Source organism: Furipterus horrens, unplaced genomic scaffold (genome assembly GCF_987537825.1).
Source record: "Furipterus horrens unplaced genomic scaffold, mFurHor1.1.pri manual_scaffold_7, whole genome shotgun sequence".
NCBI lineage: Eukaryota > Metazoa > Chordata > Mammalia > Chiroptera > Furipteridae > Furipterus > Furipterus horrens.
This window is the reverse complement of record NW_028327177.1, coordinates 39,822,589-39,894,677: the sequence shown is the minus strand read 5'-3', so window position 1 is coordinate 39,894,677 and position 72,089 is coordinate 39,822,589.

Below are 72,089 nucleotides of genomic sequence, written 5' to 3'. Positions count from 1 at the left end.
AACTATCTCTATGAAAAACTAGGTTAGACATATCTCTCCGACTATTGGAAACCACAACCCTAAACAGCTCTGGTGCTGTCCCCTAGTTTGCCTTCTTTCTGATAAGTGGAGGATACATATGTAGAAAGAAATATGAGATGAAAGAAAATGGGGTTATGGCCTGGCTGGTGTGTCTCAGTTGATTGGAGCCCCATCACATGCAAGGAAGGGTTGTGGATTCAATCCCTGGTCAGGGCATATGCCTGGGTTGTGGGTTCAGTCCCTGGCTGGGGTTCACACTAGAAGCAACAGAACAATGTTTCTTTCACATCAATATTTCTTTCTTTCTCTCTCTCTCTCTCTCTCTCTCTGGAATCAATCAATATATATATTTTAAATGTGGTTATTATAATACAGACAAAGACTCTCATGTCCACACAAGGTGGAAAGTGAGAACTGAAACCCAAAGGTCTAGTGTAAGAGAAGTACTTGAAACTTAATTAGTCCTCCCAGAATGCTCTCTACTTTTACTTTTCATTCTAGGAAATCCTGAAACATAGATCTATGATATATAAGAGTTAGCAGAAATTTAATCAATCAACCAAAAGTCTATGACCTACATTAAAGATTTTACACATGAACTAAGCACTGTGTGTATTTACTAAACCAAAAATTTACAAGAAAATAGACAACATCATTCTGGAAATAATTCCAGTATTCAAAATGTGTAGGTAACATTATAAAACTTGTAAGGCATTGAAGTTGAAATTTTTCTACTTATAATTTTAATATAAACAGAAAGTTGACCAACTTGAATTCAGCACTTTATTTTATTCTTTATTTTATTTTCATTACTTCCACTTTTTATGGAATTATAATTATCTGTAAATAACCCTGGAGTATATCAATTCAGGAAGCTTGCTGGTTTCAACTGGCCTCAACTCAGCTGGTACTGATGATAATGGAAAAACCATAACTGAAATTTGCCATGTAAGTATCTCGGCTATAGCAAGCCTGGGGTGACACTGTCATTCACCTATTCCTCTCTCCTTTCATTCTCTCTGACATGTAAACACAATAAACATTGACAACACTTCATAAACATATACAAATAAAATTTTATGTATTATTTTTCAAGTTATAAGTACAGTCAAGTCATACTCATTGGACATTTCATGTAAGCCCAGCCCTTAATCTTACAATGAAAGGATTCAAATTCATTTTTATCTAATTTCTATCTAAAATGACCCTAACACTGAGAGCAAGATTCTAGATTGACCCTGTCATACTTGTTGCTAACAATTTCTCTGGCTTAATAACTCAAAATATCTTTATGGATACAAGTATTTTAGACTGAGCCACATATCCCCAGCATGTGAATTAGCTCAGGACATAGCAAAACTACTTCCAGTTAGCACAGTGGCCTCAGACAAATTTAAAAATGGATAGGCACAAAATAGTTTATTTATAAGCTGTGTTTATTCAAACACTTTTACTTTCAATTCTCCTGTTCCATCTATTACCAGGCAAGGAGGAACCCAGTAGCCAGACTCAGACCATACACAGACATGTTCATACATAGGCATGGAGAGTTGGACCTTGGCTATCCAAGATCCTAGTACCTGGGATTACTCTCTATCCCATAATCCTTTGTTCACTGAACTTTTATCAGTTTATGTAAGAGTGACTTAGCTCACTGAATTGCAACCTCACTTAACCTTCCTATCCTTGACTCACAGTTCCGGATAGACCTTGGAAAAGTATCTCATGCACATGAGTTCATGTAGGCACCATGCTATATGTATATCACTAGACACAGCTAGTTCTAAAATACTAGCTCTTTTTGCTCTTCCATTATCTCAACTTTGCTTTACTTCTGCCTCTACTTACCACTTATTACACTTTTATTAAATCTGAAATTCATAGGTGAATAAGCCTTCACTTAGACTCACATTTGAAGCAGTTACTAATGATGACTTTCCTACTGGAATGCCCCTATATTTCCTATCCATTAACCAATTTACCTTGGTCTCTTTCTAAATTAACCTCCTCCAGGAAGAATTCCTTCATTACCCTAATCCACAATGATTACTACTCTCTACTGGTACATATTTTTCTCACATGCAGGACCCAATGAGCTATTCATACATTCTTTATACACAGGGCCTTATACATTTAAGTGTTCATTATGTTTGTTGAATTTAAGAAAATTCTCCACTTATTCTTTGTAATTTATCTGTTTAAAATTCATTTATAACATTTCTAAGTTAGTTAATATATAACACTTCTGTGTGAATATAAAAGTAAGTCATTCAAGGACACTATCCTTATAGCAGGGGAGAAAATAGCATAATCAGCATTTCAAACTTAACATGTCCTAAACAGAACTCTTAATTTTTATACCCAGAAACTGTCCCTCTCTCAGCATTTATTATCTCTAAAATGTCACCATCATTCACCTAGTTTCTTGTTAAAAATCTTGGATCAGACTTGCCTTCACTTTTTCATTGCTAACTCACGACTGGCATTTATAAATGTCCTTGTTACACAACCATCTACAATATAAAATGAGAAGAGTGATATTCACTGGCTTTAGTTTTGGAGACAGCTGCAACACCTCTCTGCACATACAGCTTTTACCAAAACAAATTTATAAAATGAAAAATAGGTGATTATTGAAATAGTGAGACCTAAACAGAGACTGAAGATAACTTTCTAAAATGTTTAAAGGTGCCATATCTCATTTGGGGTATTTATATAAAACATACATCAAATATTGATGAATCTGAGTGTAGGCTCTTCTGATAATATCCAATAAATATAGATAAAGTAAGATCTTACATTTGCATGGACTAAAACATTTGTCAGTCCTATTCTTATTATTAATGACAATAGTTTATGTTCACATTATAGTTTATAATGCCTCCCATGCCCCTTAGATCGTTTCTCCCTTACATAGCACCATGACAACTATCATTGCCATTTTACAGATGGAGACACTGGTTAACTTGCACAAGGTCACTTAGTGTGTCTTTGCAGAAATTCATCCCAGAACCTCAGTCTCCCGATGCCTGGTACAGTGCACATTACAGTAGCACTTTCTCGGGGCAATCCTTACCTTATGAAATCAGTAGCAGATTCCCAGATGTGTGCGTATGTACACACATATACACATTTTCACTACACAGGTATTCACACACACACACACACACAACACTGAGTTTCTTCATGTTCACCAAAAAATCAGGCTGTTTGGGGAATCCACAACCACCCTCAAACTCAGTGATTTGCCTGCCTTATTCCCTTAGAGGAGAGTATTTCATGAAAAGCCTGAATGGAATCACCTGAGATCCTACTAATGCACATTAAATTAGTCACTCAGTGCATGACACGGCCCCACAATGGAGTTGCTGACACCAGTAATAGAGGCCACCCCTCCCTGCCCCCTTGGCTGGGCTCATGGAGGCAAGAGCTTGGGCCCAGGTGCAGCAGGGCATGAAGCCAGAGCAACCAGGCGAATATCCTGAGTGGCAGTCAGGCCTTGGGTTGTACTTTGGTCCATTTTGTTCATTTTTAAGCCACTGTCTGTAATAGAACAAATCTCTCTTGATTGGTACCTGTTCAGCATGTAGAGAGAAGGCTGAGAGAGTTTATGTTGTCTTAATTAAATAACTGTTATGCCAAATACACACTGTGCACATCTCTCAGCCTTTTAGAAACAGAAAATAAATTATCACCAAAAAGCTTATTTTACAAATCCACAAATCATCAGAAACATAAATGCTTTCCTTTTCATTTCCATGTTTTAATAAAGACTCCCCCCTCTGTTTTTTTCAGACTCACTCAATTACAATATCACTATCAGTTCACATTACAGGTCAGAGATATGGCGCTTAATGTATGTAGAGCCAGTTCTGCTCTCCTAATAACCTGTCATTCTGGGGATTTGAATGTCAGAATACAGCCTGCCGTGGTAATGCTTGTCGGCAGCCCGATGATGAAAACTTTGGACAAATCATGAAGAACACTCCAGATCCACATCCTCGGAAGGTTATCGGGGAGAGCCTTTCATTCTGCTTTGACCCCTTGATCTGACAAGTGACACCTACAAAATGAACAGCTCTCCAACTTAAATTGTTTAACTGTAGCCTGATCAGTTTTATTATCTTGCTAATCCAGATATCAGCTATTTCATCAGAATGGAAGATATGCATATCATGAATTATTTTGACACAGGGACCTTTTAATTTTTGCCAGCAATATTTCACTGCTCCAATCAGGGCTTGCAGTCACTGATGCCATTCGCCTCCTGGGATGTCAGAGGACAGCACACTCCTGACAGCCCCAAATCATCCGGGAGCTGTAACGAGCCATTGCTGCAATTATTATTATCTCCTGTAGTCATGCATTTCATTACAGCACAGGCAGCCAGGGCCTTGGGTTTCAGAACAGTCTTCTTCAGGAATCTCTGCCATTTTATGGGCTTGCAGAGCTCTGAGGTATAATGTCCCTTTCTTTCCCCTCGGTAGACAAGGCGAGGTGAATTTCTAATAAAAACAAAACACTAGGAGGGCACTGCAGGAACGGCTAGCTTAGTACAGGACATTAAGCAGCAGTAAAACAGCTTGAATGGCCCACTTGGAGTTTAGGAGGGCAGTGGTTAATCAGAAATACGATTTGCTACAGAGAGAAATAAAGAACAGTTCATCCTGGGGAAAAAATGCTCCTGAATGACAACATGCTAAGAATCCTTTCTTAAAGAAAACTCCCTTCTCTCCGAGAGGTGCTTCTTAATTTCTCTTGCCTCTGCTACCCATTTTCTTCTTTTGAATCGCTTCTGTGAGCCTGGACACCGTGGTCTTCAGTCACTGGCCTGAGCTTTGGTCATGCCATCAGCCACAGTGAACAGCCCCAGAAACCCACTGTTGTCTTTACTCCAAGGCTGTTGTCAGTCAAGTCACTCATCGCATTCCAGAAAACCTTCTTTATGACTGCCCATGGGAGAATATTTTTCAGTCTCACAAACAGCTGATCTGTGTTCACATTGCGGGCACTGGGAATCATATGATTTATCATGTTTCCTTTTTCAAAATGACTCCTAAAAACCTCAAAACTAAGTTCACTATTTCTCAAAATATTAAACGTGGAACTACCATATGATCCAGCAATTACACGTCTGGGTATATGTTCAAAAGAATTGAAAGCAGGGACTCAAACAGTATTTGTTCATTCATGTTTATAACAGTATCATTTATAATAGCCAAGAGATGGAAGTAACCCAAGTGTCCATCAATGAATAAATGGACAAACAAAATGTGGTATATACACACAATGGAATATTATTTAGTCTTAAAAAGGAAACAAATTTTGGCAGATGCTACAACATGGATGAACCTGGAAGACATTATGCTCAGTGAAATAAGTCTGTCACAAAAGGACACAGATACTGCATGATTCCACTTCTATGAGGTGTCTAAAGTAGTCATCGTCACAGGGATAAAGTAAAATGGTGGTTACCTGGGGCTGGAGGGAGGGAGGAATGAGGAATTATTGTTTAATGGGGACAGATCTTCACTTTGGGATGACGAAAATGTTATGAACATGAATGGTGGTAATGGCTGCATAACAATGTGAATGTTCTTAGTGCCACTGAACTATACACTTAAAAACAGTTAAAATAGTAAATTTTATGCAATGTACATTTTACCACAGTAAAAAACTAAATTTTCAGCCAATCTCTAGAAAATATATAAGATCTAATAGCATTTATCTTCTCTCATTACTGCCTTCATTTATTCCTCATACCCTTTGCTTTATTTTCCTCACTGACTCTTTTAAAATATTATTTTATTCTATGTGCTTTTGTCATACAATGACTTAAACCTTTTTTCCTTTTTTTGGCAGAACAAGGAAGAATTTGGATATTAAAATAATATTCAGTCTGGCAAGACAAAGCTGTTGGTTATTGTGTCCCAGGAAGAGAGGAAGTGAGAAATATGTGTTTCTAAAGTCTGTTGGTGACAATGAGATGAAACAAGCAGTCTCTGAGAGGGCAGGCTGCCTTCTCACTCCTCCTGGCATTGGGGAAACACTCTCTCCTCTGTGCCACCAGGGACTTGGTATGGCACTCTCCTGGGCCCTCTCCCCAGCCTTGTGTTGATTTATACACACTGTCTCTCCCCACACTCCCTGCCAGCCTCACAGCATTAGACCTGCACAATCCCACAGAGCCCCATGCTCAAAAAGACACGGTTAGTGCTCTACTGTCAAATATTAAATTTCTTGATAACTTTTAAACAGGAGCCCCAGATTTTTATTTTGCACCTCACAAATGGTGCAAACTCACAAATTATGTGACTAGTCTTACCTCCACCAGATAGTGAACACCTTAGGGGAAAGGAATCTGTCTTATTTTTCTTTACCTATCCCAAACCCATGCTATTTCTGTGGGAATTAAGGCTTTAAGCTCTCCATTTATCTAGATTAGAAACACAGAGAAAGAGAACAGAGCTGGAAAAATATTGGGAGAAGGGAGAAAAAGAAAGCTAAGGAGGGAATATGGAAATGCAGACAGTCAGAAAGAAAAAATTACCATCACAGATCACAGTCCACTCCAAGCCCAAGACCTTTAAACTTCCAGAGAAGGTTGTACAGAAACTGCAGGGATTCCAGAACACTTTTCTTTCCTTTCCCTAAACCTAACACAATTGAAAGAAATTTCAACCAAAGAATGGCTTTTGGGGTCTTTGAAATTTATCATTTATTTTCTCTTTACATGACAATCAGGGCCAAGGTAAATCAAAGACATTAATTTGAGGCAGAAAGGGGGAAATTTTTTTTTTAATTAGGTGTGGAGGGTGAGTAGGGGACTGAGAGGAAATAGCTCCCAGGACAGCATTTTCTAATTTGCAGACTTTCACTAAGCCATCCCCCACCCACATGCTCACTCGGTTCCTAACAGCATCTTCATCAATTAAGATTCTATGAAACTGGCAGGCTCCAACAGTACCATCCACATATTCACTATTCCACTGGCAAGACAAACAATTTCGAATATTAAAAGTAAAGTGACACATTCTGCCATGTCTTTTGTATACAGACAGCTGAAGCTGTGTGAAAGTTTGGCACCAAAAGGCCAAGTACCATATTTTCAGCCACCCACATGCCAACCCTATACTAACTACAGACTCTAGATGTGAAATTTTCAGACATTTGCAGCAAAAGAAAACTAATAGTCATGCTTTTCATGAGTTTCATTTCCTAACAGGGCAGTTTCTCTACTCCAAAACCTTGTGAATGTAAGCTAAAGAGAACAAAGGGTGCTGTGGAGATTATTTTCACCAGATGTCAAATGGTGCTTATTTATTTAAACAGAAAGCCCCACTTTGCACATTTGTATCATTGAGTGGTATGTGTTCTGCAACAAATATTTTTATGAGTAAAAAGCTGCCACCAGTGTGCCTAAGTTATAATAGGGCTTCAGGAAAGTCTGTTAGCTGAGACTAAATATTGCTCTTTTTGTTTTTGGTTGAAATGTAAATTCTATACTCATTCTTCTTCTATGAAAGGAGAAACACTGTTGCTTTGGTCACACCAGGAATAATACTTCGTCCTTTTTCTGTGGTCAAATCTAGCAGCAAAGATGTTCAGTTCACTGAGCTTTCTAAGGCAGGTCCATAGCTACTAAGTATTGAGTTTCTCAAAGATAACAGAAAACATAGTTCCTTCCTTCTGCATAAATGCCTGCATTCATGTGGCCTTAATGGGCCATATGAACCTAAATGTTGAGATCTTATAATGCCCACTCAGTGAGGATAATAAAATGGTTAACTTGACATTCTTCTGTGCTTCTGTAAATAGAAAAATGTTAAGTTGTTCTGTACATGAAAGGCCTGGAGAAGATCCAAGATGGCGGAGGAGTAAGTGGAAGCTACACTAACCTCCTCCCAGGACCAGTCTGGATTTACAACTTAATTTTGGAGAAATCATCTGGAATAACCAACCAAATACTAGCTGGAAAGAATTCTTATAACCACAGAGAGACAGAAAAGGCTGCTACATCACAACGTGACTGGTAGGGAGTGCGGAGACGCGGAAGGGCTGGCTGGGCTCCCATGAGTGGCAGCTGAAGGGATTGAGAAACAGCTCAGCAGCCAGGGGTTCCCCCTGAGAACAGCAGGGTCTAAACCCCCAGCTGCGCTTCCCAGCCTACAGCAACAGAGTGGAGAGTAAAATAGTATCCAGCTGTGAAAAGGAAAAAGCTATCTGAAAAGAAACAGCGGGAGAAAAAGAGCTCTTAAGTAAATCACATATGAAAATATTTTGGCCCCCACTTACCTAGGCTCAAGCAGAGGGAAGACAGAGAGGACTGGAGACACTTGGGGAGAGTTTGGTGGGGTGGCTTTGAGGGGAGAACTAGGAGAGCAGCTGACCAGGTCCCAGTGCTGACTCTTCCGGAGTACTGCAGGCAGAGCATTCCCCTCCAAGTGGCGTCAGCCTGAGGGGAAGCAAAAGCCCTGCCTACGGGAATTAAGCTGCCACACCCTTGGTCCTCAAGCCTGACGGCTAATCACAAATTCAATAGATTAACAACTAAAGAAGACAGACAAAGGCAGTAGATATCTGGAAATCTTCAACAGGCTGCCTAGAGCCAGACTGGTAGATGATCTGATGCCACTAGGGGCAGATCCGGGAAGTGCAGATCATTCTAAGAAGCACCAACAAACAATAGAAGTCACAAAAATGGGGAGACAGAGAAACAACACCCCATTGAAAGGAAAGGTAGAATCCCCAGAAAGAGTGCTAAAAGAAATAGAGGGGAGCCAACTATCAGATATGGAATTCAAAACATGGATTATGAAGAAGCTCAATGAGCTCAGTGAACACTACAAAGAACTCCAGGGAAACTACAAGGAACTCCAGAAAATCTACAAGGAACTTACTGAGAATTACACGAGCATGAAAAAGGACATAGAAGCTATCAATAAGAGCCAGGAGGAAATAAAAAATACAATCTCTGAATTGAAGAACACAATAGAAGGAATTAAAAGCAGGCTAGAGGAAGCAGAAGATCAGATCAGTGAGCTGGAGGACAACTTAGACAAAAACTCCCAGAGAGTGCAACAAAATGAAAAAAGACTGAACAAGACTGAAGAGGTTCTAAGACAGCTGTAGGACAACATGAAACGTAATAATATCCGTATCATAGGAATTCCAGAAGGAGAAGAAGAAGAGCAAGGGATAGAAAACCTCTTTGAAAAACTAATGACAGAAAACTTCCCTAAAATGAGGAGAGAAAGAGTCATGCAAGTCCAGGAAGCACAGAGGGTCCCATGAAGATGAACCCCAACAGTCTCACAACAAGACACATCATAATTAAAATGGCAACATTCAAAGACAAAGAGAGAATCCTAAAAGCAGCAAGAAAAAAACAACTAATAACATACAAGGGAGCTCCAATAAGACTATAATCAGATTTCTCAGCAGAAACACTACAAGCCAGAAGGGAATGACAAAAAATATTACAAGCAATGAAAAACAAAGGCCTACAACCAAGAATACTCTACCCAGCAAGGCTCTCATTCAAAATGGAAGGTGAAATAAGAAGTTTCCCAGACAAAAGAAGGCTAAAAGAATACATCTCCACCAAACCAGCATTGCAAGAGATGCTAAAGGGTCTGCTTTAAGAAGATGAAGAAACAGAGAGAGACAGAGAAAAACACGAGTACAAAGGGGGAAAATGACAGTGAATAAGTAGTTATCGATAATAACCTTAAATGTAAATGGATTAAATGCTCCAATCAAAAGACATAGGGTAGCTGAATGCATTAGAAAGAATGATCCACATATATACTGTCTACAAGAGACCCACCTTAGAACAAAAGATCTACACAGACTGAAAGTGAAGGGATGGAAAAAGTATTTCAAGCAAATGGACATGAAAAAAAAGATGGGGTAGCAATACTTATATCAGACAAAACAGATTTCACAGCAACGGCCATAAAAAGAGACAAAGAAGGACATTTTATAATACTTAAGGGAAAAATCTATCAAGAAGATATAACCCTTATAAATATATATGCACCCAACTTAGGAGCACCCAAATATGTAGGGAAAATTTTGAAAGACTCCAAGAAAGATACAGACAGCAACACACTCATGGTAGGGCACTTTAACACCCCATTGTCAACAATGGACAGATCTTCAAAGCAAAGAAACACCAAAGATATTGAGGCACTGAACAACACTCTAGATCAAATGGGCTTAGTCGATATATATAAAACTTCACCCCAAAGAAGCAAAATATACATTCCTCTCAAGTGCACATGGAACATTTTCAAAGATAGACCACATGATAGGACACAAAACAAGCCTCAACAAATTCCAGAAAATTGAAATTATATCAAGCATCTTCTCAGATCACAATGGCTTAAAACTGGAAATCAACCTCAAGGAAAAAACTCAAAAACATTCAAACTCATGGAGAATGAATAACATGCTATTAAATAATGAATGGGTTAACAATGACATCAAGGAAGAAATCAAAAAGTTTCTGGAAACTAATGATAATGAACACACAACAACCCAAAACCTATGGGATACAGCGAAAGCAGTCCTGAGAGGAAAGTTCATAGCAATACAGGCCTACCTAAAAAAGCTAGAAGACTCTCTAATAAAAAATTTAACCCTATGGCTACAAGAACTAGATGAAGAACAACAAGCAAAGCCCAGATCAAGAAGAAGGAAGGAAATCATCAAGATCAGAGCACAATTAAATGACATGGAGAATAAACTAACAATTCAAAAGATCAACAGAAGTAGGAGCTGATTCTTTGAAAAGATAAACAAAATTGACAAGTCTTTAACCAGGCTCATCAAGAAAAAAAGAGACAGGACCCAAATAAATAAAATCAGAAATGAAAGAGAAGAAATCAAAACCAATACCACAGATATACAAAGAATTGTAAGAAATTATTACAAACAACTGTATGGCAAGCAATTCGACAACCTAGAGGAAATGGACATATTCCTGGAAACATATAGTCTTCCAAAACTGAATCAAGAAGAAGCAGAAAGCCTGAATAGACCAATAACAACTAGTGAAATTGAAGCAATAATCAAAAAACTCCTGGCACACAAAAGCCTTTGACCAGATGGCTTCACAGGTGAATTCTACAAAACATTTAGGAAAAAACTACCTCCTATCCTCCTCAGACTATTCCAAAAGATCCAAGAAGAGGGAAGACTCCCAAATTCGTTCTATGAAGCCAGTATTACCTTAATTCAAAACCAGGTCAAGACACAACAAAGAAAGAAAACTACAGGCCAATATCACTGATGAACATAGATGCTAAAATCCTCAACAAAACATTGGCAAACCGGATCCAGCAACACATTAGAAAGATCATACACCATGATCAAGTGGGATTCATCTCAGGGATGCAAGGATGGTTTAATATTCACAAATCAATAAATGTAATATACCACATAAACAAAATGAAAGACAAAAACCACATGAACATATCAATAGATGCAGAAAACACATTTGATAAAGTACAACACCCATTTATGATGAAAACTCTTAGCAAGATGGGAATAGAGGGAGCATACCTCAACATAATAAAGGCCATATATGAGAAACCTGAAGCCAACATCATACTCAATGGGCAAAAACTGAGAGTATTTTCCCTGAGGTCAGGAACAAGACAAGGATGTCCACTCTCTCCACTCCTATTCAACATAGTCTTGGAAGTTCAAGCCACAGCAATCAGACAAGAAAGAGAAATAAAAAGGCATCCAAGTTGGAAAAGAGGAAGTAAAACTGTAATTATTTGCAGATGACATGATAGTGTACATAGAAAACCCTATAGACTCCACAAAAAAACTACTCGACCAAATAAGTGAATTTGGCAAAATAGCAGGGTACAAAGTCAATATTCAGAAATTGAAGACATTTCTGTACACCAACAATAAAATATCAGAGATAGAAACTGAAAGAAAAATCCCATTTACCATAGCAACAAGAAAAATAAAGTACCTAGGAATAAACTTAACCAAGGAGGTCAAATGCCTGTACTCAGAAAACTATGTAACATTGAAGAAAAAAATTAAGGAAGATACAAATAAATGGAAGCATATACCATGCTCATGGATGGGAAGAATCAACATCAGTAAAATGTCCATACTACCCAAAGCAATTTATAGATTCAATGCAATCCCTATTAAAATACCAATGACATTTTTCACAGCCCTAGAAAAAATACTTCAAAAATTTATATGGAACCAAAAAAAAAAGTCCGAATAGCCACAGCAATTTTGAGGAAGAAGAACACAGTAGGAGGAATCACAATACCTGATATCAAACTATACTACAAGGCCACAGTAATCAAAACAGTCTGGTACTGGCATAAGAACAGACATATAGATCAATGGAACAGAATAGAGAACCGAGAAATAAACCCAGGTCTATATGGTCAACTAATATTTGACAAAGGGGGAAGGAACAACAAATGGAGTGAAAAGATACTCTTCAACAAATGATGTTGGGAGAACTGGACAGGGACATGCAAAAAAATAAAATTAGACCACCAACTTACACCATGCACCAGAATAAACTCAAAATGGATCAAAGACTTAAATGTAAGCCATGACACCATAAAAGTCCTAGAGAAAACATAGGCAGGAAAATTTCAGATATCTCACGTAGCAACATTTTCACTGATATATCTCCTAAGGCAAGGGAAATAAAGGAAAGAATAAACAAATGGGACTACATCAAACTAAAAAGTTTCTGCTCAGGTAGAGAAAACCAACCAACCATATGGGGAAATATATTTGCCAATGATATCTCAGACAAGGGATTGGTCTCCACAATATATAAAGAACTCATACAACTCAACAACAAGAAGACAGACAACCCGATTAAAAAATGGTCAAAGGACCTGAACAAACACTTCTCCAAAGAGGACATACAGAGGGTCCATAGACATATGAAAGAATGCTAAACATCACTAGCCATCAGAGAGATGCAAATAAAAACCACAATGAGATACCACCTCACACCAGTCAGAATGGCCATCATCAACAAATCAACAAACAACTTGTGCTGGAAAGGATGCGGAGAAATGGGAACCCTGGGGCATTTCTAGTGGGGATGAAGACTGGTGCAGCCACTATGGAAAGAGTTTGGAATTTCCTCAAAAAACTAAAAATGGAACTTCCTTTTGAACCAGCAATTCCATTGCTAGGCTTATATCCAAAAAATCCTGAAACACCAATTCAAAAGAACCTATGCACCCCAGTGTTCATAGCACCACTATTTACAATAGCCAAGTGCTGGAAACAACCTAAGTGCCCATCTGTAGATGAGTGGATCAAAAAACTGTGGTACATTTACAGAATGGAGTACTATGTAGGAGAAAGAAAGAAGGAACTTCTACCATTTGCAACAACATGGATGGAACTAGAGAGAATTATGCTTAGCAAAATAAACCAGGCAGCAAAAGAAAAATACCTTATGCTGTCACCTATTACAAGAAACTAATGAACAACACAAACAAATGAGCAAAATTGAACCAGAGCTATGTAAACAAGGAGTAGACTAACAGTAACAAGGGAGGAGGTGCGAGGAAGAGAAGGGGGTAAGAAGGGGAAGGGTCTAGTCAAAGAACATGTAAAAATGACCCACGGACATGGACAACTGAGTGGGGACTGAATATGGGGGAAGGGAGGGACAGGGTGCAGGGAAGCAAGAGGGGGAAAAAAGTGGGACAACTGTAATGGAAAAACAAACAAAAAATTTTTTAGTGGGGGGAAAAATGAAAATATGAAGAATAGAAATGCCAGTTCAATGAATATTGAAGGACAAGGATTTTCCTTCACACTGTATATTTTTCTTCCTATCTGATCCCTCCAGAGTTTGGCATTCTAAACAAGTAAGTAATGACGTAAGTTTCTTTGCATAAAACTAATAAGACCAGTTATTAATAGAGGGGTTTTTTGACCAAGTTTTTGACTGGAATGTCATGCCTAAAGGAGACATGCTTGGGGTCTGGTTGTTACCAAAAAGCTCTGGGGAACTGGGAATGACTTTCAAAAGAAATAAAAGCCCATGAGATAAAAGGCCTGGTACTGTGGTTGGTTGAGCGGGCCACAGCAGTGAAGGAATGAAGGTTGTTTTCCTGAAAGATGGCTAGAAGGGACCTTAAGGCACAATGGAAAACCAGAAGGACTTGGAAAAGACAGGTGTGTACAGGCAAGGCTGAATGCCAGGTATGTGGCTCAGCTTCTGTGCCCTGAAGGTCAGACTGAAGGTCACCCTAAATGTTTCTTGCGTAAGTTCCAGCAAAGCAGAACTGAAGATCATAAGTGATCATTTGCTGCTCTTGTTGTGTTTATGAAATGAACAGGATCAATTAAAAATGGACTTAATGCAGTCCCTTTAATGACAAGAAGGGTAATCCTAGGGAGAAAAAATCATTATTCAAGGAAAATCACAGTGCTCAGTGGCAGACTATAAAGTAGTGCGGCTAACCGTCTTTAAAGTTTCTTTTCACTTAAAATATGTTTTCATTTTAAAGTTAAACTATGTCTGTGATATCATCAAAGATATTTAATTTACAGGCAAGAAGAATGTCAAATGCCTTGCAACTGGATGTCTTTCCGATAAGACAGTCTTACAGATTTAGAGACTCGTTTGTGGGTTATGTTACATAAATTAATATGTGTTTTCTGTTTTCAAAGGGCATAAGCCTATGATCTCATTACCTGAGTGATTGTCTGTACGTATAGGCCTCACTTAATCCTGTCTGCAGCGCTGCCTCCTGAGACTCAACCGTTTGGCTGAACTAAGTGGCTGGGTTGGTGAAGAATGGGGTGGTCTGTGGGCTTCACTTTAAAACTGGTTTCTCTTTTCTATCCTAATGGCTTGGACAGAAAGTGCCCAGAGGTCTGAGAGGGGGGAAACCTAAACTATTTCCCTCAGCCCAAACTAAGTATAATGGGCAAAAGGGTTTTGGACAGGTGAGGTGTGCCTGGGACACCTTCCTCCAAAGAAGCTCTTTTTTTTTCCCCTAATGTGGGACATTGAAAAATTAATCCCTGGCTTTTGTCATCTAGTATTTATGGATTGAATTATGTCTTTTAACCGTTTTGCCAAATCTGTTTCCCCCAGAATACAAGGATGCCAGCCTGTTAAACCAAGCATGATATTGTCCAGGGACAGTCAACTGACCTGGAGTCTGCACGATCCTTCCCCATGTGGGAAGGCCACCCTTCCCTCCACACCCCCACTCTTATTAGGGATTTCTGGACCCAAGGGTAGGTAGAACAATGATCATGTCCAGCATGAAGCAGCTAGAGGAGCTTGAGACCTTCAACCATTGTCCTTTATAAGATTATAAAGGGTCTTAATATCTGAGAGGGAGGGATTGTTATATTTTATTATTAAAATAATTAATTAATCATTTATTTATTTTTAAAAAGAAGAATATATGAAAGGGTGAAGTGGGAGAGCTTGTATGCATGAACTATGGGCATTGTTTTGGGAGGGATTGCTGCGGGAGGGGGTTGCTGGTTAGAAGGTAGGAAAGGGGAAAAAATTGGAACTATTGTAACAATAGAATCAATAAAATATACTTAAAAATAATAAAAATATTATATTTAATTTTTTTTTAAGACAAAAGAAAGGCCTGGAATTTCCTAACTCTGCACAATAGAAATGTAATTTTAGATCAGCTCTTTGTCAAGGAATATCTCCAGCTGTCAAAGGTGTTTGAGTTATCACACACCTATAGGTGGCAGAGCCAGAACCAGAAGTCAGACCAGAGACATTTTGGCCATTCTAATAGGTATGTAGGAATATTTCATTGTTGTGTTAACTTGCATTTTCCTAATGCAGTATCTTTTTATATGCTGATTTGTCATTGATATATCTTCTTTGGTAAAGTGTATATTAAGATCTTTGGCCAATTTTTTAAATTGGGTTGCTTGTTTCCTTATTGTTGAAGTTTAAGAGTTCTTTGCATATTTTGGCAACAGTCTTTATCTAATTCGTCTTTTGTAAATAGTTTCTCCCATCTGTGGTTTGTCTTTTTATTCTCTTAACATTGTCTTTTGCAGAGCAGAAATTTTTAACTTCAGTGAAGTCCAGGTTACAATTCTTTCTTTCATGGATTATGCCTTTGGTATCTATATAAAAAGTCATGACCATACCTCAAGTCAACTAGATTTTCTCCTGTTTTATCTTCTTGTAGCCATAGCTTTGTATTTTACATTTAGGCCTATCATTCATTTTGAGTTAATTTTTGTGAAGGATTACAATCTGTGTCTAGATTCATTGTTTTTGTATGTTGATGTCTAATTGTTCCAGTATTATTTATTGAAAAGACTCTGTTCTCCATGATACTGCCTTTACTACTTTGTTAAAAATTAGTTTATTATATTTATATGGATCAATTTCTGGGCTCCCTATTTTGTCCCATTATTTGTTTATTCTTTTACCAATATTACTCTCTTAATTACTGTAGCTTTATAATAAGTCCTAAAGTCTGGTAATGTTGGTCCTCCAACTTGGTTCATCTTCAGTATTCAATATTGGCTACTCTGGGTCTTTTGCTTCTCCATATAAACTAGAGAATAAGCTTGTTATTGATAGCCACAAAAAGCTTGTTGGTATTTTGATTGGGATTTCATTGAATCTATGTATCAAGTTTAGAAGAAGTGATTTTTAAAATATTGAGTGTTCCTGTCCATATACATGGAATATCTCTCCATTTATTTAGTTCTTCTTGACATTTTTTATCATAGTTTTGTAATTTTTCTCATATAGATCTAATATATATTTCATTAGATTTAAACCTATGTATTTCTTTGGGGGTGCTAATGTAAATGGTATTCTTTTAGATTTTATTTATTTTAGAGAGAGGGGGAGGGAGGGAGAAAGAAAGGAAGAGAAAACACTGATATGTGAGAAAATCATCTCTCAGTTGCCTCTCAGATGTGCTCCAGCTAGAGACCAGCCCACAACACAGGCATGTGCTCTGACCTGGAATCAAACCATGACCTTTTGCTTTGCAGTACAATGCCCAACCTAATGAACCACACCAGTCAGGATTAAATGGTACTGTTTTACTTCAAATTTCACTCTGTCATTTTTGTTATATGGGAAAGTAACTTGCTTTTGCATATTAACCTTGTATCCTGCACTCAGTTCCAGGGGGGTTTGTTGATTCATTTAGATTTTCTATTTAAAAGATTGTATCATCTGCCAGAGAGAGAGAGAGAGAGAGAGAGAGAGAGAGAGAGAGAGAGAGAGAGAGAGAGAGAGAGAGAGAGAGAGTCTTATTTCTTTCTTCCAAATCTGTATACCTCTTATTTCCTGTTCTTGTCTTATTACATTACCTATGGATGTTAAAATGCAGTGGTGAGAGGGTTTATTCTTGACTTGTTTCTGATCTTATTGGGATAGTTTAGAGCTTCTCACCATTACATGTTATGTTAGTTGTAGGGTTTCATTTTGTTTTGTTTTTTAGATATTCTTTATCAAGTTGAGGAAGTTTTCTTCTCTTTTTATTTTACTGAGTTTTGATAGTAAACGTGTTAGAATTTGTTACTTTTTCTTCTTCTATATTATCTAGTGATCTTTCTTCTTTAGCCTTTTGATGGGATGTTTACATTAATTGATTTTTTTAATTTTTAAGAAATATACATGTGTGTGTATATAGAACCCTGAATGTTACACTGCCCTGCTTAAAATTACATTCCCTAGAATTTCCAGTTCCCCTTATTTTTCTGTACTTATTTTTCCCCCATAGAATTCTTAATATTAAAACATATCCTTCAATTTACTTCTTTTTTTGGTTTATGATTTTTTACTATCTCCCACCCACACTAGAAATAAATTCCATGAAAGCAAAGAATTTTGTGAGTTTTGTTCACTGTTATGTCACAATGAATGAAATCTACCAAACAATGCTTGACACATGGTAGATGCTGAATAAATATTTGTTGAGTGTATTAATGGGTTATGTCCTCCAAATATAAAGAAACACATTATGATAATTATTTATGATTTAAAAACAACTTTATCACAAGTATCTGAATGGTTAGTACTATTAACAATTCCTATGATTTATAGAGAAATTACACTATACAAAATATACTACAATCTCATTTTTTTTCTGTGTTCTTTTTTTAGTTTAATTTATTTGGGTGACATGGGATAATAAAATTATATAGATTTCAGGTATAAAATTCTATAATATGTCATCTGTGTATTGTATTATGTGTTTGCCATCCAAAGTCAAGTTTCTTTTCATCTCCATTTATTCCCCCTTTTACCCTCTTTTACCTCTCCTAACCACCCTTTCCCTCTGGTAATTACTATACTATTGTCTCTGTCTATGAGTTATTTTCTTACTCAGTGATTTTTTTAAAGTATATTTTATTGATTATGTTGTTACAGTAGTTCTAATTTTTTCCCCTTTGCTCCCCTCTGCCCGGTATCCCTCTTCCCCCCAGCAATCGCACCCCCCCCTTAGTTCATGTCCATGGGTTGTGCACGTAAGTTCTTTGGCTTTACCCTTTCCTATGTTATTCTTAACATCTCTCTGTCTACTTTGTACCAACTGATTATGCTTCTTAATCCCTGCACCATTTCCCCATTTCTCCCCCTTCCCCCTCCCAGCTGATAACCCTCCAAATGATCCCCATACCTATAATTCTGTTTCTATTCTGGTTTGCTTAGTTGGATTTTGTTTCTATTTTTTAGGTACAGTTGTTGATAGGTGTGAGTTTGTTGTCATTTTAGTGTTCATAGTTTTGATCTTCTTTTTCTTAAGTAAATCCCTTTGACATTTCACATAATAATGGCTTGGTGATGATGAACTCCTTTAGCTTCACCTAGTCTGGGAAGCACTTCATCTGTCCCTCCATCCTAGATGATAGCTTTGCTGGATAGAGTAATCCTGGTTACAGGTTGCCTTTCATCACATTGAATACAGCTTACCAGTCCCTTGCTGCCTGCAAGTTGTCCTCTGAGATATCAGCTGATAGTCCTATAGGCACCCCCCCTGTAGGCAACGCTCTGCCTCTCTCTTGCTGCCCCGAGGGCTCTGTCTTTATCTTTCACCATAGGCATCTCAGTCATGATGCATCGTGGTGTGGTCCCCTCTGGGTCCAGCTCGCTTGGGACCCTCCATGCTTCCCAGACTTGTATGTCCATCTCTTTTGCAAAATTTGGGAAGTTTAGCTCATTTTTTCTAATTCTTGCTTCCTCATTTTGCGCTGGTTGACTGTTTTTTTCTTCCTTATGTTCCAAATCATTGATTTAAACCCTGGTTTCTTTCCCTTCACCATTGGTTTTATGTGGATTTTCCTTTGTTTCACTTAGCATAGCCTTCACTTCTTCTTTTATGCGTTTGCCATACTCAAGCATATCTGTCAAGCCTGTGAGCATCTTTATCACCAGTGTTTTGAATTCTGCATCTGTTAGGTTGTCTATCTCCTCATTTGTTAGGTTGGCTATCTCCTCGTCACTTAATTCTCCCACTGGAACCTTGATCTGTTTCCGCTTTTGGGCCATACTTCTCTGTCTCCTCATTCTGACAGGCTCCTGTGTTTGTTTGCCTCAATGCATGTCTCAGGTAGAGCTGTTGCTCCTGTTATGTTGTAAGGGGCAGAGCTTCAGGAATTCTTCAGTATAGGGTGACCTGTTTCACCACGTTGTGGTGCTGTATGTGGGGGAGAGGCATGAGAGGGAACAATGCCACCTGCCCAGCACTTGCCCCTTTTCCAGGAACCTCTCCCACTTCCGCACTGGACTGGTGCCCCTCTAGCTGCTGCCCTGGCCGTCATTCCCAGAGTGGTTGGGCCTGCGAACGTTCTAGGACCTTGGGGGCCCTTTAAACAAGCAAACTCTGCTGAGACCGGCAGTTTCTGCCTCCAGCCCAACCCCCATTGGTCTGCACAGTCAGAAGCAATGAGGTCTGATTTTCCCCGGTGCTGGGTCTGTGGGCTGCGAGGTCCAGTAAGGAGCTGGGAATGTTCCCCAGGTATCCCTCCTGACTTTGAAATATGTGATTGCTCTTCCTGCCAGCCAGCCACTGACACCACTGCTGCCGCCACCACGTCGAGTCCTCTCTGCCCTGGCTCTGCCTCTCCTACCTGTCTGGATGAGTATTTTGTCTTTATATCTTTGTTTGCTGGACTTTCATGTAGTTTGATTTTCTGGAACTTCTGGTTTTTTCTAATTTTGAGGTAGTTGTATTCCTTCTTAATTGTGGAGGGAGATGCAGCGTGTCTGTCTATGCCTCCATCTTGGCCGGAGGTCCAGAGTATCTTTTTCATTAATTTTTTAATGTTGAGCCAGTCTTGCACACCTGGGATAAATCCCACTTGGTAGGTTTTTTTTTTTTTTTTTTTTTTTTTTTAGTGAATTCTAATTTATCTTTTTTATTCCCCACGTGTGCTTTTCAACTCATAGCTAAAAAACTGTGGCCTAATTCAAGGTTACAAAGATTTACATCAGTATTTTCTCCCATAAATTTTATAGTTTTAGCTCTGACATTTAAATCTATGGTCCATTTTGTGTTTTAAAAATTTATATGGTGTGAAACAAGCATCTGATAACTTTTTAATGTCCTCTCTGCAAGAAGAAAACATTCACTGCCTTCCCAAAAGAGACAAAACATAGTCCTATTTTATCACTGACTTTAAGATGCATGATTGAGTTACTATGTTGATGTTGATGTGGCTCCTCAAGGCTTGATGACCTATGAACTAACAAAACAAGTCATCAACACTCCCAACATGCAAAATGCAGTAGATTTGGATCAGGATAATGATAGTAAAAATGCCATTTTAAAAGGGAAAGAATGAGAGACATCTGAAATTACTGATCATGAAAACCTGCTGAAGAATCCATAGAAAAGTTCTATATCCTAGGAGACAAGGATTAGTTATGGAGAAAATTGGAAACTCCTTGATTAGACTATTTTCTGTGCTCTCAAAGGCATTCTCTTGGCAATTTTTCCCTTGTTCTCCGAGTTCCTCCTTCTGAAAGGTGCTTCCATGACCATTTTTCTTCAAAGTCATATCTAAAGAGGACATTAGTAAATATCCTCTACTTAGAGTTATACTGCTTTAACAATGGTGGATATGATTTTTATGGAGTAAATCATAAATCTTGACTAACAGATATTTTTAGAAGTCCTGGGCCAAGATGAAGGCATAGGTAAATACACTTCACCACCCTCCACAACAATAAGAAGAAATACAACTACCTCAAAACTAAAAACAACCAGAACTACCAGAACATTGAACTACATGGAAGTCCAACAAACAAAGATATAAAGAAGTAGTACTCATCCAGACCGGTGCAACAGCTCTACCTAAGACACAGTTAAACACAGGAGATGGTCAAGTTGAGGAAGCAGAGAAATATAGCCCAGAAAAGGGAGCAGATCAAGGTTCTAGTGGGAGAACTAACTGACGAGGAGATAGCTAACCTAACATGGTAGAGTTCAAAACACTGGTGATAATGTTCACAGACTTGACAGACAAGTTTAAGTACAATAAACACATAGGGAAGAAATGAAGGCTAAGATAAGTGAAACAAAGGAAAATTTACATAAATCCAATGGTGAAGGGAAGGAAGTTGGGATTCAAATCATTGACTTGGGGCATAAAGAAGAAGAAATAGTCAACCAGTACAGAATGAAGAAAGAAGAATTTTTTTTTTAAAAAAGCTGAAGAGGGGCTTAAAACCTCTGGAACAACTTTAAACATGCCAACATCTGAATCATAGGGGTGCCAGAAGAAGAAGAGGAAGAGCGAAAAAATAAAAACTTATGTGAAAAAATGATGAAGGAAAATTCCCCAAATTTGGAGGCACAGAGAGTCCCAAACAAGCTAGACCCAAAAAGGACCACACCAAGACACATCATAATTAAAATGCCAAAGGTGAAAGATAAAGAGAGAATCTTAAAAGCAGCAAGAGAAAAGCGGAGAGTAACCTACAAAGGGGTGCCTATAAGACTATCAGCTGATTTCTCAAAAGAAACTTGCAGGCAAGAAGGATCTGGCAAGAAGTATTCAAGGTGATGAAAAGCAAGGACTTACAACCAAGCTATGGTTTAGAATGGAATGGCAGATAAAGTGCTTCCCAGAAAAGGTAAAGCTAAAGGAGTTCATCATCACCAAACCCTTATTACATGAAATGTTAAAGGGACTTATTTAAGAAAAACAAGAAAGTCAAAACAATGAACATTAAAATGACAACAAACAGCTATCAATAACTGAATCTAAAAAATAAAAACAAAAACAAATTAAGCAAACAACAAGAATAGGAACAGAATCATAAGTATGGGGATCATTTGGAGAGTTATCAGCTAGGAAGGGGAAAGGGAAGAAATGGGGAAATGGTGCAGGGACTCAGAAGCATAATTGGTATGTACAAAATAGACAGGGGGATGTTAAGAATAGTACAGCAAAGGGAGAAGCCAAAGAACCTACAGGCATGACCCATGGACGTGAACTAAGGGGGTAGTACTACAGGAGGGAAGGCAGGTACTGGGCAGAGGAGAGCAAAGGAAATAATTGGGACAACTGTAATAGCATAATAAATAAAGTATAATTTTTAAAAGATATTTTTAAAGAGTTAACTAAATGGCAAAATGTGCCACATTCAAAGACTGAAAACCTTAATATTATATAAAAGTTCTAGCGAGAAAATGTCCAACCATTGTTAACATAAAAAGAATAGTTTGCATGACATCAGTGTAACATGGCAGCCAAGAAGAATAGACTAAAATGTGCATGCATGAACAATGACCACTTCACTGTACTATTTAATAGGGACAGTAGACTCCATTGAGTGAACATGCATACTGTGTGGCCATCACATTCAAAATGACTGAACAAGTAAAGCCATAAATCTGCATCAAATTTTGTGTTATGCTTGGACAGTCCTCTGTGGAAACTATTTGAATGATTAAGAAGGCCACAGCTATAGGCAACTGGTAATTGGCAGCTTCATCACAACAATGCATCTGCTAATCTTGTACAGAGATTTTGGCAAAACATCAAAACACCCAGATGACTCAGCCCCTTTACAACCCAGATTTGGCACCCTGTGACTTCTGGCTTTTCCTGAAACTAAAATTCCCTTCAAAAGGGAAGAGATTTCAGACCATTGATGAGATTCAGGAAAATACAATGGGACAGCTGATTGAGACTGGGAGAACTGTGTGAGGTCTCAAGGTACTTTGAAGGGGACTGAGGTGTCATTGTCCTATGTACAATGTTTCTTGTGTCTTGTATCTTCTTCAATAAATGTCTCTATTTTTCATATTACGTGGTTGGACAGACCTCATACATGTCAAATTCTTTCATTGCCTAAATTGATATATAGATTCAACACAATTCCTATCAAAATCTCAGCACATTTTTGCATGCATGTGTGTAATTAAAATTTGATTAGGCAACTTTAAATTTATATGAAAGGTTAAGGGGACAAAAAACTCCAGGAAGAAAAACAATAAGGAACGAGGATTTGCCTTAACATATCAAAACTTAAATATTAAGACCAAGTAGTATTAATAAAGAGATATACAAGAGATAAACAAAATTGATGAATAGAATTGAATAGAAAGGCTGGAAGGAAATCTACACATATATGGTTTAGAACTAGCTGTTAAAATCGGTGGATAATGGATTTTCAATAAATGGTGCTGATTTACTGGTTAACCATTTTGAAAAAAAGAAAAGGTAATCTCTACCTTATACCTTAGCAAAAAGAAGGAAAGATGGTGCAGCTGGGATTTAGGTGAATTAAAGACCTGAATATAAAAAGCAAAACGGTAAAACTCTTTGAGAAAAACATAGGAGACTATCTTTATTCCTTTAAGGCAGGGAGTGATTTCTTAAGATAGATAAAGCACAATATGTAAATAAGAATAATATATAAATTCAACTAGAAGTTATTATGCTAAATTAAATAAGACAGAGAAGGACAAATGCCATATGCTTTCACTTATATGTAGAATCTAAAGAACAAAATAAATGAAAAAACAAAACAAAAACAGACTCATAGCTACAGGAAACAAACTTAGAGTTGCCAGATGGAAGTGGAGATTGATAGGTAAAAAGATGAAGGGATTAAGAAGTATAAATTGGCAAGTACAAAATAGTCATGGAGATGTAAAGTATAGCATAGGGAATAAAGTAAATGATATTGTAATAACTACGTATGGTGCCAGGTGGGTACTAGAATTATTAGGGGGGTCACTTTTTAAATTATGTAATTGACCTCTATGCTGTATACCTGAAACTAATATAAAATAATATTAAAGGTCAACTGTAATTGAAAAATAAATAATTTAACTTTACTAAACTTAGAAACTTCATTCTTTAAGTATAAAACAAAGTGAGAATCTGTATGCAGAATATATTTTAAAACTCCTAAAAACCAACGATAAAGTTCAAACAGCCAAATAGAAAAATAGGCAAAAGACTTGAAGAGACACATCACCTAAAGTCAATAAACATCTGAAAAGACACCCAAACTCTTTAGATATGGGTTCAATGTAAATTAAAACCACAACAAAATACCATCTTACACTTATGCGACTGGCAAAATTTTAAAAGTCTGACAACCTCATTTAACAAGAATATGGAATTTAAATTAGTACCACTGCTATAGAAAACACTTTGACATTATCTAATAAAATTAAAGATGAGCATATTCTGTGACCTATAAATTCCCTTCTTAGTCTCATACTCTAGAGAAAATTTCTGTACACAAGTACAAGAATGTTCACAGAAGCACTATGATTACAGAAATAAAAAAATAATAATAAGTAGAAGTAGCCCAGAAGTCCACCAGCGGTAGAATGAATAAATCAACTGCAGTATAATATATATAGATACATATATACATATATATATATAATCAGTAGTGAAAAGTAATGAATTTCAAGAGCATAGTGTTAAGTGAAAAGAAAACATTGAAGAATATGAAAATACTATTGCATTCCCATAATATAAAAAACATGCTTATTAACGCATATAAACACATGTGAGAAGATATAAATAAAAGCAATGAAATGTTAACAGGTAAAGTCAGAACAATAGAAACCTCTGACAGGAAAGAGGCAGGCAGGGATTTTAAAGATGACAATGGTGACATTCGTTTGGGGAGTCTGGGGCTGAGGTATATACATCTTCTATACATTTTGTGGAGATATACATATACATCCCAGCCCCAGAATCCCCCGAAAAAGCTTTATATATGTATATAATATATATAACATACTCATATGCCTTTTTATCTACTGACTATTAGATAAAATCTACCCCCTCAAAATAAAGAGTTGATACAACCACCAACTGCCAATTTACGCACCACTAGTTGTGAAATAAAGCATTACTAAACCATCAGCTTCATCCTATATTTAAAATGTTATGTGATTGTTATCAGAATATATCTTCATGTTAATTTTTCAAAACTGAGTTTGCCAAAACACTGTGAACCTTCTGGCTCCTCAGTTTTAGATCATTTTAAAAATTGGAAGGAGGCAGGGAATAGTAGCAGACTCATCCGGAACGAGCTATACCGCAAACTGTGCTCATGATGATATTTCTTCTTTATATCCTTGCCTCCAACATCTTATAGCTAAAACCATCTCACAGTTACATTTTTCAGCTTCCAAAAAAAGGTTAATGATAGTTAAAGAAATATTAGACCTAGAGAGAATGTAATAGTAAGTTTGCATGTGAGAAAGGAATCATGGGCATTTTAATTTAATTTTTTTTTTTTTTGTAATCTGTCAAGAAGAATATTAGAAAGGGGCTATCCTTGATGAATTACATCAAACCATCTCCTGCTCTAAGTCAGAGACCCATTCATATGCCACAGACTAATGGTTGTTCAGAGGTCAGACAAAATTCTTCTATAGGTTATTCTCCTCTTTTCCCAAATTTTGCATGATGAAATAACCTTCTTCCCTGCTGGTGTCTCAAGACTCATGGCATAATAGCCAACTTTCTCTGAGCTCTCTAGTGCATATAACATCAAAATGGGTAGCCCAGTGCAGTGGGAGCACAGCCTGGTGTTGGAACCACTCCTCCACTTACCATCTGTGTATACTTGGAAAATTGTGTAATCCATCTTAGTTTTCTAATTTCAAAATGAGAGAAATTATCATAGAGTTGTTCTGAGGGTCAAATAGGTCAATATACAAAGCACTTGACTTTGGTAGAGCCCCTGGCTGGTTTGGCTCAGTGGATTGAGCATCGGCCTGCGAGCTAAGTGTCGCTGGTTCGATCTTCTAGTCAGGGCACATCAGAGAAGGAAAACTCTGACTCCAAAAAACCTCCGCTGCCTTGCAGCATACTTCTTCAGGAGAAAGGCTAAGGGAGTAAACCCCGACAGAAAATCCGGAGCCGGAGTCCCTAAGGCGGTTTGACGTTGTAGTCAACACCGGCAACTCCTGCAGCGCACCTGAAGCCAAGCTGTATTGACTCCGTCTTTCCCTTGGATCCTTCAGCTGCGAAGAGAGGGGGGGGTCTGCTGCATGGGCAACAGCAGACCCTCCATATCACCCTGCCCAGGCTCTGTAGCTTCAGCTTCACTGGAGAGGACACTCCAGTGTCATCGCAAGATGTCGATTTAACACGGGAGGAGACAGATACCGTGTCACTCCCGAGGCGGACTGCACAACCATTCTCGGCGGTGCAGATAGACTCTTAAGAAGCTACACCATTGTCTCTCGAGACGGACGACTGCCGACGAATGACTTTGGTAGGTACTCCAGAAAAGTTTGTTGCCTTCCCCAGCCATTCTTTTTGCAATGGCACATAAATTTCTATATTCCAATATTCTGAACACCTGTTTACAACTGACCAAAAGCTAGAATCTAAGATTATTTAGGGATGCTCAAATTCCTTTTTTTACTGCCTGTGATTATAAGTGCCTCAAAAACACTTACTGGGCATTTGGAGCAGTTTTCTGATGAATGAGCTTTATACTACAAGCAACTTCATGTTTATTTTAAAATTCTTGTGAGAAGCCAGAAATTAAGTCTGAGTATAACTGAGACTATAATTAAACTAAAGATAAAATAAAAGGACTAAAAACAAATATGAAGTCCAAAACAAACATAAAATATGAGATGAAAGAATTTACTTGATTTTTTATACCAGTGGGGGGAGAGTTCTGGATTTATTTATTCATTTTTATGTATTAAATTTATTGAGGTGACATTGGTTAATATGGTCATATAGGTTTCAAGTGAACATTACTATGATACACGGTCTGTATATTGCATTTTGTACCCATCACCCATAGCCAAATCATCTTCAAATCATCTTCCATCACCATATATTTTGCCCCTTTACCCTTTAACGCCCCCTTCCCTTTGGTAATCACCATACTGTTGCCTGTCTGTGAATTTCAGTTTTATATCCCCCATATCAATGAAATCATATGGTTCTTAGCTTTTTCTGACTGACTTACTTCAGTTAGCATAATATTCTCAAGGTCCATCCATGTTATTGCAAATGGGAGCATTCATCTTTTCTTAAAAAATTATTTAAAAGACATTCAGATATTTTTTAAATTTTGTGTTGTTAAATATAGGTGACATATTATTCAATAATTGGAAAATGAAAACTATCTGCTTTTGAAAATTTTTTGTTACTAAATATAGATAATATTTTGACAAGCTGGAAAACAAAACGATTTAAGCCTAGTTTCAATGGGCTTTATCATAATCAGCTGATGTTGATTCATGTCTCCTGAGTGCTTGGCTTTGCATTTTCCTTTGAGGAATATTAAACAACATGAGAATACATATTGATTCTTGCCCTCTAAGGGTTTAAATTCTATGATATCTCATTCATTTGGGAGAACACAATTATTTCATTTTGAAAAGAGTAGGCAGATGGTTTAATCCATTGGATTTAGTTTTAAACAAACAAACAAAAACGTTTTTGAGGTATAGAAAAACTGTGAGACAAATAGAAATAAGTCAAGAGTTTTACATACAATTTGGCTCTATGGAAACATTAAGTGTTAAATATGCATAATATTAACACACTTTTCTAAATTAACAATTTAACATTCTTCTTCAGTTTCCAAGAGGTTCCAATAAAATCAACAAGAATCTTTCCAATACCTACAGTGGGCCTCATTGCCACACAGAAATTTTACCACCATTGGTTTACTTCATATTTGTTGAACATCTACCATGTTCCAGGCACAGTTCTAAGTCCTGGAGACAAGAGGCTTGAATAATACAAACTTCCTATCTGTTCATTCAACATCAGTGATATTGAACTGTTTCCTAAATCTAACACCAATAAAGATGCAAGGAACTCTGAAAGGTGTTTTGTCTGATGTTTCACTTTAAAATGAAGAAGACTGAGGCAATGTCAGAATGTGCATTATACGCATAGGAAAGCTTGTGATATGTATGTTTCAGGAGTCCAGAATTATTTGAACCTAGACCTGAATTAAGATGGAGATCTATACCATCACAAAATGACTCTCGTGACTTTGGTTTCTAAACACAAATAAATTTCATAGAAATTAGAATTTGGGGTTAATTGATATTCAGTACATATTTACTACACTTAGGAAAACTTCTAACTGTGCAATAAAATAATAACAAAAATTCCTTGGGAAGATTGATTCCAAAGCAGGGGAAAAAAGAAGAGGTATATCCTAGAACAGAACCTCTGAACAAGTCTCCCATCTCTTCTCTTGCCCACCTGTTATCAAATTAACTATGGCAGCAAGAGGAAACTGAACATTCAAGTCTATATATGTCTCTCATCTGCATAACACTTCAAGATTTCTCAGTGCATTGAGATCTAATCTGTGATATAAACTGTGATGGCTAGTTTTATGTGTGAACTTGACTGTACCATGGGGTACTTATCTCTCTCTCTATCTCTCTCTGTCTCTGTCTCGGTGTCTCTCTCTCTCTCTCTCTCTCTCTCTCTCTCTCTCTCTCTCTCTCTCTCTCTCTCCCTCTCCCTGCCTGACTACTTAATATGGGACATTGGCCTTCTCCTGCCCTCAGACTAGGACTTAATCATTCTCAGGCCTTCATATCCAGACTAAACTATACCACTGGCTTCCCTGGGTCTTCAGCTTATAAATAGTAGATCATGGAACTTCTCAGTCTTCATAATTGTGTGAGCCAATTCCTTACAATAAATAAATGTAATATGATATGATATTATATATGTATATATAAAGGTCAGACATTAAGGACATATATATTTGAAATACACATATCATTGGTTCCGTTTCTGTAAAGAACCCTAATACAACAAGCTAAAGGTGTCTACATGATCAGGCCCCTGCTTGCCTCACAAGTCTCCTCCTGTAACTAGGACTCAGACACAATGACCTTCTTCCTAACCTCACATACCTCAGGAGGCCCAGCACCTTCTTCGCTCAGGGCCTACTCATATTTTGTCCCCTCCTCAGAGCACATACATGTGTGTTCCTCCTCAGGACATATACATGTGCTGCCACCTCCTTTCTCTGCAACATTTTTTCCCTCAGTGTATGCTATGCTCATTGCAAACCATCTAACAGATCTCAGCTTTAATGTTGATTTCTGAGGGAACCCTATTATCCCCAAATGACATTAGGACTCCCTTTTATATGCTCCTATAGCCCTGGGCTTGGTCCTTCATAGAATTTTCACAATTGTATGTCAGTAATTACTTGTTAATGTCTGTTTCTTCTGTTAAATTATGAGGCCCATGAGAACTGGGATCAGTTTTGCTGTGCAGGCTGGGTCTGCGATTTGCCTTTTTACAACTATATCCCCAACATTGAGCATGGTGCCTGGTATATAACAATAATGCTTAATGTATGTATAAGCCTGTGAGTGAATGAATAGATCAATTAATGTCATCCTCAAGCTGGATCTGTCACTTACTAGCATACAAGAGTCACTCCTTTGGATAGTTCTGTAGTCAAAGTAGACTTTTCATCAGCAAGTGTGAATTGAGGACACCTTTGTAATCCTATTATTTAGTATATTGCCTGGTACATAATAAGAGTTTTGTGAATGTCTGATGATGGATAGATGGATGAGGGAAACCAAATCCATTACTTAAGTTTGCCTATAGTTAACTTTATTTATCCTTTTGTATAAGCATAATCATCATCATCTTCAAATGAGCTAAACAAATATGCACAGATTTGAAAATGTGCAGAGGGGTGGGGTAAAAGGATAGAAAAAATAAAAGGAAAAAACACTTATGTTCCCCCTGAGCTCTTAAAGTCTTGTTATCTGTAATAGATATTTGGCACTTACATACTGAATTATGAGTTAACTTTATATGTGTGTGTGTGCTTTATCACCACAGCCATATAATAAGATTCTTACAACCTAAGAACGTATCTTACATTTCCCTATATCTTCCCCTCCACCTCAGCAGCTGGCACAGCACCCTAGTATGCAAGAGGAACTCAGAAAATACTTGCTGAACATAGCACAACACAGTGTTACTGTAGGCTCACTGGCCAACTCATCCTCATGTGCTGTAGATAAATGCTAGTTTTGACTCCCTGAGCCTTACATAGCCTTTATCCTGCCTGAGATTCCAGTCTCTGGTTACTAGAATAATGCTGTTTTGTGATCTAAGTTGCAAACATAGGACTTAAAGAAAAAATGAAAGTCGTCAACTCAAAGCTCAATTTACTAAAAGTCTAAGTAACAGTGGCAATTGTGACAATGGTTAAAATAACAGTAAGTTAAAAATGGTCGTTGTAAGTTTTGATTAGAATAATTATAATTTAATGATGTATTCTGTGCCAATAATTAACCCAGAAAAGGACTAAAATGCAGTTTGTGAAAGAAAAGACATCTGACAGACTTATGGATTTGTGATAAGTTGCTAAAGTCCAAAAGAATAAAAGATTGTACTACCAAATTTATAAATGATGTTTTGCTAGTTGTTAAAAGTTCTTGTAGAAAATATAGTAAAGAATTAAAGCACTAGATCCTGTCAAGACCAAGTACTTGGGAAAACAGAGAGGAAGGGATAAAGGAACTGGGGAAAAAGGGAAGGGGCAGGCCTAAGTCAAGAAAACTGCAAGATTCTCAGAGTTTGCCATTACTTGTCCTCCTTGCTCTGCTCTTCTCTCAGCACTAACTGAGCAACCTGTCACCTGCAAGTTCAGTCCCATTGGGTTTTTGAGCCAAACCTATCTACCTGTACAGAGCTAGATTAGCCAGAGGACTAATCTCCCTGACCTAGGCAGGAGATGATAGCACTCTAACATGCACCTCTATGCATGTACATTTACTTATATGTAAATTATACAAGTTATATTATAGTACTATATTATGTGCATCATAAGACATATATAAGAGTATGTTTTTTTTAAAGAATGAGATGAAAACAAATATAAATGGCAGTACTAGTATTTCTCTTTGCTCCAGTGAATCACTGAGCACACTCCCTAGGATGAATGTTCCTAGCTTAGAGACCTCTAGTGGAAGCAACTCTTGGAAGCCCCAGCTGTGACTTTCCCATCTGTGTGACTGCTTCTCCTGTCTTGACTTACCCTCAGGTTCTCTCTTTCTACCTTCCCACCAAGGGCAAACACACTTTTCTGAACCACAATACACTTATTTGGACTCCTAAAGCCTGAATTATTTTGTTTTCAGTCTTTTCCTCCTGGGATCATGGACCCTGCCCTTAAACTTGATCTGCAACATACAGAACACATGAAACCACAAAGGTGCCACTCACCTGGCTCCAGCTTTGGCTGTACCTGGAAACTTGCTGTTACATCAGACCCTCAGGGCACTTAGTCACTACAATGCTACTCCTCTGGAAGACAGAAGTCGTTCAAGTAAAACAACTGTCAAGTGTTTTGCCTATCACAGTAGGTACTTTTTTCTCTTGAATCACGTAATACACAAGCAGGGGTATGTCCATCTGACAGACGAAGGGATATGTCCATCTGACACACGACAGTAGCACAGATCAGAGTGTTTATTATAATGTATGTCTAATATATCTTTGGTGTCAGTTGTATTAACTTTCCTATTAATCATTAGCATACTAATTAAATAAAAATTCATTTATTACCATATTTTAGATTAGATTGGCTTTCCCCCACAAAGCCATCTGGTGTGTCTTCTTCCAGTACGGTCTCTCTCAAAAATGCAATCTAAGGGTTATAAAACACTCTGAAAATGTAATAAATACCACAGTTATTTTTAAATGCCTTCAAATAATAAGACAATTATTTTATTGAGCCCGCTGATATCAATGATATGAGTCAACTGTGAGCCTGATATCAACAATCAATCAGTCTGGAATGCTCAGAGTCTCCAAAGTCACAAGATTCTCAAGTCAGGAGTAAGTGGCTTAGAGTTCTGGCCTCTGCTCCTCTTCTCACCCTAAAATCCTGTCATTCTTGAAATTCTCATAGTTGATTAAATTAACCAGTTATCAAAGAAGAAAAATATAAGAAGACTCAAGAAAAACATGTTCCAAAAGTGCTATGCCTCAGGGCCATAAAGTATGTTTAAACTTGGTTATCTCACAGGAAATATTGCAACAAAGAAATAAAGAAAAGACAAAAATATAAATCATATTATACCTATTAATATATACAAAAGAGGCAACTGAAAAACTTGTCAAAAACAGAAACAAAACACAAAGTTTCCCAAACAAGATAACTGTCACTAAATTGTTATTATAGAAAAACATTGAGAATAAAAATATAATTATATTTAACAATGATTTTATATTTCAACTTAAACTTGATAAACCAGAAAACCATCAGGAAAAATCCAGAATTAGATCAAAGAACAGCCAGGAAAACTGAAGAAAAGAAGAAAGAGAAAGAAAAGAAAGAAAGAAAGAAAGAAAGAAAGAAAGAAAGAAAGAAAGAAAGAAAGAAAGAAAGAAAGAAAGGAAGGAAGGAAGGAAGGAAGGAAGGAAGGAAGGAAGGAAGGAAGGAAGAAAGAAAGAAAGAAAGAAAGAAAGAAAGAAAGAAAGAAAGAAAGAAAGAAAGAAAGAAAGAAAGAAAGAAAGAAAGAAAGAAAAAAAGAAAGAAAAGATTCACCAGACTCCATTATTTCAACAAGGTATATTTCATTATTAGAGATTAGTGGGGAAAAAAACATTTCTAGATTGATTATTACATTTTTCAATTCCTAGAATTTCTAGTTTACTCTCTTTCAAGTTTGCTAAATCACTTTTCATAGTTTCCAGTCTCTAAAGACAAAGTTTTATCTCCATAAGCATAATAATCATGCTTCTGTCAATCTGCCTCTAGGAATTCACTATCCAGGTGTCCCACAGACCTGCTTCAGTGGTCTGTTGCTTATGTTGGTTCTCATTAATGTTTTCTTGTCTCCCTGTGTTGCCTATTTATCTTTAATAGTGTAATGGACATCATAATTGAAATTAAAACCTCAAGCTCTAGCTGGTGTGGCTGGTGTGGTGTGAAGTTTTGGAGCCCCAAGATAACTTGAAGCCTGGATGGAATTCATGTAAGAGTTAGTTTATGCCTGGTTCACTCTCACTCCTAGGGTGCAGCCTTTTGGTGCCACATTCACAATTTGGGTGTTTCATGGACGTCCTGCTTTTGTTATCACTAGGCTCCAGTTTTGATCCCTTTGCACTGTGAGGTGTCCACAAGCACTGCTCGGCCTGTCAGCCACCTGTTCTGTGTTGGCAAATGTTCCCTACAAAGTGAAAGTGATCCCAATGACAGGCTCATATTTCCGGATTTCTGTCTTCTCCAAGGCCTTGGCAAGGTAATTCTTTATTCTCTTGTCAGTTCTTACATGCTTTTTGAAAGATTTATAAATATTTTGTCAGGCTTCTTTAGTCAATGTCAAGAGGTGTATTGATCCAAATTATCAAGTCCCTTATTAAAGGGGACAGAAGTCCAACCATAGTTCACCTGCTGAAAATGCAGTTATAGCAGGAAGTAAGCATATATCATTGCTCTTTTAAAGTTTCCTGTTGAACAACTATAATATGCCATTGTTTAGTTATTTCAAAAGAAAGTATCCACTAAGTTTCATACAAATTTTAAAATGGATTTCATTCAAATATGTATTAAACATAAATAATTAACCTCCAGATAATAAATATATCATTATACAAATATTTATTGAGAATCTGCTTCCAGTCAGGGCACATCAGAGAAGGAAAACTCTGACTCCAAAAAACCTCCGCTGCCTTGCAGCATACCTCTTCAGGGGAAAGGCTAAGGGAGTAAACCCCGACAGAAAATCCGGAGCTGGAGTCCCTAAGGCGGTTTGACATTGTAGTCAACACCGGCAACTCCTGCGGCGCACCTGAAGCCAAGCTGTATTGACTCCGTCTTTCCCTTGGACCCTTCAGCTGCGAAGAGAGGGGGGGTCTGCTGCATGGGCAACAGCAGACCCTCCATATCACCCTGCCCAGGCTCTGTAGCTTCAGCTTCACTGGAGAGGACACTCCAGCGTCATCACAAGATGTCGATTCAACACAGGAGGAGACAGATACCGTGTCACTCCCGAAGTCGGACTGCACAGCTATTCTCGGCGGTGCAGATAGACTCTTAAGAAGCTACACCATCATCTCTCGAGACAGACGGCAGCCGACGATTGAGAATCTACTATGCTCTAGTTTTATTTTAGGTGCTTGGGACACATCAGTGAAGTAAACAAAAAACTTCCTTGCCTTTATGGTGCTTATGTTCTAGTAATAAGAGACAGGTAACAAAAAATTAAATATATAAAAGGGTAAGTTATATGCTCTGGCTGGTTTGGCTCAGTGGATTGAGCGTCGGCCTGCGAGCTAAGTGTCGCTGGTTCGATCTTCCAGTCAGGGCACATCAGAGAAGGAAAACTCTGATTCCAAAAAACCTCCGCTGCCTTGCAGCATACCTCTTCAGGGGAAAGGCTAAGGGAGTAAACCCCGACAGAAAATCCGGAGCCGGAGTCCCTAAGGCGGTTTGACGTTGTAGTCAATACTGGCAACTCCTGCGGCGCACCTGAAGCCAAGCTGTATTGACTCCGTCTTTCCCTTGGATCCTTCAGCTGCGAAGAGAGGGGGGGTCTGCTGCATGGGCAACAGCAGACCCTCCATATCACCCTGCCCAGGCTCTGTAGCTTCAGCTTCACTGGAGAGGACACTCCAGCGTCATCGCAAGATGTCGATTCAACACAGGAGGAGACAGATACCGTGTCACTCCCGAGTCGGACTGCACAACCATTCTCGGCAGTGCAGATAGACTCTTAAGAAGCTACACCATCGTCTCTCGAGACGGACGGCTGCCAACGACGACAACGAAGTTATATGCTGTACTATGTATTAGTATATAATATTGGAAGGTGATAAGTGCTAGAAAAACAGTAGAGTGGAGTGGGAAATTTGGAGATCAGGACAGAAACAAGAGTTAAAATTTTCCACAAGGTGGCCAGAGTAGAGTTCATTGAAAAGATGAAATTTCAGCAAAGACTTGAAGATGGTGAAGGAGTTACCCTTGTGTATATCTGAAACCTGAGATAATAGCCTGTGGGAAGACCATAAACTAAGAAGGTGTTCATCCTAATCAGGGAACATCAAGGAAACCATGTGGCTAGAGCAGAGTGACAGAGGGCATGAGGAGCAAAAGATAAGCTGAGACATATAAGCTGGGGTGGGATAGGGCAGGCCCTAGAAAGCCTGGGAGCCATTGTAAGAACTTCATCTTTCACTCTGAGTGCAATGAGGAGCATTACAATAAGCTGAGAAGGAACTTACTTGCCCATTCTGAGTGCAGTGTTGAGAATAGGTGAAGGAAAGACAGGAGACAAGATAGGAGCTCACCTCAGTAACACAGAAAACAGATTATACTGTCTCAATATACTTCGGAAGTATTTTCAAAGACAAATCAGTGAGATTTTGACAAATTAGATGTGGAATGTGAGAAAAAAAAACATGATACAAGTATATGTCTCCAAGATTTTGGACCTGAGCAACCAGAAAGCTATGGAAGGCAGAAAGCAGAACAGAACAGCTTTGGGGAAGATTAAGAATGTACTTTGGTTTGAGTTTGATATGTTTTAGCAGAGGCAGATTCAATTTGTTGCTTTAGGTTCCTTTCTTAGTTCCAATTGCAACATAAACCTTATACTCTACAATGTACTTTGCTCCTTCTAGAAAGACATTTGCTTTATGGGTCCTTGTAGCATGTTTTCCTGAAAGTGAGGGCTCTGAGTTAGCATCTCAGCTCTGCCCCTTAGGAGCTACATGACCTTGATTAAATTTCTGGTTACAAAGCCTAGCTAGGTGCTTAACACACCTATTTCCTCTTCCTCCTGGAAACATGGAATCACAGAAGTACCACTTGAAATTAGGTGTGGTCATGTTACAGGGTCCTTGCCCATGAAATGTGAGTAAAACTGATGTGGGTCACCTCTGGACAGACCAGTTAGGAATAAGCACTCCATGCTCTCACAGAGCATGGCTCCCAGCTAGGTGCAGAGGATACAGGGATGGACCCTATGGATGGTAGTGTTACTAGATGGAAAGAACCTGTGCTCAAATGGCTGCGTGGAATAGAACAGTACTCTCCTGGGCCCTCATTTCATTGAGAAAGAAAAAAAGGTAGATTATATGAGACAACATGGATGTTGATGTATTAAGAGCAGTAACCTACCCTCGTAAACTGCCTAATCTTTTATTTCTTCCTCTGTAAACACAAAAATCATAGAACCTCCCTCACAGAGTTAACATTAGGATTAAATGAGATAACAAATGTGAAGTGCTAAGCACAATGTATGGCACAGAGTAAGGATATATAAATGGTGGCTGCTTCATAGTTACCATCATCATGATCTCTCTCTCCCTCTCTCTCTCATAGTTTAGCTGAAACATTTTCTATATCCCTTAAAACAACCTTGGGTTCCAGAAATAATTTTTTGGCAGTGCTCATTGTGCAGCATACTTCCAAGACCCAATATCTGACCATTGCAGTCTGACAGCAGAGCTCATGGAATATTGTTAAACCTTTTCTGGCTCAGAACAGTTTTTGTTGGATAAGGTTAGGCTTTTTAATGCCTGTCATTTACTGAATAATTGAAGTCATTATTTCCAATTGCTCTTGGGCATGCAAATGTAGAAAATCCTCTTAGAGAAACCATCTGATATAACTTATTTGCTATAAAACACATGTAGCAAGAAACTCCTTACATACCGTCTCTATAAGTGCTTGTTGATTGATTAAGTGGTATTTCTTTTTTTCAATCTTAAGTTTCCTAATTGTTTCTTAAAATGTTTGCTCACCAGCTTATTTTTTCAACAAAACAGTATTTGACAATTGGATTAATATCATCAGAACACATCTACTCTTCCAACTGCAGTTTCCTGGACATGATGAGACGGCAAGCTTGAATTCAGCACAGGTTAGATAATGCACACATGTAAACAAACCTCAAAAGCAAATCTGGTTATTGATCATGAAATACAAGTATATGTTATACAACTAGTTCTTCCTGAGGAAAAGTATCATTTAAAGCAAATTTTAAAATAAAAGAAATGTAAAAATCCAAGATGCAAATAGAAACCCAAATTCCAAATGGAAACAAGCAGCCTTCTAACACACTCTCCAAAAATTCTCTAAAATTTTCTCAAATAAATAATATTAATTTTCACCCTGATTGGTATAGCTCAGTTGGTTGGGTGTCATTCCATAAAGCAAAAGGTCATCGGTTCAATTCCCAGTCAGGGCACATGCCTGGGTTTTGGGTTTGGTCCCAAGTCAGGGGGTGCACACAAGAGGCAACCGATTGATGTTTCTCTTTCATATTGCTGGTTCTCTCCCTCTTGTTCTCCTTCCCTTTTCCACTCTCTAAAAAGTACATACATAAATAAATTCTTAAAAAGATAAAAATAATAACATTAGTTTGCATTCATAATGTCTTTGCTTTATCTCTTTGCCCAACATATCTAAGTGTCTAAGTGCACACTGGGCTACCACTCTGTGTTGAAGCCACACAGAATGTCAAGAATTATAGGGTTGCCTTACATTTATCTAACTACATATTTAAATCTATAGCTTAAAAAGCAATCTTACTTTTGTTTTGACTACCCTTTTTTCCAAAAGTGAGTTAGGTGGTTTATAAACACATGCACAAAAAATTACCTGTAATATAGTGAGAATAAGCAGACAAATAGAGAAAATTAGGCAAAGGGAAAATGAGAGAAAAAAATAAGATAAAGCCATTGGGTGAGGATTAAAAACATGCTACTGAAGATTAGCCACAGGTTTTGCTCTGAGATTCCTGAAAATGAGTGAAAAGAGAAACATATTTATTCATATAATTCATAAAGTTTATGATTATAATATTGTGAATAATGCCCAGAACAATATCCTAAACTAAACGCAATAAATTTCACAGAACTATTTATTTTAACCTCTGTCAATATAAAAAGAAAATCTTCAAAAGACTCAGCAGGACAAATGTCAAAATTTTAAAAAAAGGTCATATTACCACCTAACGAGTCTATAGGAACTCTTGGATAGAGCCAAGATTGCAATGCTATTTTCTGTGGAGATAGATAGAACTGGATTAATAAAAGTTTCCTGCAAGAATCATTTGGGGTGTCTTTTTAAAAGCCAGAAAAAATCAAGAGTAAGACAAGGAAAAGAGACATCAAATATCACCCCAAATATTAGTAATAAAGAAGAGAATGAGAGCGGTGTTTTGAACTGAAAAGGCAAATTAGATATTGGGCTGCTAGAATTACAAAGCTCTTTGCCATATTGTTTCAAGTGGTAATGATTCAACCTAGCATTAGCCTTCTTGTGACAAAAGTGGATATGTACTTCAACAAAGAGAAATAGACAAGAATGATAGATAAGAGCCATGATGTTATCTATATACAGACAATAATTAAATTTCATAGAATTATGATCTTTTAAAAGGGGGAAAAATGGAGAATAATAATAAAACATCATTTAATGAAAGGAGCACTTGATTGGGAGTCAAAGGCAAAAGATTGGGTCTCAGCTCCAATGCAAGTTCTCTGTCAGATTTCCATAAGTCACTTCACATCTGGGTCCTGGTTCTCTCAACTGTAAAATATGAGTGAAGTAGATGAGCTCAGTGGTTATCAAACTAAGCTTGCTATACAGACTTTAGGGGTTCCCGAAGCGAAGGAGAAGCCTACAGGCCTGGCCTCAGGCCCCAGACCAAAGCATGTTAATAGCAGAATAGATCTACTCTAACATTTTACCTATAACTTTTATAAAAGGCTTTTATATATGGATTCTTTAAAATAAAGAGACCTACTGCTTTCAAAAAGCTGGAAAACCATTAGGCTGGATGATCTCGATGTTCCTACATCTGTAATAAATCCCATTTAAGTTAGTAACATACTTGAGCAAAAAGTATGAGCTGGTACTATAGCTTCCATCTTACAGGTTAGAAACAAGCAAGAAAAATCAAAGCAACTTCTCACTGATGGAAATGCCAAGACCAGCATCTAAGTCAGCTGGCTATCAAGCCAAAGATCATTTTGCCAAAAGTTTTAAAACACTTTATGTTATGGAAAGAATTCTATCCCATGATTTGGTGATGTTGCAATAAGCATACAGGCACATGATGTGGTCTCAATTTGTAAAATCATTTCACATAAAAAGCATGCATAAACATTTGCAGCAATATGTTTGGAGTCTGTGGACATCTGTAATTAAAATGATTCCAAAAGGATTCTGTTTTTGTTTCCTAAATATAGAGGGTGTTTTTTTCCCAATTTTGGCCTTTGCTGAACTGCCTCACCTTCTTTTCAGTTTGAGTTCCTGCATCTTATAGTTACAGTTTGATGAATCAAAAAAAATGTTATTTGACATAGAAAACTCATAGTTCATAGCTTTGTCAGGGTAAATTTTGTTAAATCTAGCTGTTGTGCAAAATTAACTTTTGATGGATATGTTTGTCTTTTGTTCTTAAGATATTAATTTAAGTGACATTAGCATTCCTGAACCATAATTTATATAAAGCTATATGAGCAAAACCTTAAGAACAGTTGTGGTTTTCAAGGTGATTACACTTGTGTCTGAATTTGTTTAAGTAGCTAGAGTTATCAAGATTGTGGCAGTTATAGGTTGTTGTTACAAGATCATTTTGAAGCCAGACTGCCTATAATCCCAACTATGTCATTTACTAGCTGTGTGACTTTGAAGTAGTTACTTAACCTCTCTATTTCTCTGTTGCCTTTTCTTAACTACAGGGATATTAAAGATTCAATGAAAATATACATTTTTAAAATAAATGGATTATAAATTATATATTATAGTTATATGTAAATATAAATTTATAAAATTATTTTTTTAATAAACAAGTTGGCAAAGATCTATCTTGTCTAAACCACTTTTATTTAGTGTCTCTATTACATGTAGACAAGCCTTGTAATTAGAGCAGCCTGCTTACACTAACATAAAGATGCTAAAGAAGGAATACGGGTGAGGCAAAAGTAGGTTTACAGTTGTGAGTAAGCAAAACAGAGTTTATTCTTGTATTATTATTTATTAATTATTGTATTATTTTCCATATGAACAACTGTAAACCTATTTCTGCTCCACCATGCACAATTTATTTCTCATACATGGAAGGGACATGAGTTTTCAATGGAAGAATAATGAGTTAGCAAGTTCTAGCAGCATCAGCTTTAAATAAAAAGTTAGCATTTTTTTCTTTCTTTTCTCCCTCTCTCACTTTATGAATAATTCATTCTAAAAGCTATTAGAGGATTTTCAGTCAAGATGGAGGCATAGGTAGACATGCTTTGCCTCTTTACGCAATTGTAAAAAGAACTACAACCAGATCTGAAAAACAAGTAACACCCAGAGCTACCGAATCCAGTTGTATGGAAGTCTGACAACCAACGACTTAAAGAAGCCACATTCATTCAGACACAGAGGAGAGTTGGAGTCATGGTGATAGAGCAGAAAAGCAGTGTGGCACGGACTAAGAGGGCAGCAACAGTGGCAGCGGCAGAATGACTGGTCTCACATTCATGTGTGGTGGATAAAAATTGGGAGGGATACCCTGGAAATGAGCAATCCGAGCCCCAGGCCAGACCACACACCCCAGGGTTGCAGCACCGGGAAGACAAACCTCAATTCAGTGGAGATTGGGGTGACAGAAGAAACAGTCAGATTTTCACCATTTAAAGGGCCTACATGGTAGAATGTATAAGAACTGCAGGGAAGCAGCTGAAGGGATGCCAACCACATACAGGAAGTGGGCAAAGAGACTGGAAATGGGGCAAATGCCAAGCAGACCTCCAGAGGCCAGGCAGCAGCACTGTCCCCTCTCTGGGCCCCCTGCAAGCAGAGCCACAGAACAGTGAAGTGGGTTTCCCTGGAAATTACCTAAGGCTCTGCCCCACACACTTTACAGTTGCCTTTGCTATATAGGCCATGCTGCTAACACAGGGAGTAAAAGCAGCTCTACCCAATACAGAGAAATAAACAAAGGGAGGCTGTCAAATTGAGGAGGCAAAGAAATATGGCCCAAATGAAAGAACAGATCAAAACTTCAGAAAAAGAAATAAACAAAAACAGAAATAGCCAACCTATCAGATTCAGAGTTCAAAACACTGGTGATTAGAATGTTCAGGAAACTCACTGAGTACAGCAAAAAATAAAGGAAGAAATGAGGGTTACACAAAGCAAAACAAAAAAATATATACAGGGAACCAACAGTGGAGGGAAGGAAGCCTGGATTCAAATCAACAATTTGGAACAAAAGGAAGAAATAAACATTCAACCAGAGCAAAAAGAAGAAATGATTTTTAAAAATGAGGAGAGGCTTAGGAACTTCTGAGACAACTTTAAAGATACCAACATCTGAATCATAGGGTTGCCAGGAGGAAAAGAGGAAGAGCAAGAGATTGAAAACTTGTGTGAAAAAGTAATGAAAGAAAACACCTCTGATTTGGTAAAGGAAATAGACATACAAGTCCAGGAAGCAGAGAGAGTCACAAACAAGTTAGACCCAAAAAGGACCACACCAAGACACATCACAATTAAAATGCCAAAGGTGAAAGATAAAGAGAGAATCTTAAAAGCAGCAGGAGAAAATCTGAGTTACCTACAAAGGAGCTCCCATAAGACTATCAGCTGATTTCTCAAAAGAAACTTTGCAGACAAGAAGGGTTAGAGTATTCAAAGTGCTGAAAAACAAGGACATACAACATAGATTACTCTATCCAGCAAAGCTGTCATTTAGAATGGAAAGGCAGAAAAAGTGCTGCCCAAGCAAGGTAAAGATAAAGAGTTCATTATCACCATGCCTTTATTACATGAAATGTTAAAGGGACTTTTTTTTTTTAAAAAGATCAAAACTATGAACAGTAAAATGAAAACAAACTCAAAACTATCAACAACTGAATCTAAAAGACAAAAACAAACTAAACAAACAACCAGAACAATTCCAGAATCATAGATATGGAGATCAAATGGAGGATTATCAGCTGGGATGGGGAAAGGGGAGAATGGGGAAAATAGTGCAGGGATCAAGAAGCATAATTGGCAGGAACAAAATAGATAGAGGGAAGTTAAGAATAGTATAGGAAAGGGAGAAGCCAAAGAACTTATACATATGACCCATGGACGAGAACTAAGGTGGTGGGGGCATAAATTGCTGAAGGGAAGGAAGATGCTGGGCAGAGGAGGTCAAAGGGGGTAAAATTGGGACAACTATAACAGCATGACCAATAAAATATAATTTAAAAAATAAAAGGCATTAGATTTTAAAAGGTAGGAATTTGGGAGCAGTGCGGGAGGCGGGGGATGTCCAGCAGCCCTACAGAGATTTAGAGCCTATGGAAAGAATGAAAGATATGATAGCCCAGCACAAGAGCCCAGAAAGGGCAGTGATGCTAGGAGATTTGTTACATGGTAAGGGGAGGATGGTGATGGCCCTAACAGTATTTCAATCAAGGGATCAAGGTTAACATCACTGGAAATGAAACAAATAAAATTATGTACCATATGATTGAATTTGATGAGAACACAGCATCAATTCTGTAATATTCCTTTCTTAAAAAAGTTTAACCTGAATCTAAACATGAGAAATTATCAGACAAACACAAAATAATGGACTTTATACAAAATAATTGACCTATAATCTTTACAAATGTCAAGATCATAAAACTCACACACACACACACACACACACACACACACACACACACACGCACGCGCACAAAGAATAAGGAGTGTTCCAGACTGAAGGAATCTATTAAGGTATGACCACTCAATGCAACAATTGTCCTGGACTGAATCCCTTCCCCATAAAGGATGGAGGACCTGAGTGAGTCCATGAGTTCACAGCTATAATGTACCATCTATAGTAATGGAGGTCTCGTAATACATGTGGCATTCAAGGTGATGGAGTATCATGTCCGCAACTTTCTCTCAAATGGTGCAAGAAAAAAATCTTTGTACTAGTCTTGCAACTTTTCTGTAAATATGCAATTTTTTCAATTTTTAAAAATAATCATTATTGTCAGAACAGTAGACACTATTTTTAAACTCTATTCATAAAGCTTGTGTGACAATTAAATGAGTTAATACTTACAAAGCATTCAGTGCAACGGCTGGTACAGGGTAAGACCTTAACACTAAAGCTATACATGGTACAACATATTACAATGTTAAATCACAAATGCACACATTCCTCATCCCACTGGCAAGTGAGTATGATCAGGAGAGTCAAATGAAAAGAGTCAATCAGATGGTTGGAATTGTTCCTGCCATGAAGCAAATGTTAGGACCAGATGACCTTGAAGCACCATTTGTACTTAATTATGTCTGGTCCCATAGTACTAATTACCATATTTTCTCAGCCTTTTCATAAGCACCATCCTGATTAAAAATCATTTATTAGGCACAGTACAGTGTATACCATCCCACCAAAGCATGATAAAGCCTAGATTAAACATTGCACTTTTCGGGCTCCTCTTGTACAGTTACCCACTCTCATTTTGTAATTGAAGAAACTTGTTGCCCAAGGACAGCAAGCAGGTTGGTGGCAGAGACAAGAGAGTCACTGACCTTGCTTCTTCTGCTGGTTCCAAATGACCTGCTAAATTTACCAAATTTGAGGATAAGGTTCCAACTCAGCCAAGTTTTAAGAAGAAGAAGAAATTTAGTTCAATTTGTCCCTTTTCAACTTCAACTTTGCACTTAGTTCCATATCCAAAAATATTGTCACTAGAGCTTAATTCAACATTTCTAATTAAGTTTATGAGATTTTTTTCATTGCAGATAGTGAAGTCCCTTTATTTTGAAAATCATCATCAAAGGAGAGAGAGAGAGAGAGAGAGAGAGAGAGAGAGAGAGAGAGAGAGAGAGAGAGAGAGAGAGAGGGAAGGAGGGAGGGAGGGAGAGAGAGAGAGAGAGAAAGAAAGAAAGAAAAACACTTACACCTGGTATCTAATTCTCACACTGCCTCATTCCTGGCACACACAACTCACTTTGACATCAAGGGGAGCTCAGCCAGGAAAGAGCCACATGGACTGCCGAAGGGAGTCAGAACCTGACCCTCTCATCTCCCTCTCCTCCCCCTTCTCCAGAGCCCCACTGCCAGCTTCACAAACAGTTAATTGCCTCTTTATACAAAGAGTTTGACAGCCACTCTCCCACAAATGACACTAAAATCTTACCCCCTGTATGGTTTGTGAAAAAACTGTTTCCATTTTTAGGAGCGCATAAGACCTGGCCTATTTTATTTAGAAATTAATAATAATTCTGAGTGCTCTCTTTTCTCTGTTCTGGAAGAGCAGTGAAGCAGCTCTGAAATGAAGCATTTATCACTGTGTGTGCCAGGACAAAAACAGATGGACCGAAAAAGTTTAGATGGATGAATCTGAAAAATTGGATGACCTTTATTATACCCCAAAAGTTATAAAAAAATTAGAAAAGCAAAACTTCCATTTGCCAGCAAGATTCTCTCCAATTTACAATTTCATATCGTGGATTCAGGCACCAGAGTAAAAGCTCACATCATTCTCTGGACAGCCAGACATCATCTCTTAGCCATAAGTCCACCCCAGTCTCCTTACATGAAAAGTCTAGAAAGCTATTTCATTCATAACTACTACCTTCTCATTCCAATAAAAAGAAGAAATGTAAGGGAACTTAACTCATGGTCACATGACATCCTGAGATACCTGAGGCCAGGCTAGGGCAAAGGATGGGTGTAATTCTTAAAACACAATCCAAATGAAACCAAGAACTGGCTCATTTCTCAGGCGGGCCAGCTAACTTCAGGCTGTTACTTGTTTCCAAATGAAGCTACTCACCTACATATTCACCCTAGATCAGAACTGAGGTAAGAAATTTCCACTTTATAAAATGTTATTGGATCAGTACAAATCCAGCACCTATTACAAAATCCATTGAAATCATCTGCTGCATCAATAATGGGTTTGGAGCATAGAACTGTGTATACATTTGGGGCATAGATATGGTATGGAAAATGTTTACTTCACAGACAGTCTGAATAATTCCTAGGCAATGTATAAAATGCACTGCTGTGGATTTATAATATCATTTATAAATTAAGAATGCTGCAGTAGAGACATCCAAGGATCACCCAAACTCAGCTTTGCTCTGCTTTTGGAATATGGGAGAATTACACTTCCCTACCCACCCTTGTTCTTACATGGGTCAATCCAAGTATTCCTAACAAGTGAGCTATGGGAACGTGCCATTCCTGAACTGTAGCATTTAATTGTTGAAGTGACACATTCCAACTCTACACTTCCTCAGCCATAGTAAATATTGAGCATCATGCTGATTGGTGAAACCATAAGATAAATGGAATGAAACTGAGAGTAGAGCCCCCACAACCCCCACCCCATGAACGATAATATTTTTATTTTAATTTACTGAGGTTTTGTTACTGCTACCAATGCCTACAATACACACTTTTCCTATAACACACAGTCTTTAAAGATATAACTTGAGTCTTATTCCTCAGTCTGACAGGACTTAGTAGAATTGTGCAGGGCATGTCAGGTCCCTAAATGAAATAGAGGTGTGTGGCTGGGCCTCATATGAAACGTAGTAACCACATCATAGGGAGCAGGGTCATCCATGTGCATTCGGGTGGGAAGACTCTGAAGGCATGGGACACAGCATAGTTAAGAGTCAGCTACACAACCAGACATCGAACAGAGGGGGGCAATTCAAAGTCCTGAGAGAATATCTGAGTCTTACACCAAGAACCACCCACATGATTAGGCAGCAGATGGCTCTGTAAAATTAGCCAGTGTTCGCTGCTGCTTCAGATGGACTCTATCTCCTCTCCCTCCGTGCTAGCCTCAAAAGAACCACAGGAGCTTGAGACCTTCACCCATTGTCCTTTACAAGATTACAAAGGGTCCTAATATTTGAGAGGGGGGGGATAGTTAATTTTTACGAACCAGGGGTATGGACTTGGGGGGGATTGCTGGGGGAGGGGGGTGCTGGGTGGAGGGGAGCAAGGGGGAGAAAATTGGAACTGTTGTAACAATATAATCAATTAAAAAAAAAAAAAAAAAAGAACCACAGGATATGTGACCAGTGAAGAGTTCTCAAACCTTTTCAATTAAAATCTCTTGGAACCAAACTAATCCTAGAGACCTATTTTTTTTTATTTATTTAATTTTATTTATTGTTATCAAAATAACATCCAAAGAGAATCCTTAATAATCTCTTTAGACATCTTGTACCTCCCTTCCAAAGTAATTGACCCGAACTCCAATCACCACCCCCACACCATTTAATTCATCTTCCCTTCTACTATAAACAGATGCCTGTGCATAAGCAATAAATTCATAGAATCGTGATATATTTAAATATAAATTAGCCTTAAGAGACTAACATCCCCACAAAAAAAAATTGGACAAGAAACAACAGCCAAATTTTTAAAAAGTTTCCAAATCTATAGCTTTAGTCTGTTCTCACCCACCCCCTACTATATCATCAGTAAAATAATAAAGCATCAGATGGGCCACTGTACATAAATATAAATATTAGAAAAGTATCCATGAACTTCTAGTCAGGATGGCAGAATAGGCAGACATGGCAAACCTCTCCGCAAAACCACATCAAAATTACAACTAAAATATAGAACAACCATCAGCCAGATCCATTAGAAATCGAGTTGAATGGAAGTCTGACAACTATGGAATTAAAGAAACCACATCCATCTAGACTGGTAGGATGGGAGAAACAGACTGGTCCCGCATCCATGTGTGGTGGATAAAAATTTGGGAGAGATATCATGGAAGTAAGGAGTCCCAGCCCCACACCAGGCCTCCCAGCCCAGAGTTCCAGTGCCAGGAAGATTAAGTTCCTACAACTTCTGGCTGCAAACAACAGCAGGGATTGAGTCAGTGAAAGAAAGTGCTGGAACCCCAAGCAGTTTCTCTTAGAAAACCCGCACACAGACTCACCTACTCAGACTCACTCCCTCTGAGTTCCAGCACCAGGGTGGCAGCTTGAATGGCACCAGTGGCATACTCAAAGAGGCTGAAGTATTTGGCATCGGGGATGAGAAGAGGCCATTTTTCCATTTCTGAGCCCTTCCCCAGCAAAGCCATGGAGTTGGCAAGCTGGTGCCATACCCGAGACTCCATCAACCTGGCTGATACTGTTTGACCTGCCTTGGAGATCCCCAAGCTGCTTTTCCATATGAATGTCTGGTCTTGGCTCATACTGCACAATTTCCTAAATCATCTCAAACAAGCAACAGCTGGCCTCAGTGAGCTCCAGGTTCAACACTAGCAGCAGCCAGCCTAGATTCACAGCTTGGCTTCACCTGGGAATCTTCGAGCCCAGCATCAGTAGCAGCCATCTCAGCTTACTTTATAGCTCAGGCACGGTGGCCCCAGGAAACACACAGGAAGGGGCTGACCTTGACCTGAAACATCCGGGAAACTCTAGGGCCAGCACACCCAGTGGGCAACTACAGACCATGTCAGAGCACCACCATGCTGACCCTACACAGCTGATCCTTTATGGAGAGTGGAGATTGGTGGTCAGTGCTCACAGCCAGTCCTTGCATCTGACTGGCCTGGGTGAATCCCTCCCATTGATCTGCCAACAGCAACCAAGGCTCAACTACAAGAAGAGGGTGTACTCAGTCCACACAAAGGGAGTACTCAAGTACCCAACTTGGGTGATAGGGGAGGCTGTGCCACCAGACCCTACAGGACACCTACTGCATTAGGCCACACCACCAAGACACAGAGTCAAAAATACATATCTATTGACACTTGAATCTAAAAAACCAAACTAAGCAAACAAGAAGAACAAGACAGAATCATGGGTATGGAGATCATTTTTGGTGGTTGCCAGATGGGAGGACGGGGGTGGGGGTACAGGTGAAGAGGTGAGGGGATTGAAGTACAAATAGGTAGTTACAGAATAGCCATAGGGATGTAAAATACAGTATAGGAAGTGGGGTAGCCAAAAAACTTATATACATAACCCATGGATATGAACAATGGTTGGGGGATTGTCTGAGGGAGTGAAGGGTGCTGGGTGGAGGAGGGCAAAGGGGAAGAAGTCAGGACAACTGTAATAGCATAATCAATAAAATATAATTTATTTTATTTATTTATTTTTAGAGAGGGGAAGGGAAGGAAAAAGAGAGGGAGAGAAATGTCAATGTGTGGTTGCCTCTCGTGCACCTCCAACTCAGAACCTGGTCCACAGCCCAGGCATGTGCCCTGACTAGGAATCGAACCAGTAACACTTTGGTTCACAGGCTGGCACTCAATCCACTGACCCACACCAGCCAGGGCTAATAAAACATAATTTTAAAAAATATCTTACTAATAATTAAATCAGAATACAAGCTGCTAGAATCCCTTAGGTTCTTTACAATAGCAAGATGTTATCATTTGCTTACATTCTTCAGCTTATTAGAAAATTTGGACTGTAATTTTGGATTCTGAGTTGAAAGAACTAATTAAATGATAAATGTCACTTTTTCTCCCATCTCACACAATCAGAATTTTGAATAATATATTTTTCTATTGTGCCAAATCAGGAGAGGAAATATGACTCTTTTGATCTTTATTAGACTAAAAGGGCCTCATAAGAAGTGATTAATGTATAAATAAATGGGACTTTTATATTTACTAAGGTTTTACATTTTTAGTTTTTTATAAAAGACAAAGGCACTTATGATCTAAGCACATCACAAACATAAATACACTATTTTGATAAAATCCTAAAAGGCTTCACATTTACCATCATCCTCATTTACAAATAAACTTCATAGAGTCAATTTTGTGTGTAACAAGCTTGTCTTACTATAGTAAGACAATCATAAAACCTGATTTTGACTGCAATATTTTTTATTCTAGAATGGTATTTTAGCCATACAGTTAAACATTCCAGTTCCATCCTGCCTTTTTCCTACTTCCAACAAAAACATGGTGGGGGGATACACTAAAATATCCAGACATCAAGAGAAACTGGCATTAGAGTGAGGAAAATAAAATTTTTTTAAGAGATACTTGCAATGTTTAATTAAATATCAAGTCAAAACATTAACTAAATAATACTCATAGCACTAATCTATCCTTATATCATTCTCAAATTCTCAGTGTCCCTTCAAAGAAAAGATGAGATTGCAGGTTTGATCCCATTGGGGCATGTATAGGAGGCAACAAGTCAATGTTTCTCTCTCACATCAACGTCACATCAACGTTTCTCTCATTTTTTCTCTCTCCCTTTCTCTCTCTCTCTGCCTCCCTCCCTTCCTCCTTCCCTCTCCCCCCCTTTTTGGCCTCCCTCCTTCCCCCTCTTCCTCTTTCTTTAAACATCAATAAACATATCCTCAGGTGATTAAAAATATTTCTTAAAGAAAAGATGATATCCCAGGCATCAACCAACTATATCAACTTCCTGTAAATGGTATTTTCAGGTAATGGAATATTAATAATAACAACTAATATTTATTGAGTTTACTATGTGTAAGCTGTGTTCTAAGTGCTGTAGACATATTAGTTATTATATCATCAGAACACCTCTATGAAGTAGAGATGGTGCAGAGCATCCTCAACAAATGAGGAACTAAAGAACACAGAGTTTACTTATGTTGCCCTACGGCAATCTGGAATCAGACCATGGCCACTGGTCCTGGAGTCCCACCATACTCCATACTTCCTCTCTCATAATTCAGTATTATGCCTAACAAAGAATTATTCCATGCAATTCTTCAACAATTTTTTGTGTTACAACATGAAAACCACATGGCAGTAGAACTATACCTAATTTCACTTTTTATTAGTGATTCAGAAAGCATATCAATACTTTGAAGGGTTTCACGATCAGTAACAACAAAATGAAAGTAATAAAATTTAACTCAAGAGACTTCAGAGGATTGAGAAAAGTCAGATAAAATACCTCAGCAGAGCCTAGAAAATAGTATGTGTTCAATAAATTTATTATTATCTTAAGTAGAAATTTGCAAGAAATAATTTGTAACTGTAGAAATTACAATCTGAAGAAAGAATCATAAGAAGACAATTCTTCTAATATTGCTTCACAACACATTTATACCTCCCTTAAAATAACAGACTCCTAAAAATTTGGTGTAAATTGTAATTTTTATAAAAGTCATACTTTTCCATTTAAGAATATTTTAATTCAGGGATACGTTATGATCTTCATGTCTAACTAAATTTAAATTAAGCAACTATTAAATCTTTAGCTCTACAATTTTTCAACCATCAGTCTGTCGAGGGATTTGTAATCAATCAAAAATGTAATTACTTTAGAAATCAAAATATTTATAGAACCTTAAGTAAATTATTTTGTAAAGTGTATAATAATGACAATTTTGTGATTTCAATTTCCTATGTCTGAATTTTTCATAGAGAAAAAGAATGCTAATTAATACTCCACTTAGCTCTTCAATCCTCTTTCTATAAAAGGGAAGTCCTTGAGTTTATTCAGACTGTGCCCAGATACTGCATCAGGATGAAGATACTCTAAGAGAAAAACTGCCCTTTTAATTTTACTCTTAACAGAAACAGTATCTTGTTTCTTGGGAGAGGACACTACAGAAATGTAGAATGAAGAGTAACTCTGAATATGAGTCTCATATCAACCTATTTCCCAGAAAAGGAAAAAGAACAGCAATAAAGGGACATAATGAGGTCTAGCGTAAATATAGCAAGAACACATCAAGGTACAAGTTCCTGACTTTAACTCCCCCATTCCAGATCTTATAGTGGATAATCTCATCCCCTAGATGGTTGAGCTTTAAGAAATGCCTCTCTACTAACTGTGGCCAGCTGAACACAGGGTGGACACCTAATCTATGTTAAATAAATGACATACTAAGCACATCAAATTAGTAATGTTTTATTTTTAATTTTTATTGAGGTATTACTTACATATAATAAAACACACAAGTCTGAATTATGAAACTTAATGCAATTTTACATAATTCTACACCCATGAAATCACACCCAGATCAAGATACAGGACATTTGGTGGTGAGGGACCAAGGTGGAGACGTAGGAGGCTCCTGAACTTCCCTCCTCCCACAACACACCAAATGTACAGGTACACACAGAGCAATTCCCTCTGAGACAAAAAAACAAAAAAACAAAAACACCTAGCTGAGTGACTTGGGAAAATGAGAAAATACCCACATGAAAACAAGTAGGAAAGTCTGAGACACACTCACTCTCAGCACAGTACCATACAATCAGGAGAGAAACTCCAATTCCCAGCCTCTCTCCTTGAGGACCTAAGGAACAGACCCTTGAAGTACCGGGCTCTGAAAGCACATGGGGCTTACCAGTCCCACTGGCCAATAGCAAACACAGAAGCAGTTCTTGTGTGAGCACTCCCCAGATGTCCCCAGAGGGCCCAATAGAAAGGGGGCACATAAAACACCCAGCTCCCAGTCTTTCACTAGAAGGGTTTGACTACTAACTTTACAAGCTGTTGCCTGAGGGTCTGGCTTCTAATTAGCATGCAAATAGGGATTGACTGATACCCTCTCTGGAGCCTGAAAGAATTGGTGGGCATTTTCCCTGCCTTCTTCCCATAGCTCTCTACAACAATCACACCAAGTCATCAGTGCCTCCCTGGGAAAAGCTAGTCCATACATCTAGTGCCCCAACTCTTACAGCTGTCACCTGAAGAATGGGCCTCCAAATCATCTTGCTCCAATAGCCAATAGGACTTGCATTCATGAGTCTCATAGAATTAGAGCAAACAAAGAAGCCATTTTTAAAGTAGCATAGCAGTACCTACCCATCCCATATCTATATACTCAGCTCAGTGCAGAGGGACAGGAAAAATGCCCAACTCCCCATTTGCCCTAGAAGGTTTAGCTACAAACTTTTTTTGCTACTGCCTGAGGATCCAGTTTCTAATCAGCCTGCAAGAAAGTGCCAACTGTGATCCTCCCCTTAAGAACATTGATGGGTCTTCACACAATCTCAATTACTGGGAGCCACTAAAAACAAAGATGGAAGTTTGGACAATCTCAAAGGTTTGAGAGACAACGTGGAGCTCACACCATACTGTTGACAAGGTTTATCTCTTTCTTTTTTTTTTATATTACCCAAAGTGGATTTTATTTTATTTTTTTAATGTATTTTATTGATTATATTGTTACAACAGTTCCAATTTTCTCCCCTTTACTCACCCTCACCCAGCATCTCCCTCCCCCAGCAATCTCCCCCCCAAGTCCATACCCCTGGTATGTAAAAAATAACTATCCCCCCACTCTCAGATATTAAGACCCTTTGTAATCTTGTAAAGGACAATGGGTGAAGGTCTCAAGCTCCTCTAGCTGCTTCAAGCTGGACATGGTCATCGTCCTACCTACCCTTGGGTCCAGAAAACCCTAATAATAGTGGGGGTTTGGAGGGGAGGGTGGCCTTCTCACATGGGGAAGGATCGTGCAGACTCCAGGTCAGTTGGCTGTCTCCAGTCAATGGCGTGCTTGGTTTAACAGGCGGGCATCCTTGTTGTGTTCTGGGGGCAACAGATTTGGCTAAAAGGGTTAAAAGACATCATTCAATCCATAACTACTAGATGACAAAAGGCAGGGATTAATTTTTCAATGTTCCATATTAGGAGAAAGAAAAAAAAAGAAAAAGAAAAAGAAAAAAAGGGCTTCTTTGGAGGAAGGTGTGCCAGGTACATCTCATCTGTCCAAAACCCTTTTGCCCATTATATTTAGTTTGGGCTGAGGGAAATAGTTTAGGTTTTCCCCCTCTCAGACCTCTGCGCCTTTTCTGTCCAAGCCATTAGGATAGAAAAGAGAAACCAGTTTTAAAGTGAAGCCCACAGACCACCCCATTCTTCACCAACCCAGCCATTTAGTTCAGCCAAACCGTTGAGTCTCAGGAGGAAGCGCTGCAGAGAGGATTAAGTGAGGCTTATGCATACAGACAATCACTCAGGTAATGCGATCATAGGCTTATGTCCTTTGAAAACAGAAAACACGTATTAATTTATGTAACATAACCCACAAACAAGTCTCTAAATCTGTAAGACTGTCTTATTGGGAAGACATCCAGTTGCAAGGCACTTGAAATTCTATTTGCCTGCAACTTGAATATCTTTGATGATATCACAGACATGGTTTAATTTTCAAGTGAAACCATATTTTAAATGAGAAGAAACTTTTAAGACGGTTAGTTGCCCTATTTTATACTCTACTACTGATCATTGTGATTTTCCTTGAATAATGATTTTTCTCCCTAAGGTTACCCTCCTTGTCTTTAAAGGGACTACATTAAGTCCATTTTTAATTTATCCTGTTCATTTGCATAAACACAACAAGAGCAGCAAATGATCACTTATGATCTTTAGTTCCGCTTTGCTGGAACTTACCCAAGGAATATTTGGGGTGACCCTCAGTCTGTTCTTCAGGGCACAGAAGCTGAGCCACATATCTGGCATTCATCCTTGCCTGTACACACCTGTCCTTTCCAAGTCTTTCTGGTTTTTCATTGTGCCTTAAGGTCCCTTCTAGCCATCTTTCAGGAAAACAACCTTCGTTCCTTCCCTGGAAAGATTGCTATGGACCGCAAACCAACCATGGTACCAGGCCTTTTATCTCACGGGCTTTTATTTCCTTTGAAAGTCATTCCCAGTTCCTCGGGGCTTTTTGGTAACAACCTGAGCCCAAGTATGTCTCCTTTAGGCTTGACATTCCAGTCAAAGACTTGGTAAAAAAAAAAAAAAAAAAGGGAACCTCTATTAACAACTGGTCTTATTAGTTCTAGGCAAAGAAACTTATGTCATTACTTACTTGTTTAGAATGCCAAACTCTGGAGGGATCAAATAGGGAGAAAAATATACAACATAAAGGAAAATCTTTGTCCTAATATTCACTGAACTGGCATTTCCATTCTTCATATTTTCATTTTTCCCCCACTAAAAAAAAATTTTGTTTGTTTTTCCATTACAGTTGTCTCACTTTTTTCCCCCTCTTGCTTCCCTGCACCCTGCCCCTCCCTTCCCCCACATTCAGTCTCCACTCAGTTGCCCATGTCCGTGGGTCATTCATACATGTTTTTTTTTTACTTGACCCTTCTCCTTCTTACCCCCTTCTCTCCCTCCCACCTCCCCCCTTGTTACTGTTAGTCTACTTCTTGTTTACATAGCTCTGGTTCAATTTTGCTCATGTGTTTGTGTTGTTCATTAGTTTCCTGTAATAGGTGACAGCATAAGGTATTTTTCTTTCGTTGCCTGGCTTATTTCGCTAAGCATAATTCTCTCTAATTCCATCCATGTTGTTGCAAATGGCAGGAGTTCCTTCTTTCTTTCTGCTGCATAGTACTCCATTGTGTAAATGTACCACAGTTTTTTGATCCACTCATCTACAGATGGGCATTTAGGTAGTTTCCAGCACTTGGCTATTGTAGATAGTGCTGCTATGAACATTGGAGTGCATAGGTTCTTTTGAATTGGTGTTTCAGGACTTTTTGAATATAATCCTAGCAATGGAATTGCTGGTTCAAAAGGAAGTTCCATTTTTAGTTTTTTGAGGAAATTCCAAACTGTTTTCCACAGTGGCTGCACCAGTCTGCATTCCCACCAGCAGTGCACCAGGGTTCCTCTTTCTCTGCATCCTCTCCAGCACAAGTTGTTTGTTGATTTGTTGATGATGGCCATTCTGACTGGTGTGAGGTGGTATCTCATCGTGGTTTTTATTTGCATCTCTCTGATGGCTAGTGATGTTGAGCATACTTTCATATGTCTATGGGCCCTCTGTATGTCTTCTTTGGAGAAGTGTTTGTTCAGGTCCTTTGCCCATTTTTTAATTGGGTTGCCTGTCTTCTTGGTGTTGACAAGGTTTATCTCTTATACAAGACCAGCCCATCAAGACTGGGAGAAGGGGCTATTCCATCCAATGTGCATAAGGCAACACAGAGAGAGAAAAAAGAAAAAGAAACAAGGGAACACATTCCAAATAAAAGAATAGAATTTTTTTTTGTTACAGTTGCCCCACTCCCCCCCCCACATTGCTCCCCCCACCAGTCCACTTGAACTACTGTCTTAATATCAAATTCTACTTTAAAAGCAATTGTTAAGAATTCTGGGAATAAATTTACTGTCTTAGATCAAATCAGCTGTTGTAATCAGAATGAATATTTAGCAATGATCAAGCTATTTATTTTTCAGAGCTTCCAATTTTTTGAAGCCTAAAATGGCTTAGTTCTGTCCACTGAGCAATTAATATGTTCTAAAGACATCAGAGCTGGAGAACCAAATTAACAGCTTTCAAGAGTGATATATCAATGCTGCTTCTACAGAATGCTTTGCAACCCTTTCACCAATTTAATGAATAAATTCTAAATATCAGAATGCCCCAATATGGAATGAATTCTTTCAGAGGCAAGAAAATATCCATGTGCATGAAGCATAACTTAGTAGAAAAATTAAACTACTATACATGAAATTCTGGTTCCAAACCTTTTACCTTACCCCCAAAACTAGAATCAACTTCCATTCACTAACGCAGACTCAATTCAGTTAGGGAAGATGTTTCGTGTATGAGTTAGACTGAGGCAAATGCACACCAGATCCCTTTCCAGCCTCATGTGATAGATAGTGTCCCAGGATTGCAGACCACTCAGATATAATTACCTCACCCTGGTCTTCAGTTTGGGGCAACTGATCAACCTTTCTGCACACTCAGTTGAACAGAAACCTTTAGGCCCAAAATCTTAGCCTCACTCCAACCAGACTAAAGCATATGGACTTACTACTACTTTCTCCCACCATACCCCTCTGTGAGATAATAGAAAATATATATAATGCTCTTTGACTTGGGATCCTGTCACAAAGCTCCTGAAACCCTAATAATTTCCTGAGTAATAAGAGCACTAGGAGCACCCCTTGCTCTCATATTTGATCTTTTACACTATTCCTGATCCATGACCCCTAAAACCCTTTTAAATTCCTAGGAACACTAGGAGTTTCTTTTGTTCTAATGAGACAACTCTGGATGGCTCCTGAATGGGAGCTGGTCACCAGAAAGACCAAGCCATGATTAGAAGCTTGGACTTTTCAGTCCCACGCACCCCCATCTCTGGAAAGGGGAAAGGGACCGGCAATGGAATTAATGGATCATGACTACATGAGGAAGCCTCCATAAAAATCCCAAAAGTAGGGGGATTGGAGAGCTTCCATGCTGGTGAACACATCCACATGCCAGAAGGGCAAGACACCCCAATTCTACAGGATAGAAGCTCCTGGGTTTGACACCCTCCCAGACCTTGCCCTGTGTATCACCTCATCTGTAAACCATCATATCCTTTAATAAACTGAGAAACATAAGTGTTCCCCTAACTTATGTGAACTGTCCTAACAAATAATTGAATCCATGGGGGAGAAGATTACGGCAACCTTATATCTGTAGCCAAGTCAGACAGAAAGTATGAGTAACCTGGGGACCTCCTACTTATGACTGGCATCTGAAGGGGGGTCAGTATCATGGGACTGAACCCTTAATCTATGGGATTTGACACTAGATAGTGTCTACCTAGAGATAGTGTCAGAACTGAATTAGATTAAAGGACACCTACCTAGTGATACAGAATTACTTGGTGTGTGGAGGAGGGGGGAACCCATACATTTAGTGATCAGAAGTGTTAGAAGTGTTCTCTGTGAAAGTAAAGGAAAAAGACACAGGAGAAATGTAAGTTTCTCCAGCTCACCAACACTGCTGGCCTCATGGACATTCAGTAGTTTGGTGGGAATGGACAAGGAAAATTGCCTTTTTGTCCCCCCCCCCCAACTATCTCCAATATTTATTTTACCTTTATTTTATGCTAACAAAAAAAGTCCAGCCCTGGCTGATTGTGGCTTAGTGGATTGAACACCAGCCCGAGAACCAAAGCGTCACTGGTTTGATTCCCAGTCAGGGCACATGCCTGGGTTGCAGACAAGGTCCCCAGTCAGAGGAGCATGAGAGGCAACCACACATTGATGTTTCTCTCCCTCTCTTTCTTCCTTTCCTCCCCTCTCTCTGAAAATAAATAAATAAAATCTTTTTTAAAAAGTCAAAAAAAGGAAGTTTACCAAGAAATGCCTCAAATCTATATGTGAAACTGATATATGCTGCTGGAAGTGAATAATAGATACTACTGCCAGTCAGTGAAAAATTCTTAAACAGTTCTATGGACAGTGAGTTCATCCAAGGGTGCTTCCTTCTCTTGAAACAGAGAGATTCCAAGTGGTGTTTTTCTCTGGTATATTCACCTGGGTAAAAAGACTATAAGGAAGTTTCTATGGCTTTACTTTAATAGAACTTAGGGGATGCCTTTGTCTAAAGACAGAAAAATAAGAAAGGAAGAAAGGGGTTATTACTACTACTACTACTACTACTATTACACCAGAACCAAAACTTTGGCAACAGAGGCCAAGTTCAGCTGCTAATTGTTATGATATGAGCAGAGGAGTAATGACTTAATGCCGATAAATGGGAAACCAATATAGTAATTGATTGGAAAGATGCCAATAGATTGACAAGAAGATAAGAGGTAAAGAGGAGAATCATTCAGGGCTGGAGACCTGGACCACAATTCTAGAAGGCTAAGGGAACATGGCAAAGGAGAATGATTGGTCAGTTGATAAACATGAGATTGTCAGGCTAACATCTGCGAAGTACTGGGGGCTGAGCTTGGCTGCTGAGGTCAAAAAATCTATGAGGCTGAGTAATATCTGAGGCATAGTCCTCACAAGGTGTCGACATCAAGAGTAGCATCCTAAATCAAAATTGCCTTATAGCTCGATGACCTAGAAACTTCCCTGTACTCATCTAACAATACAGTTTCAAGGGACAGATGAGCTAGAGCAAGAGTTTTAACTAATAGAGTATAAGTAGCATCAATTAAAGTAGCGCACACACCATAAAATAGCTCATGATATCCAGGAAAATAGAGTAAACTCATTCCAAAGTATTTTAGAGTTCTAAAAATCTAAGGCTATATTATAACGTTTTAAACATTCTTAGGAGGCATAAGAATGATATAACTTTTAAAATAATAACAATGACAATAACTATTCAACAGTTTAGGAAATAGGAATTGGAATGATAGTGATCTCAGTTTGCACCCAGCTCTGACCTTGGAAAAGCTTAGACTACCTCTTCCTCAATTTTATTATCTGTAAAAAGAGAATGATAATAACTACTTATATCCTTGGGTTGTTCCAAAGTTCAACTTACATGAAGTGCTTCCCTGAGCACTTCCCTTAGTACTTTCCTGAGCACATAACACCCAGTCAGTGGACACTTCTGTGGCAATGATGATACATTTTAATATAGCTCTGATGTGCAGAGAGTTCAAATCACCTGTTGTTAGTGCTTTCAACCTATAAGTCAACTGTATAATCAGCAAAAACAGGAGCCTCACTCTTAGAGAATCAGAATTTATTCACTTAAAATGCATCACATTGCATCGGCCTTGAGGAAGTTCTGGTATATAATAATCAATATAATGAGCAGTATTATTTAGTAATACTATAGTATTAATGCTGTCACAGAGAAAATAAAATAACAAGAAGAAAAATAATAGATGTCCCCTTAAATAACCATAAAGACAAATGATAAAAGGAAGAAGTGTTCTAATAAATTTATTATTAATTGGTTCTTTATATTATTTTATTTAATCAACACAGCAACCCAATGAGGAATATACCATCCCCTCTTCACAAGTGAGTAAACCAAGGCTTAGAAGAATTATAAGTAGCTTGCTTATGATTACTCAATGAGTAAGAGGAGGAGCTGGAACCTGAATACAGACTCATCTGCCTCAAAAGCCTGTTTTCTCCACCTGTGGCTTATGGTTGCCCCAGCAGGTACCAAGCTAAGTTACTAAATCTGAGATTGCTATTCCAGTAAACTATATTGATGCAAACTTGACTATCCCATTATATAAAAAAAAACAAAATGCAAAATGCAAGCATGAAATCATTTCACCTAGAACCTAATATAGACTCAAAACCTAAATAGTTTCAAGCTATTCCAGGCACGTATGAAAAAGTAGATAAAAATCTTTATTTATTTTGCAAACAAAACAGAAACCATAGAAATCAAGCAGAGTAATATACAACATGAAATTTTGCCCACCACTGGAACACTTGTATAAACACTGTTCCTCTTAAAATTTGAGACAATATGTGGTAAACAAGGGCAATTCAATGATCCTATGTTCAATCATATTAAATTAGGTATGTGTAAATATCAGGTATTACATATATATATATATGTGTGTATATGTGAATATTCTTGCATCTGTTTGCAGGACTTACCTAATCTAACTTTACAACCATAATTCGTCGGCAGCCGTCCGTCTCGAGAGATGATGGTGTAGCTTCTTAAGAGTCTATCTGCACCGCCGAGAATGGCTGTGCAGTCCGACTCGGGAGTGACACGGTATCTGTCTCCTCCCGTGTTGAATCGACATCTTACGATGACACTGGAGTGTCCTCTCCAGTGAAGCTGAAGCTACAGAGCCTGGGCAGGGTGATATGGAGAGTCTGCTGTTGCCCATGCAGCAGACCCCCCCTCTCTTCGCAGCTGAAGGGTCCAAGGGAAAGACGGAGTCAATACAGCTTGGCTTCAGGTGTGCCGCAGGAGTTGCCGGTGTTGACTACAACGTCAAACCGCCTTAGGGACTCCGGCTCCGGATTTTCTGTCGGGGTTTACTCCCTTAGCCTTTCCCCTAAAGAGGTATGCCGCAAGGCAGCGGAGGTTTTTTGGAATCAGAGTTTTCCTTCTCTGATGTGCCCTGACTGGAAGATCGAACCAGCGACACTTAGCTCACAGGCCGACGCTCAATCCACTGAGCCAATCCAGCCAGGACAACCATAATTATATATATTATTTTAATTAAAATTTTTACCCTGCCACCACTAATAGAACATATTTGGAATTTAATTTTTTTAATTAAACTGCTTCATTAATGTACCCTTTCCTCCTTCCTCTGCCTCTTTCTACATATTTACTTTAGCTGCATTTGGCAACAATCATAGAATGAAAATTAGGAAACCACACAGCATTATGACCCAGCCCTCCCTTATGACAAATCCTTAAGAAAAATGCCAGTGTGCTCCTAAAGAGTGAGCCCATCAGTCCCTTCAGACAAAACTTGGCCTCATAACCAAAGTCATCACAAGAATCATGCATTCGGTGACTGTGTATTTATTCACTGAGTGACCACTGTGTGCTTGGCACTAGACTAGATTCTGAGGACACATTGACCACCTAATAGAAGATCAGAGGCTTGTTAGGAGGAACATTATGTAAACCAACAAGTACAGAAACATTTAATAGGGGCTCGAAGTGTAGTCTGCACACAATGCAGTGACTTTGGAAGTATATTTATCCTTGAATACTAAGGACATGCTTATTCTTTTGTATTAGCAAGTGCCTTATCTAAATATTTCCTGACAGAAAGTACAGATTATAAGGAGTCATGTTGAGATATGGGAAAAACTCTCTTTAATTTTACTTAATCCATAGTATATACTGAGACAATATTTTCCAGCATTGCATCCTAATGAACCTTTATTTATCAAGTCCTCATCAGCTCCAAGCTGTAGACTGACATTCCTGTGCCTTATAAATTTTAATCTCTTTTTCACCTTTAGTTTCAAAACCAAGATGGACTGTCATCCACCCTCCCATTTGGGGTGAAGGTTATCACCTGGTCATTTATATTGCTGTGTTTTCAATATAATAGAGACATATGGCTAATGTGTCCTTAATTGTGTTATTTTGTTGTGCTATGCTGCTATCATGTCTCCTGAATTTTCTTCAGCCAATTACTGTCAAGTGCATTTAATTTCTTCTATTTCATGATAGCCCATTGCCAATATTCTCATTCCCACAGAGCCGATATTCTGCTGGAGAAATACTGGGTTTTTATTTTACACTGATACAGGAAGTTACTCTGTGATGGCTTCCTGAAAGTATAGCTTTTCTTTTCTGGAAGGTCTAGACAGCCATTGTGAGAGCTGGCTTCTTTTAGCCTTTCAGTGTATGTCCATGTTCTTTATTCAGTGTGTGACTGTTCCCATGTTCTACCTAATTATGTGATAATGTGGAGAGTGCCACAGTAGCCTGGGAAAATAGGTTGAATTACCCTAGGTTCAACAACAAATGGCAGAGCCCACAGACTGCCATTTACTCACCCAACAGTCAATAAAAAAACTCAGCTGAGATCCTGGTAGTAACATCTGAAGGCAAAAATGAAAAATCTAAAATCTCTATACTCCTGTAAAATAAAATGTATTTCCTGAAAATATACTGATTTACCATCATTTTAATACAATTGAAATACTTCCTATAGAAATTTTAAAATATTGTGATCATACTGAGTGTGCCGGATGCTTTTCTGATTTCTTACATTATAGTTTCTTTGTTTTATTGATTTTTTTACCATAGAAACTGAGCAGGTTACTTCTTTCCCCCAGGATGTAATTTAAGTTTCTTTTTTATTCCTTTAATTTTTAAATGCATTGCTTCCACAAGTTTCAAGAGTTAGTTTCAAGATGGAATTTACAATTTGCATCATTTAGGTTAGATCTACATTTTTTTAGTGCATATCCTAAATGCACTAAGAAGTGAAACATTTTTTTAAACCTACTATAACAGCTAAGTCCAGAGCATGTTTTTTTAATCATTTTAGCTATTTAGGGAAAACATTAACACTTTTTTAAAACAGCACGGCATTTCATCATGAAATTTGCGTGCATGGATACCAAATTTCTCCACAAAGATTTTTCAAAGGTATGTAGGCACCAAATTTCTCCACAAAGATATTAAAGAGGAAAGTAGAAGTGGACTTAGGATGCTGGGTGGCAGCTGGTCTGACCTGACAGGCATGAATAAATGTGCCAAGAAAGCCCTTATGGTTTATTGGGTAATTATGGGAAGTGGCATTGGTGCCAGCCAATCAGATTCCTGGGCAGCTACTTCGAAACCCACTTACTTTTAAAGTAGATCATTAAAAATGCACTTTGGTGGAGAAGCTTTGCTCCTACTCCACATAAACAGACTATTTGCAAAGTTAGTCATTTGGTCAAAATGCAGCACATCAGTGATGGTACAGTGAACAACCACAGCTATATTACACAAACATCTTCCATTAAAGGCATTTTGGAGTGAGGCTTTAAAACATGAGAGGAGTGAATGAGCCTGCAACGGCATGTGCACATCCATTTCCATCCATAAAACCACATATTGACACACAAAAGTGAGTTCATTCCATTTGTTTGCAGGTTTCTGAAATGTAACTCTAGAGCTTAGGGTACAGTGCAAATTGAATCACATTTATTTATATGTCAAACAGAGGACAGTTATTTTTTTTTTTTTACTTGAAAAGACAAATCTTAATTCCTGGATGCTGGTTAAGTCCATATCTCCTCCTGCCAAACCACTAAACAAAGAGATGATAACTAAAAAGCTTTCCAAAAAATTTCTCCAAAATATTTGAACCTTTTCTAAATGACGTGGAGGTGACTATTCTTAAATGTGCAATCTCCCATTGCCCCAAACTTCAAAAGGCAAGTTGGTTCCAAGTACTTTCTTCGGGAGAGGGATGTTGGAACAATATCAAGAAACCATGAAGACTTTAGCCTAAGTCTGAGAAACTATTTTAAACTGCTCTTGGATTGACATCAATATGATGTTTATTTCTAATATAACACTCACTTTCATTCCCTGAAGGATACTGATATCTAATCCTGGAAGTCATGCTTCTCAACAAAAAAATTTAGTACCCAGAAGAGGAACACATGCTAAGGTCTTGAAGAGCTTTGCCAATAAATTCTATTGACTCATAACCAGAGGCAATGCTGAAAACATTCATAACTGGTTGGTATGGACTCCAATCAATCAGAATGCATTCCTGGATGTCATTGCACTGGAGTAGGGTCTGAAAGACTTCTAGATGGAGAGTTCCAAAAGATGTGTTCCAGGGAAAGAGCCAAGGAAGTGGAAGCAAAGGGGGAGTACCAAAGACCTCAAGAAAAAGGTCACCTACTGACTGGTTCACACATATTTCAATATTTTAACAACTAGTGTAGGAATACCTACATGCATTGACTCACATCAGCTTTGCTCCTACCTGTAGGAAACATCTGTCACACTGGGTTATATCTAAAGAAGCAGTATTTTTAAAAGAGACTGGTGTATTAAAAATAAAAATAAAATAAAAAGAGACTGATAACTTACACTGAAAATGTAGACACAGATCAGATGCACCCAAGGTTCTCCCAGCAGAACACAATGCGCAGGTGGAAAAGGAAGGAAGGAAAGAAAGAAGGGTGAGTTCAGGGATAATATAACCTATCACAGCAACTAAAGGATTCAGTACTGTGGACCTTAAGGAAAGGGAAGCAATACTGACTAGAAAAGAAATCTTTGTCCTGGCTGATGTGGCTCAGCGAATTGAGCAGTGGCCTGTGAACCAAAATGTTGCTAGATCATTTTCCAGTCAGGGCACATGCCTGAGTTGCAGGCCAGGTCCCCAGTTGGGGGCGTGAGAGAGGCAGTCAATGTTTCTCTCACACATCGATGTTTCTCTCCCTTTCTCCTTCCCTTCCCCTCTCTCTAAAAATAAATAAAATATTTTTTAAAAAGAAAATAAATCTTAAACAAAAAGAAGCTCAAGGAGGTAAAAAGGTAGCCTTTTCTCTGACTGACAAGAATGACAAGTGTGCCGCCCACCAGGAGCAATGAATCCAATTTGAAACCATTATTCCATCTTCAAAGTAAAAGATGAAAAACTTTACACTGAAGACAAAGCACCTGAAGTTGAATCACATCATCAACCTGCCACTGATGAGACACTTAGTGGGTTTTCTATTACATTTCTACAGACTGAACATCTGTCTTAGAGTGTGAGCTTATTCAGCCTCAGCCAAAAGCTTTTATATCTAGGCATACTCATCATCATCTGGGGGCACTGAATGGAAAGATACTCCGAGGAGACAAGACAGGCCATTGGGAAATCATTTTGACTCATGAAAGCTTATCCTAAACAATAAAAAACACCCCAGATGAAGCAACATGAGAAAAAACCTATGGCCTAGCAACTGGGTTCTTTTTTGAAAAATGAGGCCTCACACTTGCTGTGAACAAGGTGACCTTCCACTTTCTGAAGAGGTGCCAGATACCAATGGGTGACTGACTTATTAAAAGCACAAAACACTATCACTAAGGCAGAGAAAAATGTATATACTTCTATTTTCATACTACAGGCATCTAAATGTTGACCACAAGAATAAAAGAATGAATACACCCAGCTCAATTCATTGTGTTATTCTAAAGATAGGGAGTTATGACTTAAAAATCTCTTTTCTGAAAACACTGATGAGGATAAGTTCTGGTCATTATAGAGCAGACAGAGATTAAATATCAGCCATGGCCAACCTTCCTTCAAAGACCCTAATGGAGGTCTCATAGGATCCTGGAACTCAAAAGATTGAATTTAAAAAACCATGACAACACACCACAGTACACATGTACAAGGTGGGGAAAAAGTAGGTTTATAGTTGTGAATATTTGAAACACAGAGTTTATTCTCGTATTATTAATTATTGTATTATTTTCCATATGAACAACTATAAACCCATTTTTGCCTCACCCTGTATATTGGTCTCTTCCATTTCAGTGTGTTGGCCTTTCTTTAGGCTATTCTACAAAGAAAAACACAACTGGGGATTATTAATATCTCCAAAAATAGTTTCCCCTCAACCCCACAACAAGTAAGCAAATTGAATCCCATGTCTTAGTTCTACCCAAGGAGATCTAAAAGAGAAGACCTATATATCAAATAAATAACACTTTGGTGCAAGCATAAGTTAAAGCTGTGCCTTTTTTCTCTGGGGAATATTGAAAGACACATTCCCAGATCTTAAGTTCTGAAATGTTTTTGCAAATGATGTGAGTGTGAAAGAAAATCTATGGGGCTTTCTCATCTGCTCTTAAAGCTCTGCTTACAGCCACTTGATCACAATTGTTCTCCTTGAGATGCTGATAGACAACTCTCAAAGCAGAGGCATAGTACATTTCACAGAAAGCCTCTTCCTGGAAGGCACAGCTCTTTGGAATGGTACCACATTGGCCAGAAACCTTTATTTCCTGCAGTGCAGCATCCATCCAAGAGAAGTCTCTCCAGGACCAATATTGCCAAGAATAATACAGACAAACACGTTGGCATTCACAAACTTTGAAGGTGGCCCAGAAAATGAAATACTCAACCTATCCACAGCAAAGAAAGACATGTACCCTCACTGTTTTGTCTAGATTACCTATCACATACCTGACAGATTCTGCTTACCCACTACTGGTGAGAAAAGACTAGCTCAAGGAATAACAGAACTTTGGAAGAATGAGCTCATGTTCAAAAATTGAAGACTTGGGCAAAATCTGATTCTTTAGAATAGTCCTAGTGATACAGAACTAGTACCAGCTAAAGTGCCTCTATTCGACTTTATGTTTGAAGTTAGACACTGAGGACAAATGTCTCCAAAAAATCAACTAAAATTAGTTAACTGACATTAGTGTTGATCCAGTAGAATGCACACACTTGGTAAAAGCTAACTCAAAGTTTGTCTCACCAATTGCCTTAGGCTACATGGCCCCTTCCTGGACCTCTGTCCCTCAGCCTACTTAACAAGGAGATAAGTGTACAGAAGCTACAAGAGATTTAAATTTTGGAAGGCACTGTTCTAATATATTCCCTCCAATTTACTCGCAGGAAATTCTGGTCAGAACTTTCTAAACTCCTTTCCATACTTCTCAATAACTACCAACCCACCTAACATCTTCACAAACTCATTGGAGCCCACCACCTTTAGTGGCTAGAATAACTCCTTACTGTAAAAAGAGAGACCGGTTTCTTAAAAGGATAATTTTCTTTCAAAATAACTGTATATTTTAGTCTATAAATACCCTTTAAATAATAAATGTTTTATAATACTCTATTAATAATAATTTAGTTTATGAAATAATTAGTGGCTGAGTTAACACAATTTAACAAGTGACCCACTTGTATTTTAGAAAATATTTTCTCTCCTGGACTAATCTAGACTACTATATTTTCATGCACTCTTCTGAGTTTCATAAGCCAAATCTGCAGATAATTTATAGTAAGGTTTGTACCCAAAGAATCCTGAAACAACAATTCAGAAGAACTTATGCACCCCTGTGTTCATAGCAGCACTATTTACAATACCCAAGTGCTGGAAGCAGCCTAAGTGCCCATCAGTGGATAAGTGGATCAAAACCGTGGTACATTTACATGATGGAATTCTATGCAGCAGAAAAGAAAGAAGGAACTCCTACCTTTTTCAACAACATGGATGGAACTGGAGAGTACTATGCTTAGTGAAATAAGCCAGGTGACAAAAGAAAAATACCATATGATCTCACCTAATACAGGAACCTAATGAACAAAACAAATGAGCAAAATAGAACCAAAGGCATGGAAACAAGGAACAGACTGACAGTGACCAGGGCAGAGGGGAGACGGGGGAAGAGGGAAAGGGGGGAAAGAAGGGGAAGGCTCCAGTCAAGGAACTAATGTAAATGACCCATGGACACGGACAACAAGACGGGGATTGACTGTGGGAGAGGGGTGAGGTGGGCAGGATAGGGGAGAGCCATGAGGGAAAGATGGGACAACGGTAATAGAACAACAATAAAAAAATAAAAATAGAGAGGACTTCCGGCCAAGATGGAGGCTTAGGCGGACACGCTAGGTCTCCCTCTACAACTATACAGGAATACAACTACTTCAAAACAAAGGATAACTAGAAATTCCAGAAAATAAAACTACACGGAAGTCCAACATATGAAGTTATAAACCAACGGTGCCATTTGGGCAGGTAAGAGTTAAAGTGGGCAGTGCTGTTTGCGGTTGCACCCGGAGCGGCGGGCGTAGAGGAGTCCCGGTGGCCAAGCCCCTGGCGGTGCGCGACCCCGGCGAGGAGTCCCGGTGGCCAAGTCCCTGGTGGTGCGCGACCCCGGCGAGGAGTCCCGGTGGCCAAGTCCCTGGCGGTGCGCGACTCCGGAGCTGGGGAGAGCGGCCGCCGCATCGCCTTGAACAGTGAGGCCCAGGGGGGCGGGAGGACGGATCCTGGTCTCCTAGCTGAATAACTGTGTGAATCCATCTTGGACCCCCGCCCCCACAGAAAGCACCACAGGGCTGCGAAATAGGTCGCAGACAGGCGCCGGTCGCTAATTTGTGACGCGTACGCAGGCACTGCCCCCACAGCCAGCCCAAGAAAACAAAAAGCATCTGTCAAAATGAGGCAGGCAACTTTAGAAATACCAGTAACACAACTCACCAGGCAGCAGATAGAGAACCTGACAGATGAACAGATAAGAAACCTGTCAGAGGCTCAGTTCTGGGCCATTGTTATCAGGTGGCTTACAGAATTCACAAAAGAGCAGGAAAAAGATATGAAAGAAGCGAAAAACTTTCATAACGAAAGGAACAAAACCACATACGAGATAGAAGGAAAGGAAATAAAATCCAGAGTTCATTTCAACAAACTGGAATTTGGAGAAGGAACAAGCAGTCAACCAATGCAGAGAGAGGAAATGGGAAGCAACAACGAAAGGATCAGAAACCTCTGGGACAGCTATAAAAGGCCCAACATAAGAATCATTGGTTTGCCAGAGAATGAGGAAGATGAACTAGAACTTGAAAAATTGAGTGAAAATATAATAAAGGAGAACTTCCCAGACTTGGGAAAGGGAATAGACCTGCAGGTCCAGGAAGCAAGGAGAGTTCCCAAGAGACTGAACCCAGGGAGAACCACTCCAAGACACATTATAATCAAAATGTCAAAAATTAAAGATAAAGAGAGAATCTTAAAAGCAGCAAGAGAGAAGAAAAGAATTATGTACAAAGGGGTCCCAATTAGACTATCAGCTGACTTCTCAAGGGAAACCCTACAGACAAGAAGAGACTGGCAAGAAATATTCAAAGTAATGAAAATCCAAAACCTACAACCACGAATACTCTATCCAGCGAAATTGTCATTCAGAATAGAAGGACAGAGAAAGTGTTTCCAGGACAAAATAAAACTGAAAGAGTTCATTAGATCCAAACCACTGTTATATGAGATGTTAAAGGGACTGGTTTAAAAAAAAAAACAGAAGCTAGGGAGATGAAACAAAGGCAAACTAAATAGGCAACAAGAGGGAAAGAGGAACTGTGGGTACGGGAAGCATATTGGGGGGAGGTCAACAGGGAGGGGGAATGGGGAAAGGGAGGGAGATGATATAGGAATTGGGGATCAAGGTAGGAGGGAATGGAATAGACGGAGAGAGGTTGGGAGGAACTGTATGCACAACTAATGGACATAATCTAAAAGGGGGGGACAACTGGAGGGAGGGGGGCCACCGGGTGGAGGGGAGCAGAGGGAAGGGAAATTGGCACAAATGTAATAATTTAATCAATAAAACACATTAAATCATTTAAAAAATAAAAAAAAATAAAAAAAATAAAAATAAATTATAGTAAGGTTTCAGTTGAAGAAGAAGATTAGCAAATACCTTGAAATAAGTGTTAGACATTGGAATCACAAGGCCATCAAGAGAGGCAGAGTAAAATTAAGAAAGATGGGCAAGGTGAAAATATCTAAATACCTTTTAAATGAGATTTGAAAAGGGGATAGAAGAGCAATGAGGTGTAAAGATAAGACAAAGGCAAATTTTCAGATTTCCAGATAAACAAGCAGACATCATTCATACCCAGTGACATACGGGAGGCAGAGAGGCCATCAAGCCTCACCAGAAGCAATGCTCCCACCTCGCATGTTAATTATAAGAGGAAGTCTAGTCCTTGTCTGCCATACAGCTAGTTAGATTTCTAGTTTTCCATCTCACTGCTCTAAGGAATCATTTATGTTGGCTCAAGCCACCAGAGACTAATGGATATTCCCCACTCCATAAACCAGCTGCCACATTCATGTGTTTCTATGGAGAGTCTGGGGAGGGGAATACGTATGTAAGGTTTTGTCTATAACCAAAACTACTATTCACAATAACACAGATGCTAGTATATTCACACATGTAAATCAAATCTATATATTTCTAATGTGTTAGTCACCTTACTAATTAGGAAAATATTTATCAAGTCTGTTGTGAGTGAGTAAAAAGCTGCACCAAATACAAGAAATAAAACTCCAAGCTGCACTGGGACTAATTCCTGTGTAACAACAAATTTGAGAAAACCTACCTTGACCTTCAGGTCTGCTAAGGTACCTAGGACAAATAAGTATGACTGGCTGCTCAGGACTCAGATATAATAAGAAAGCTAAATAAGATTGCTTGTGGCTTCTTGTTTCTACCAAAAATACCAAATTTTGGCCATTTTATTATCAGAACTCTTATCGAGAAAATTTTTTTATCAATGCTCAGACTTTATCTTATAAAAATTTCAAGTAGCACCAAAAAAACAAAGAAGGCAGGAAGAAAAGCAAAACAGCTAGTTTATTTTTCTAATGTTTAAAAAGGCAGAAAGAATACTAAAATTATGAGTAACTTCATTTGACTAAAAAGTTTAAACACTGACTAAAGCTGAGCATATCTAGTTTAACCCCAAATACAAGGCATTCAATGACACCATCTTCTAGTCAACTGAATGGACCAATCACACTTAAATAAAAAGATGGAAAACCAAATCATACAATTTTTAATTCAACCCCAAGTCCTATGAAATCAACACCAGGATAAAAAGAATTGTTGGTTATTTTAGCTTCATTTTAATGAAGTTCAGATTTTTATGCTTGCAGCTATTTGTATATTTGCTTGTTTTTATGTCTTTTGTTGTTGTCTATTGAGTTTAGCAAACTCAAGGATGATGCTGTCTAGAAATTTTTCTCTGTAGCCTAGAACTTAGAGGTCAGCCTAATCAAATTTATTGGCAATAAAGCCAGGGGTTTAATTCTGTGACCCTCTTATGTACTCAGGCTATGCCTATGGTAATTTGTAATATAGGAGAAGAAAATTAATCTCAGGTGATAGCATTTAACTCAGCTGCAGTGGAATAAATCCAAGTATTTGTATGAAATCATATGAATCTAGACTATTTTATGTCTGAGTCAACATGGAGGGAGCTGAATCTCTCTGACCAAGGATTCTCTGCAATTCATGGAGAGTAATTTACCCAGAAATGTGGAGAAATAAGTATTGTTTGGGGTGGTGAGTGAAAGTGATGAATGACACAGTTCTTCTTCAATAAAATCATTTGTGAACAAGGGTAATCAGTTTTTAAAAGACATAATACCTTTTTTTCATTGGTTTTCTTCCTTAATATAGTAAGTGAAAACACTTTTTATCTTCTCTCTGCTTCTTAAAGAAAGCTTCAGGATGGAAACCATGAGAATGAAAGCTGTACAATAACTGAAAAACAGCAGTCTAGCAGCCACTGGAGGAAACAGATGAATTTGGAGCTCCCCTAAAAGCTCTGTCCCCAAAGAATTGCCACCATTTTATCTGTCTGGCAGTTCACAGAAAAGTTCCATTCTCAGAGCTTGTCTTTATTTGACATGACTTAGAAGTCACTCTGTGCAAACAGACCTATCTACAGGGCATTTGTCAAAAACAAGCAATGGCAATTGTTCAACACTGCTGCTGCCTCAGGCAGCCATATTAATTGGGGCTACCAAGAGGCTGACCAAACTCTTAAAAGGAAAAACTATGGAATGATATGTCCACTGAGGCTTTGAAAAATGCTGAAATATGCCTGGCAAGCAAAAAAGACATGTGTATGAGCAGGACTGTGTGCATGCCCAGAAAGGCCTAAGAAGGCCATAATCTCATACACCTAACTGACTTTGAGCCTCTGCTCAAGAATAAAGGAAAGGCAAGACAGACTTGTAAGTAATCTGCCACAGCATTGAAAGTATGGCCCAACACATTTTCTCTCTCTCTCTCTCTCTCTCTCTCTCTCTCTCTCTCTCTCTCTCTCTCTCTCTCTCTCTCTCTCTCTCTCTCTCTCTTTCTCTCTCTCTCAGCAAAAGCTGGGAGCCTTATTGGTTTTAAGGCATTTAAGGAAAGTTGTCCAATTTTTAGCTTATCTCGGAGGTCACCAAACAGAGACCTCAGTGGCTACCTACAAGTTTACAAACTTTATACATACTACAGAATTAGTTCAAGAACAGCACAAAATCAACAAGTAAAAGGCAATGACAAAAATCTCAGATGGCTAGGGAAGGAGTAGGGAGAAATGGAATTTCCAGAGTTGTTACGTTATATATATATAGATATTTTATTTAATTTATTTATTTTTAAAGAGAGGAGAAGGAAGAGAGAGAGGGAGAGAAACATCAATGTGGGGTTGCCTCTTGAGCACCTCCAACTGGGGACCTGGCCCACAACCCAGGCATGTGCCCTGACTAGGAATCAAACTGGTGACACTTTGGTTTATAGGCCAGCGCTCAATCCATTGAGCCATACCAGCCAGGGCCATTATATTGTTTTCAGTGTTCAGATTTTTTTAAAAAGAAGAAGAGTGAATTGAGCATCGGCCTGTGAACCAAGTGTCGCTGGTTTGATTCC